This window comes from Panicum virgatum, chromosome 2K, assembly GCF_016808335.1.
Source record: "Panicum virgatum strain AP13 chromosome 2K, P.virgatum_v5, whole genome shotgun sequence".
In the NCBI taxonomy this organism is placed as follows: domain Eukaryota; kingdom Viridiplantae; phylum Streptophyta; class Magnoliopsida; order Poales; family Poaceae; genus Panicum; species Panicum virgatum.
The window spans coordinates 47,453,063-47,523,403 of record NC_053137.1 but is presented as its reverse complement, the minus strand read 5'-3'; the positions used below and the strand labels follow the sequence as shown (position 1 = coordinate 47,523,403).

The window sequence follows — 70,341 nt, the reverse complement described above, 5'->3', positions numbered from 1 at the left end:
CTCAACAGCCACGCGGAAAGCTTCAGATTAAGCTTGCTTATTGCAGGGATGTCCAGAATCCCCCCAAATCCCATATCCCTAACAATTTGCTTTTTGAACTCACTTAAGCTCGATACGAGAGAGAAAACTGACTTCGGTGAGCATCGGTTGGTGATGCTGGATGCAGAAGCTGCTTCATCGTCGCTTGAATTAGCTGACGAAGGGGTCACGGATCCGCTACCACCATACCTACCACTTGGGGCAGAACAAGAAGGTCCACCGCGGCGGCGTGGGTTGGAAGTGAAATCGGGAACCCACTTCTGATCACGCTCGACCACCATGATCAAACGAACTAAAACCTAAGCTGGGAATCGCCTGGAAGAACACCAAGCAGTAAGAGGGATGCCAGAGGGCCAACCTACATAACGGGACCGCCCCCTCGGAAATAAAAAAACATTTAACAGTAAACGACACAGAACAGGAAAATTAAAAAAAAAACAACACATGTACTCATCTGTACCGAAAAAAAACATCACATCTGGTACTCTGTTGTACCAGATGGCAGTCCCCGCCTGGACTTCCCTGTACCAGGTGACGATCGATATTCCCAAGCATAAGCACGGAATAGAAGAAAAAATTGCAAAATCTAAGAAAAAACCATGGCCACATCAATTACAAGTTAACCAGCGCCACACGTTCGTTCCAGACGATAAAAAAAAGTGCATTTAAAAAGGTCCGAACGGTCAAGTCCATAAACAAATACTAAACCACACAGCGATTCATCGATCCTTGCAACCTTTACGTCCTGTCACCTGCCACAAGCGCCAGACCACTTACTAAATACGTACCAAACAAATACAAATACAACATAATACATTCACATAAGACAACCTGGTGCGGATCTCGGTACATTATCGTCGGACAGGATTGAATCGCTCGCGAGAGCCGGGTCCAAACCAGGGTTTTAAAATCCGACCGGACCGGCCTAACCGCCGCCCTCCGGTACCGGTTTACCGGACCGGTTAGGCCGGTAACCGGTGGAAACCGGTTGAATTCAAATCCAAATTCAAATAAATTCAAAAACTCCCATGCAACCGGTTCCGACCGGTTTACCAGCCGGTTTGACCGGTTTACCGGCACCGGTTTACCGGTCGGTTTGATCGGTTTGAAATTCAAAAGCTCCCGTGCAACCGGTTTACCGGCCGGTTTGACCGGTTTACCGACCGGTTTGACCGGTTTACCGGCCGGTTTGACCGGTTTGATCGGTGGGCCTTCATGGGCCGGTCCATTTTTTTTCTTTTTCTTTTTTGATTTAACTTTAAATTCCCACAAACTATACTAAATGAATGAATTTTTGAGAAAATTTGACACCATTAGATTCATCACACCTTAAAGTATTTTTAGGAATTTTTTGGGAATTTTTCATTTTTTGAATTCAAATTTAAAATTTGAATTTTGACCGGTTGGGTACCGGCCGAAACCGGAACCGGACCGGACCGGTTTGACCGGTAACCGGTCAAACCGGACCGGTTCCCACCGGTTAGGTTAACCTTGGTCCAAACTCGTGTTCTCGATGCCGATCATGAATCATCGCATCAGCCCATCACCGTTTTTTTAAAAGGATATCACCGTTTCCATTTGGTGTCAGCTTCCATTTGGTGTTTTTGCGATGCTGCAGTTTGTGTGCTTGTACCAACTACCACTACGGGCATCCGTTGACTGTGGTACTACTATGAACTGGCGTCTGACGGTGCGAGTCTTGGGCTCTTCCGCTCTTGGCTGTAGCAGAGTTCAGATTTTAGAGTAGGTCGGACTTGTATGGACTGCAGAATGCACGAACAGCTCCCCCAGTTTTTATAAACCCAGAAATCGATCGAGTCACTAGTGACCAGAGGATTGCTTGCCCAGAGACACTCTGATCTGCTGGCAACTAGCAATAGTGCTTTTTTCTCAAATCAGCACCAGCCAGCCAAACTACAATACTTTTTTTCCACTGCAAATCAGCACTAACCACTCATCACATTGAGCCGAACAGCTACGGCAGCACAGAGCAATATGCAGGGACGTCGCAATTGCCGAGCCTTCCGATGATAATGTTGCTTTGTCACCTGATGCACTGATCCAGCAAAAGGCATGCGAAAGTAGTACTTCTAGACAGGAAACACTGCAGGCTGCAGGCTGCAGGCTGCTGCTTTCAAGTTTCAACGTGCCTTTGGAGAAGAGCGGCGTGGCTCGTCATTCCTAAGTAAAACACTAGCGCCTACGATTCGATACCAAATATTATCCAAGTGCTTTGTTTCGAGCTGCTCCTACTATAAATATATAGCTTATCTACGGTTATCCTAAGCCAATGTTTTTTTAAGTAACATTGATTAACAGTATCAATAAGAATGTATATTACCTTAAGAAAAGAATTATGTAATATGAGCTTGATTGGTTAGCTATCAAACTATGGGCATGCCAAAATAAGCATAGCAAAACGTGGGCATGCAAATCTCTTTTTTTTTTTCCAAAATGATGGCAATTTTAAAAGGTGAACTACTTTTTATATTTCAACCAAAGTGCCAATTTTTTTGGTGTGTGCCCAAATTTTAGCATGGCGAATTTTAGTAGCCAACAAATCAGACCTATTCTCAGCGGAAAGTGTTAGTCAGGGCAAGCATCATCCGCAGCACAACTGACTTCATTTCAGGGACAAAAAGGGAAAAGGAAAAAGCGTGCCATCACATCAGTTCTCTTTAATTTAAAACCATTCTAGCATCCAAAAACTGAAAATAAGCACACTAAAACTGTGCCGTTCACCGGAAACAAGTAATCAGAGTTCCTCAGATTTACAGCCTGGCTAATCGGCACGCTCATGACAGATCAGTTACAAAAATCATTAGAATCACAACTCATCGTTTACTGGGGAGCTATCGCCCATGAGCTCGTCAAGGGAGAATTCATCCTCCACAATTTCCTCTCCATCCTTGCCGTCCCATGGCTCCGACGGTACTACTGTCGGGGCACCGTTGAGAGGAAGATTTCCCTTTCCACCACGCCCTGCTTCCTTCACAAACTCGCTGCACAAGATTACTTCTTGTTAATCGTCTGACAAATGAACATAAAACAACCGAAGCTATAAGCCGAAGGAGCTTACATGATTTCATCATGCTGGAAGGCGCTACGGAGTGGTGCGTATGCGCCTTTCTTCACGTTGAGAGCAACCATGGCGGGATAGCCATAGCCACCAACTCCAACCTGGTTCTCGAGATCAGGTTGCTTGGTAGCAGCTGTCCAGACAAAACTGCAAGGCAGAGGAGGGGATGGAGTTTTCATCAATCAAGACATAAAGGATTGTATCAAATGATTTTATCGGGGCCAACTCAACATAGAACATTCATCATTGCATAGTCAGCTTGCACAGTATATTGTTTGATATATCAACTTGTTAATTTTGTTCACGCAAGGTTACTCATTATCTTGTTTCAACTCTATTACTTTTAGCATTTCAAGTACACACCTTAATGTTCGCTTTTGCTAAGGTGCTAATCAAAATATTGTATTGATTAAACTGTTGGCCTTTCACCTTTGAAAGTGATGAACGAAAGACACATTTTGGTAAAGGCTGTAATTAGTTCAGCTGACACTTGCCTGTATGGACTCTTTTTGAACTTCTCAGCAACAGAAAGAAGGAGCTCAAGGTACTTGTTTCTTCCTTCTGCCTTTGAATCCAGGATGTCTGGAAGGAATGATACAAAGCAAATGGCAGCAGAAGCGCACTTCTCCCCCATGACATCCTACAGAAGCCAAGCACTTGCATCAAACATCACCTGTAGACCAACAGTTACCAGAAATTGTCAGCATCATGAAGACTTGGTCTTACCGGGCCAGTCAACTCAGAAACTTCAGCTGGACCAGAGTTGGCTTCCAACTGCTCCAATGCAAAGGACTCAATGGCAGATGCAACTCTAGCCCCCTGGTACGGGAATGGGCTCTCCTTATCAGCACCAAATACCAAAATAGTCGGGAAGCCTTCAACCTTGTACTTGCTCATCAAGGACTGCAAAATACGAGAAATTGAATAATAGTGAATTAGTGATACTTGGGAAAGTAGTGTATGAGGAGGTTAGGTTTCCATGTATGCATTCATATTTTCCAAGGTGAAGTTTCAACTTTCTAAACTGTATGTATTCATACAGTTCCTCAACTCTTGCCAGTATGCATTTAGATGTAACCAGCTTGGGAATGCATTGAAAGCTGTGATGAGATTGATAAGTATGGGCAATACAAGAATGATGCAATCTATGCTATTGGTAGAGATTATTTCTGCAAAAACCTAAAAAGTAGGGGTAAGATATGCATGCAGAATAACAAAAGAAGCCAATAAGGTGACAGAACAAAAAAAGACACCTTTTCAGCATCACAATCAACATGCCCTAGCTTCACTTGGCCCTTCAACTTCTTCGCAGCCTTTTTCCATTCAGGTGCTAATTTCTTACAGTGCCCACACCTGAAACAATGTACACGTCAAACTTCTTAAGCACCCACAATTAAGAAAGAATATTGTAGAACATACTTAGTAAGTGAATAACATGCAAGATTATCGAGAAAAATGACCCTAGAATACTTATTAAGAGATTACGAAAATTGTACACAGCTTTGCTTGACCTTTTTTTTCTTCTCTTCTACTAGATAAATAATCAGATCCCAAATGGTAGTAAATAATATGTAATCAACCAAGCTACAGCATGGAAATTACGTGTACAATAAGCTCCATACCATGGTGCATAGAATTCCACAATCCAAAGGTCCTTGCTTTTGACGACAAGTTCATCAAAATTACGTGAATTTAGTTCTACTGATGCACTTGGTTCATTTTTCTCGCTTGAACCTCCAGATGCCTTGCCACTTGACCCTCCTGATGCCTTACCATTCAATCTATCTCTAAGAAGGGCCTTGACCTGTGAATAGTAGAATGCACTCAGAATTTGAACACGGAATTTGGATCCCTCAATGTGTAATAGACAAGAACTTCATACTTTAAGGCACTGGTTAGGATAGTCATGTGTTTAAACAAAAAGACTTAAACAAAACAGTAAAAAATGCACAAAACTATCATCAGTCACTAGAAAGAGAACTGCTGTTTTTGTAGTACAATGAGATCCAAAGTCATTTATGTTAGCACACAGCAGACTCCTCTAGAACTACTGAAGCTAAACGGTTTGCAAGAACAAGTGCAAGAGGTTTGCAGTTCTGCACAGGAAAAAGGAACAGAAAAAACATAACTAATGCCTAGTAACCTAGTAGTATACAATAAAAGTGACTGAAATATATCCTGCAAACAAATAGAAGGAAAACATGGCCATCTAAGTATCGTTCAATGCAACAAACCTGAGACAGAGCAAATTCTACAATTGGCTTTACATCTCTTGCTCCTTGATAATCAACTGGAGGTTTACCAGGGACAAACACCTTTATAGTTGGAAATCCCCTGATTCCATATTCCTTCAAAAAAGATGCATCATAGATCAGCAAACATTTAACTAAATTGGTAGCATTCCATGCACAGATCCATACATGATAATAAACAAGTCAGATCAAAATTTTAGGTTGTCAATTTGGCGTTACTAATTGAGATGACTACTTGGAGAAGTGAAACAGAAGAACTATAAGCCTAGGTATCATCTAGGGTCATTTTACCAAAATTATTTCAATCATATAATTTAACCCCAATTTTGTATTGGCTTCTCTGATTTCCCATAGTGAGGGTGCTTATTGCATCTGATAATGGATTCTTGGGGCTATTTCATCTTACGGGTGTTTTAAGAGACACATTAGCAACAAATTTCTATTGAAACATAAACATTTTGTAAACCAAATTCTAGATAAAAATTCTGAAGTATATTGTACCATTCTTCAGCCGAATTCTGAAGCATTGCAGGAAATTTTCTGTAAATAAAGTAAGACTGGTTGTTTGATTGAAACAAAAGGAACCAGGGTGCTTCCTCTCGCTCTCAAAATAAATTGCTGTGCAGAACTGCCATATCCCGCAAAGGAGTAGTTTTCAATTAAACAAGTTCGGTATGCACAAAATATATCAGTATGAATTCTAGCTTATCTGCTTTTACACGGTGCCTAAGAGGAAGAAGCTACCAGTAAATTTACCAATCTTAAGCCACCAATATGTGCGACACTGCACTGCTAAGGATCGCAGCAAATGAACAAAAACCATCCCGGGTTTAACATTTGAATATCAAATCAAACTGGTGTTGGTATGTTGCATGCATCAGTGAGAAACTACCACCTAATAAGACAGAAGGACAATACAATCGCAACAACTGATGTCGGGATCACTCCGCTGCGCCAGCAGATCAACACACACAAGCGTGGGCGAATCATAAGGAAACGATACGGTCACACAGGTGGCACGCTCACCTGCGCGAGAGCCTGGTGCGCGTCGGCGTCGAGGGCGGCGACCGTCGCAACGCCCTTGAGCACGCCGGCGGCCTTCTCCCAGGCGGGGGCCAGCTGCTTGCAGTGCCCGCACCACGGCGCGAAGAACTCAACCAGCACCACCCCGTTCGAGTTCAGCACCTGCAGCCAAATCAGAACGTTAAAGCCAAATGGAGGCGCCGATCTGGCGGCGGGGGAGGCAGCGGGAGGCGAGCCGGACCTTGGATTTGAAGTTGTTGGGGTTGAGCTGGAGGACGGGGGAGCCCGCCGAGTAGAGCGCGGCGGCCGGGGAGGCGGCCGCGGCGGCGACGAGGAGCGCCGCGAGGACGGCGGGACGCATGGCGGAGCGCCGAAGCTTCTGGAAGCGGGGCAGTGGGGGAGAGGAGACCGTGGCGATCGGCCCCGTCGTCGTGGTGCTGGGATTTAAGCCTTGCTTCCTCACGAGAAGATGAACGCGTGTGCCGACCAATAGATGCCCTCCACGTCTGATGCTTGGCCACGTCGGAGCGGCTCCGCTGTCTTGGCGCGAGGGCATTGGTGCGAGGGTGCGGAGCTGGTGGACTTGGAGCACAGAACGGGCGTTGGCGCGCTAGGACTAGGACCCACCGTTCAGGGACTAGATAATAAACGCCGTCGTCTGGGCTTTCTTCGAAAAATGTGGCCCGAAAGGCTTTTTTCAAGGAATGGGCTGGGTTGGGCTAACAGCTACAGTAGTAACTTCTTACCAAAGCGATCGGCATTGTCAGCCCAGTATCAGGCAGTGTGATCCCAAATCATAAAAGCTTGAGTTGTTAACAGAGAGATCACTGTTCTGCAGATGTCATTCACAGCGGATTCACAGTAAACGGACCCGGTAAAATGAACCAATCGGTACCTAGTACTAACGACCGATTATGTTATAGGTTATTGGCACAGTGAAAATAATCAAGAAAGTTACCGTACGTACTACGTACTAACGCGCTACAAGCTCTATTCTCGATAGAACGGCTCATCTTTCCTACTAATTCTGGTGCATTCCCTTGTACCGGAGGGTAGCCACGTCATTCCAAATCACCTCGACTGTCGGATCGGCCGATCCAATGGTTAAGAATAGTTGGGGACGAAAATTTTGAAAAAAAAAACCCTAAACTTTGATGAAATCAACCCGCAGTCCATTGACAAAAACTTTGAATTTGACTAAAATCAATTGGCACTCTGCCCAAGTCTCTTTCACATAAAATCTCCTGAACTGACAAAAAATCCTAAAGATTTTTGCGAAACCAACCCCCTTAATTTGTATCGGTGACGGGTTAAATCAACTTCCACACTGCATATACCACAGCGTCAACCCCTACGATGACTGTCACATACATGCTTTCTCGCTACGGACGCATAGATGATCCAGACATATTTCAACGCTTCACACATCATACACACATTTAGCAACTCAATTCAAATTTGACCGAGCCCTCAAGCAACAAAACTTTATAAACACTGATATATATATGTCCGTGACGGGTCTCTCGGAGGCACCAACGGCGTGGCATTTTTCTAATATCTTCGAAAAGACAAAATAAGATAAAATTCTGTCCTGCAACTTGAGAACACAGGCAGAAACCGCACAAGGGGGCTCGCTAAAACGGGCTTTTACGGGCACAACTACAACACATGCTGGTCGAGAGCAGAGCAACAGCGAACAAACGACACAGCGAGGATGCCGAACACATTGTTACGCTAGTGACACGTATAGGACTCCCGACTCCGGCATACCCTGCCGGGTAGTTACGCGATGGCGATGATGCAGTTGGAGCTCTCCGTCTGACTTGAAGGCCTCGAACCGCGGCTCCTTGGCCTCGAACTTGCTCCGCACGTACAGCTTCATGTAGTCCTCGAACACGAACCTGGGGTACGCCGCCGCGGCCTCCTCGGCCTTCACCAGCGCCGGCACCGGGAAGATGACGGCGTCGCCGCCGGGGTTGTAGAAGGACGCGATGGACATCCGGTTCCCGTCGGGCTGCGCCACCACCCGGTGCACCACGCTCTTGTACCTGCCGTTTGTGATCACCTCCAGCTGGTCGCCCAGGTTCACCACGATGGAGTGGCGCGTGGGCGGCACGTCCACCCACGCGCCGTCCTTGAGCAGCTGCAGCCCGGCGACGCGGTCGTCCTGGAACAGCAGGATGATGCCGCCGGCGTCGGTGTGCGCGCGCAGGCCGCTCACGAGGTCCGGGCGCGGGCACGGCGGGTAGCTGCTGACCTTGGTGGCGAAGGTCGGGGAGCCCTTGCTGGGCCCGCGGAAGGCGCGCGCGAGGTAGCCCTTCTCCAACCCGAGATTCTCGCACAGCAGGTCCAGCAGCCGCTCCGCCAGCGCCTCCAGCTCGCCGGCGAACCGCCTCATCGCGCGCCGGTACCCGTCGTCGAGGTCGGGGAGCTCGGCGAGGTTGGACTCCGGGAGGTGGCGCACGAAGAAGGTGCTCTCCCAGTCCAGGTTCTCCGCCTTGACGCCGCGCGCGCCGCCGCCGCCGCCGTCCTGAAGCGCCCTGCTCGCGAACTCGAGGAACCGCTGCTCGCGCACCCGCTTGTAGTGGTCCTTGGTCAGCCGCTCCACCTCGTCCATCAACTCCGTCGAGATTCCATGGTTCAGAATCTGCACCGCAAGAGAAGAGAAAGGAAACAGAGAACATTAAGCATCCATGGGCGCAAAAGACTAATATACAATCGTCTTCTTGTGTCAAGTATTGGTTTTGGTAATTTTGTGTGCATATCTACATAAGTATTGGTTTTGGTAATTTGTTGTGCCTGCGCACCTGAAAGAAGCCCCACTTCTCACACGCATCGCGCAGCATGTCCATGGCCGCCGGCCTCTCCTCCCCGGCGAGCCGCCCCATGTCGATGATCGGGAAAGACAAAGCCGGTGCCATTTCCAGCTCTCGAAACAACTCCGATCTTCCCCGAGTAACAACGACTCTGAATGTGAATGCAAATGCTAGCTGCTGTGAGAAAAACTGGGCGTCCGTGGTGCAATTTATAGACTCCAAGCCCGTAGCCGTAACACAATATACTACGTACGAGTCCGTAACTGTAACCGAACGAATCTATCTAATCTAAGCTTGGAAAGGTGATCCAGTGGTTAAGGCCGGATGTCATCAGGATCGATGGGAGTTGGCGACCGCTCCATGTGGGATACATGCCGGATCACGGATGGGTCTCGTCGGCACTCGGAAGTCGGAATTATTCGTCCCCGGCCGGCCCCCACCGTACGCGTCTTGGAGAATCCGTGGGCGGCCGATGAGTAGATGACGCCGTTGCATCCCCCCCCCCCCCCCCCCCCCCGGAGGTCCCTCTGCGCCAGGAAGCCGCATCCGCGGTCTCACTGAAATCTCCAACTCGGGAGCTTGGGGAGGAGAGAGGGGGTGCGTGCGTGGTGGTGGCCGCCGTAGCAACACCCCGCCAAAGCGAGGCGTGGCTGGTTACAGAGAGAACAGAGAGCCTAGGAGTAAAGGATCACTGGTCATCATTCGCCGGGCTGCTGGGGCAAGGATCGTGGTGTGGGTGTAGCCGTAACATGGAAGCTTTTCGTCGCCTTGGCGCAAATGAGCACACCCAGCATGTCGTAGCACCAGGCAGCTACTCCTACCAGCAATCTAGCGCAGCAGACGCACGTGTCCAGGTCAGCTTGCTAGCAGTCTAGTCGTACGATCGAGTTTTGACCAGGTGCAGTACCCACACCCGACACCCTTTTTGTCCTCAAGTATCGTGCATGGTCTCTACTCTTCCACCCGCAACGACTTCGGTTTCTGATTCGTATGCGTTCGTAGATACGCACTGATCGGACGCCCACCGCGCCATGGGCACCGCCGCTGCCGAGAGCGATGCACCGTGACCCGCACAGGTCTCGGTTGCTGGCGATTCGGCAACGGACAGAGGCGCAAGGCCTGCTTGGCCTCCATCCCTGCATGTGCGTCTGTTTTTCCTGCTGCCGATCGGCCGGCCGCGCGGTGAGCGAGCGATTTTACCACGTCGAACACACGGCGCCGTCCCGCCCGGCGCTCCCACACGGGCACCACCTGTATGTAGGCCTGTCGCTCGTCACGTACAGGCCTGCAGCCAGAGGTCCGCGCGCGCGTTCGGTCTGCTCGTCGGCGTCGTCCCCGCCCGCCGCGGGCCGCGCCAGGCGCCAGCAGACCGGCAACGTGGGGGTGGGCGGCGCGGCAGCGCGCCGCGGGAGCCAGCCAGCAGAGCAGAGCACGTCGCGAGCGCGCGGCCCCCGTGCCGTGCCCGCCCGGCCCGCGGTCCCTATGCACGCCGTGCCAAAAACAGCCAGCCAAGCCGCTGCGCCACCACGCCGGGGCGTAGCGATGCCGCGGCGGCCGCACGCTCTCCCATGTGCTGCCCCGGAGGAGCCCGGCCCATCGACCGGCGACGTGGAGGGTCTGCGCGGCGCGGCCGGACGACGACGTACGCGAGCGGCCGCATGATGATTGCCAGTCCGACCAACCGCCGCTCGCTGTTGACGCTTCCTGGGCTAGCCGACGGGTGGCCGCGATGCCGCAGCTTTTTGACTCGTTCAACCTGAGGTGGTGACGGTACGCCTCGTCCGGCCCGGCCGGCCCGGAGGCGTGGTCCGTGGTCGGTCGCGGATCGGGCCAGAGCGGGACAGACATTCATTCCCGCGTCCCTGCACGGAGCACCACTGCACGTTCACGTGCCGTAGCCAATCTTCTTCACCGGGGGTGGGGATGCAATGCAATGCACCCGCCCCGCGCTTGCGCTCGCGGCTCGCCATCGGTCACTAGCGGCTGCCAGCTAACTGGTCGGGGGGTCATCAGTCGCAGATGCAATGCACTCCTACGAGATCTAGGCCTTGGATTCCCAAAGTTTGGGAGATGTTCTCCGGGACCGCTGGCCCCAGTGGCCTGTGATAGATGGCGGCAGATTACCTCGGAGCACGACTCGGGAATTCTCTCTCTTGTTTAGACTTCGCATTCAGAGTTACTACTCTGAGGCCTTGTTTATGTTTAGTTTCCAAAAAAAAATTCTACGGTACCCATCACATCGAATCTTCGAATACATGTATAGAGTATTAAATACAGTTGAAAAAAACCAAATTACACAGTATAACTTATTAGAGTGCGCAGCGGAATCTGACCCGACCCGCTATACCCACGAGCCAGCACCCTACCAAGCTCAGATCCACCGAAGCCCAACCAACCAAGACCTCGGGCCTAACTCAATCCAAAAAACTAGCCTTACAGGTGAAGACTGCCCCGCCTTATATATTGTGCTTCTCCACCATCAATTTTCGATGTTGGACTAAATCTAACATAACTGTTTCATACGAGATGAAAATCTAATTAGTTCATAATTAGACATTAATTATCAAATACCAACAAAATATGATACAATACCAAAATTCAAACTTTTTTCGCGAAGTAAACACTGCGAAGGCTGCGGCCACGATCCTAGCATGCACTGTACTAGTATTTCTTATACACAGTGTCAGTTTCAGGCTCTGTCTGGAGTCTGGACAAGCTCCGAGTTCCCGTTCCCACTTCATACCCCGTCGACGAACTTCCATTTGCCCTCTTCAAGAACGAATTCTGGAATTTCTCTTTAACCGGAATGATATCCACACAAACCATATACAAAAGACTTATGTAGTGGAATGATGTGAACAGTTCCGTGGCCATGGTCCGTCTGATGACCTCAGTGTGGCTGGGGCTAGGCTACCAAAGGTACTCCTAGAAAGCTACTGCGAAGCTTGCGCCGCGTTACGTGTCAATAACAATGAAGCCATTTCCAAGCTGGCTGCAGCTTCCTTTTCCTCCCCTCCTGATCATACTTTAGCCATGCATGTGTTGTGCTTGGGAGAGCACCCCGCTGAGTTTTCACGGCCGACATGCAATGGTTCCAGACCCGACCTGGGCAGTGTAGTGGACACTGATGCTGCACCAGCCACCTGAAGGGCTACTCCCTCCTAGCCGTGTTTTGCTGTGCTGGTTTTCAGAAGCTTCCAAAATCCTCAATCTGATGGTAATACAGCGACTTCAGTCCCAGCGCGGGACATGTCTACGGGGAGGATTGTAGGCCTCAAGCTGGCCTGCTAGAGGGTCCAGCTTGCTCCTTTTAAGGGTGTGTTTGGTTGGTGGGATGGGGATGGATAGAGCCTCTCGCTGCTAGAAAATCTCTTATTAGTACCGGTCGGGAACCTCCGGTTTGTACCGGTTTCCCGACCGGTACCGCTCCTCCGGTACTAAGTGCACGCACACTTAGTACCGGTCAGCTGGCCCGGTACTAAACGGCCTGTTTAGTACCGGTTGGTAACACCAACCGGTACTAAACTGCTGGCCACGCCAGCAGCTAGGCCGAGCAGTTTAGTACTAAACGATTTTTTTCTTTTTGATGATTTATATTTGATCTCTTTTCCTTTCAATTTCAATTAATTAGTATTAGTAGTCGTACTCGCAGCGGTTTGTGTATTCGTACTCGTATCTAGAATTCGTATTTGTATATGGAGCAAAGCAAATAAAAAAATTATATACATACATGGATAAAAGACAATAATATTTACAAGTATGAATTCTCATAAGTTTTTTCCGACAAAAAAAGTGCATGTGCTCACATACGTAGTATCCGCAGAGGTTGGTTCCTTGGTTCTGTCTCAAACACTATATACATATATACATATATACATGTTATGAAATATTCATGCTGTTTGAATAAATGAAAGTAGATGTGCGATATTCGTACCGGCTTGTTATGGTTGAATTGAAGCTCAGTCGGTGTTGATGCGACTCCTAATTGTGTTTTGAGGAACCGAGACCATGCCCTTTGCATGATGTCTACGAGATTTTGATATAATTCTGGTGGCTTATTCAAGGAGTCCCGCACAGTAACTCAGGACCGATCGATTTCGATCACAAGTAGGATCCAGTGGAAACTATTGATACATACATATGGATACAAGAAATGTTAGATATATACACTTATTGGCTAGTTGAAGTGACTCAAAAAGTGAAAGGACTCACTTGAAGTTGTACGGCAACAGAATGAATGTGCGATCGTGCTGCCCTTCCAAGGACATGACTAAATTATTCTCGGTCCGATTAGGATATTGACGTACACACTCCTCATGTATAACATTCGGATCTATGAAGCCAACGTTGTAAATCCCGCTCTTCCGGCATTCTTGCATTTTCATCCTGCACGATTACAAATAAAAGGAGGGAATGAGAAATCTAAACGAATTAGTAGAGCTAGAGTATACAATTGACAGAAAACACTTACATAGACCATACACTGACGAAGGACTTGTCTAGGGTGTCTTGATGGAATAGAAACCAAAAGTGGTCAAAATCAATCCAAATGTCATCCATTCCCCGATAGAAATGGGTATGTTTAATTCGAGCAGCTAGCATTATATACCCCTCTGCACATGCTTTCAAGTACCACTGATGTAACTCACGCATTCTTGTTGGTAGGGTGTCAATCAACTCTGGTTCCCCCAGTACAAATGGCTTTCTTCCTGCCCCTTGGTGAACCGGGATTTTTTCCTGACCTAGGAGCTGAGCTTTTGTGAGGTTAACCTTGGGTATAGTTGGGTATAGTTGGGTACAAACTTGGATTTTTTCCAGTACAAATGGGTATAGTTGGGTAGGATGACCAACATAGTGCTCTAGGCTAACCTTGGGTTGAGAATCCTTTTGTGACTCAGCAGTTTCGAGTCATGTAGGATAACCCCCTTAGCTAGTGTTGGTGTTGTTTGGTTCTTGCAAGAACCCTCTCTAGTGTTAGTGTGCTGCTCGGGTCTTGTATGAACCCTTCCTCTTATGTTAATTTGTCGTTTGCATCAAGGTTATTGTAGTGTAACGAACTGCTTGCAGATCAAGCAGCGTGGCTTCTTAATGTAAATTGCCCCTGTTAATGATCTTCCTGGTTGCTGTTTTATTTTGTTAATGACGGTAGTGTGAAACTTCATTTATGTACTGTGCTTTGAATATCCGCGAATCTGAAATCTTGTTGAGCGATGTTTAGTATTGCATACGCTAGAGCTACTTTGGTCGGAAATTGTGCAACCCCGAGTTACCAATCTGCGGTTCAGTTTGAGTAGATGTGGTTTCAACCGAAGCAAGTCATTTTATTTCCTTTGGTGAACCATATCGCGAGGGAAATGATTCACGCCGTGTGTTCATATTAGATATGCACATTCTTATTTGCATGGATTAGTCCTGATAGAGAAATGGCTAACCAGGGGATGGTTATTTTGCAGATGGGTGATAATCACGCTGCCAACCATGACCATGAGAATCACGAAGCACAGCCACAACAACCTCCCTCTTTGGCTCAAGCTGTTGCGGCTCTTATCGCCGACCGCAACGAGCAGACTGAGTTGATAAGGCAACTGGTGCAAGCCCAAGTCAATGCCGGCAGAGGTCGACACGCTCCCCCGCCACCACCAGCAGAAACTGACTATGTCGGTTTTCTGGCCACCCAGCCACCTCTGTTCCATAAAGCCGATGATCCCCTTGAGGCAGATGCTTGGATTCGCACCATTGAGGACAAGTTCAGCATTCTCCATTGCACAGAAATGGACAAAGCTGCCTTTGCAGCGCAACAGCTGAGAGGCCCTGCCAAAATATGGTGGGTTAATCACAAGGCTCTACTCCCCGCTGGTACGCATCTCACTTGGGATGAGTTTGTGACAGCTTTCAAAGCCCACCATATCCCTACTAGCTTGATGCGGAGAAAGATGGCAGAATTCCTAGCACTGAAGCAGGGAAATAACACGGTCCTGCAATACGCCCAAACTTTTAATCAGCTATCCCAGTATGGTGGGTTCCATGTGGATACTGATGAGAAGAAACAAGATTGCTTCAGGAGGGGACTCAGCACAAAGCTTCAAGAAAAGCTAGCTCTCACTACCTGCAATAACTTTACTGAGCTGGTTAATAAGGCCATCACTCAGGAAGATGCCACATTAGTGCACAAGGCTGATAAGAAGAGGAAGGCACCTGTGGGATCCTCTAGCAATGCACCCCAGAGGTACAAACTAGTTCAGACGGGAACTCAGCAGGCTTTCAACCGTCGTCCACAGCAGGGTTGTTGGGTCGCTAGACCACCACAGCAACAGCAGCAGTGGGCACTATGTTTCCCGACACAGTAGCAGAGGCCTCTAGTGCTACAAGCTCCACGCCCCAACAACTACCCCTGTTACAATTGTGGTAAACTGGGGCACTTCGCACGTGACTGTCGTATGTCACCTCGGCAGGATTACTACAAAAACTCCTGCGCCGGGTCAAGGTTCTAGCCAGAAGGATCAGAAAAAAAAGATTGTACCCGCTAATACTGGTCGCGTGAACTACACCGCCCTGGAGTAGGGATGGCAATTCCACCCGCGGATGCGGGTATCCGCGGATTTTAAACCCGATGGATGCGGGTGTGGGTCTGATATTTCACCCGTGGGTGGACCCGCACCCACACCCGCATATTTGCGGGTGCGGGTGCGGATTTGAGATTCCACCCGCGGGTGGACCCGCATCTGTCCGGAAAAAAAAAACCACAACCCAACCTACTTAGATAAGGTCCATCCCAACTATCCTAATTACAAAATGAGCACATAACTTATGAATTTATTGTTAGTTTGTCCTTATTACTTTGAACTAATGGATTTGTTGCTAGTTTGCTCTTATTACTTATAGAAATGTGTTATTTAACTGTTTAAATTGATGAATTTGTACATTTTTATTATATCTGTTGTTAGACCCGCGGGCACCTGAAACCCGCCCGAAATCCGCGGGTGCGGGTGCGGGTGCAAAAATGAACCCGCGGGTTTGCCTGCGGGCGGGTTTTCGCCAAACCCGCACCCGCACCCGCGGGTGCCATCCCTACCCTGGAGGAAGTTTCGGAGGGCACCCAAGTGATGGCGGGTATGTTCTCCATTAATTACTACCCTGTTACTGTGTTATTTGATTCGGGAGCATCCCATACCTTTATCAATGAAGAATGCGTAGCACGGCTCAACTTACACGTAATTCAAATGAAAAGGCCATATATCATTCATGCACCAGGAATACACTTAAGTACCAGCCAATTAGTTCGAGGTGTGCCCCTTGACTTGAGCGGGAAGATTTTTCAGACCACACCCATTGTCCTTCCAAGCCAGGGGATAGATGTCATACTTGGAATGATTTGGATGAAAGAGCATTGTGCCATCATTAATACATCTTCTCGTGTTATCCAACTTAACTCTCCCACATATGGTCCTATGGATGTTCATCTTTCCCAGCACGAGATTCCAACAGGAGCAGTATTCCATCTCGACACAAAATCCTTAGAAGAAATTCCTGTGGTTTGTAAATACCCCGATGTGTTTCCGAAGGAATTGCCATGCATGCCTCCAGATCGGGATATCGAATTTGTCATAGAGTTACAGCCTGGCACAACACCCATATCTAGAAGGCCATATAGAATGACTCCAAGTGAGTTAGCTGAATTAAAAGTCCAGTTGCAAGAGTTGCAAGATAAAGGTTTCATTCGACCGAGCACCTCACCTTGGGGATGCCTGGCTCTGTTCGTAAAGAAAAAAGATCATGGGCTAAGGCTATGTGTGAATTATCGAACTCTGAATGCAGTCACTATCAAAAACAAATACCCCTTTCCCCGTATTGACCTTCTCTTTGATTAGTTAGCTGGAGCCAAAGTATTCTCAAAAATAGATCTTCGATCTGGCTATCATCAAATCAAAATCTGACCGGCAGATATACCAAAAACAACTTTCTCAACTCGTTATGGTCTTTACGAGTATTTGGTGATGTCATTCGGATTAACCAATGCTCCCGCTTATTTCATGTATCTCATGTATTCAGTATTCATGCCAGAGTTAGATAAGTTCGTCGTGGTCTTCATTGATGATATCTTGACCTACTCCAAGACTGAGGAAGAACATGATCGTCATCTTCACATAGTTCTTCAACATCTTAGAGAATATCAGCTTTATGCCAAATTCAGCAAGTGTGACTTCTGGCTGAAGGAAGTTCCATTTCTAGGTCATGTCATATCTGCTGAAGGTATGTACTAGATTGGGAAGCCCCAACTTCTGTTCCTGAAATCCGCAGTTTCTTGGGCTTAGCTGGGTATTATTGTCGGTTCATCCCAGAATTCTCCAAAATTGCTAAACCGATGACTGAACTCCTTAAGAAGGGTGTCAACTTCTATTGGAGTAGTCAATGTGAGGAAGCTTTCCAAAAATTGAAAATGATCCTTACTTCGGCACCAATCTTGGCCCAGCCCGACACTACAAAACCTTTCGATGTCTACTGTGATGCCTCAGGCACAGGACTTGGCTGTGTTCTGATGCAAGAGAACCGAGTGATTGCTTATGCTTCTAGATCGCTCAAGAGGCATGAAGAAAACTATCACACTCATGATCTTGAATTAGTAGCTGTGGTTCATGCTCTGAAGATCTGGCGACACTATCTTCTGGGTACATTATGCAACATCTACACTAATCACATGAGTCTCAAATATCTTTTCACTCAAGCTGATTTGAACATGCGTCAAAGACGATGGCTTGAGTTGATTAAAGATTATGAGCACGAAGTGCATTATCATCCGGGCAAGGCAAATGTGGTTGCAGATGCGCTAAGTCGCAAAGCTCACTGTCATTGCATCTCAGCTATACCATTAAGCGAGTCTCTTTGCTTTGAAATGGAAAAGCTAAATTTAAGCATTGTACCACATGGCACATTGGCTCATCTAGAGCTTACTCCTACTCTTCGGGATCTCATCATCGCGGCACAAAAGAAAGATAAAGGGGTGAAGGAAATTCAGAGAAGGATATCAGAAGGAGATCCCAAAGTAAGTTGTTTCCACGAAAAGATAGTGAGGATGTATTGTGGTTCAAAAACCGATTAGTGGTGCCTAAGGACTTTGAACTCAGAAAACAAATCCTTGATGAAGCCCACACTTCACGGCTATCAATTCATCCTTGAAGTAATAAAATGTACCAGGACATGAAACAACAATTTTGGTGGACTCGGATGAAAAAAAGAAATAGCTAAGTATGTGTCCGAATGCGACATCTGTCGAAGGGTTAAAGCTAGTCATCTCAGGCCAGCTGGAACTCTTCAACCCTTGAATATTCCTGAATGGAAATGGGAAGATATCAGTATGAATTTTATCGTAGGCTTACCTCGAACTCAAAAGAGTTACGACTCTATTTGGGTCGTGGTTGATAGACTGACCAAGTCAGTACATTTCCTTCCAGTTAATACCATCTACTGGGCAAAGAAGTATGCTGAGCTGTACATTAACCGCATCTTATGTTTACACAGTGTACCCAAAACCATCATCTCCGATCGAGGGACCCAGTTCGTTGCTTGCTTTTGGGAGCAACTACATGCCAGCTTGGGAACCCATCTTATTCGCAGCTCTGCATATCATCCTCAAACAGACGGCCAAACAGAGAGGATAAATTAAATTTTGGAGGATATGCTTTGTGCCTGTGTTTTAGCCTATCCACAGAAATGGGATGAATGCTTGCCGTTAGCTGAATTCTCTTATAACAATAGTTATCAAGAAAGTATCAAAATGGCACCCTTTGAAGCACTATACGGTCGTCGTTGCCGTACACCTCTCAATTGGTCTGAAACCGGGGAAAGAACTATCTTTGGGCCCGACATGGTTCAAGAGGCCGAAGAGCAAGTCCGTCTTATTCAAGCAAACTTGAAGATCGCGCAGTCTCGGCAGAAGAGCTACGCTGATAGAAGGCGTAGGCCGCTAGTCTTTGAAGTCGGTGACCATGTCTACTTAAGAGTATCACCTTGGAAAGGCGTGCAAAGGTTTGGAGTAAGAGAAAAGTTAGCTCCCCGCTACATTGGCCCATATCCAATTGTGGAAAGATGCGGTCCTATGGCTTATCGATTGGATCTTCCAGTAAATCTCTCTGTAATTCATAACATTTTCCATGTATCGCAACTCAAGAAGTGTCTGAGAGTTCCGATTGAAGTTGTTGAAAGTGACTCGATTCAATTAGAGTCTGATCTCACTTATCCTGAGCATTCTATCAAGATTATTGATCGCAAGGATGGAGTTACTCGTCGCACCACCAACCGATTCTACAAAGTTCAATGAAGTAATCACTCCGAAGATGAAGCTAATTAGGAGAAGGAGGAATTTCTGAGATCCAAGTATCCAGACTTTTTAAACGCACATTCAGGTACTTCACCTTTGAACCTTCTCGCCTTATACTTCCTATCGTGCGTGAATCTCGGGACGAGATTCTTTTAAGGGGGAAGGACTGTAACACCCCTATGTTAATCAAGGTGCTAATCACGTGTTTAATTGCTAATCATGACTTAACCGTGTCATTAGCGCTAATCGAGTTCGCATAGTAAACTTCGATTTAGCTGTGTTCGACCGTGTTTTTCTCCCTGATCCGGGTCTCGAATCAACTTTCGCACAAAACAAAAGTTGTATATCTTCTCTTCCTCTATAACTTTTATTTTGGCCAAATTTCATGTTCCCATATGAAAACTTGAGTTTTGGTTGGTCAAATTTGGGTCAAAATTCATTGAAACTCCACTGTTCTTCTCCTGTGCATCACTGTGCCCATATAGACGCCCATACCGGCGCTGTGGCCGCCGGCGAGCTCTCCACGCGTCGGCCGTCACGACGGTCGACCGCCGAGCGAGCCCGTGCTTATCCACTCCCGGTGCCGTCTCCATTTTCACCTCCCCTCTTCTCCTTCCTCGAGCTCGAGACGAGCAGCGCCGAGCGGAGCTACTGCCAGTCCTTGTGCCGGCCAAGCCTCGCCACCCCGCCTTGTTTCCTCGCGCCAAAGCCTCCCTCGCCTCACCTCGCACGCACACCGCCCCATCCCGAGCTCGATTGGGCCGTGCCACGGCCGGATCGAGCTCCGCCGCCACGGCCACCATTGAAGCTCCGCCGGAGCTTCGCCCCTCTCGTCGATCTCCCACCTCCGGCCATCCCCCGCCCAAATCAAGTGTGTTGTGAGTTTCCCCACGCTCTCCTCTTCCTTCCCGTGCTTTTTCCCGCCCGAAATCCGCACCGCCGGCGCCAGAGCGCCGCCGCGGCTGCCCTGTTGACGCCGCGCGCATGCCGCAGGGCCACCCTGCGCAGTGCCGCACGCCGTCGTCGCGCGCCCCGGGGCCGCCCGGCCGCCCTGGCCGCGGGCCAGCCCCGCCGCGCCGCCGGCCGGCCGCCACCGCCTGGGAACGCCGCCGCCGCCGGGCGCCCGTGGCCATGGCCACGACCATGGCGTGCGCAGGGGAGCTGGGCTGGGCTCCCTCCTATGACATTTGGGCCGAGTCGTCAGCCCCCTATTTAGGTTTTGTTTTTTTCCAAATTCTTTTATTTCGACTGGAATTTCATAAATGCATAACAAATTACAAAAAAATGCTAAAAATGCAAACTAAATTTTGTTAAGTTTCTTAAATCAAGTTATTCAGAGGAAAAATACTCATGCATATTAAATGTTAGTGTTGCATGGGTTATATTTAACTTTTTTCTTAATCTTAATTAATTTATTTCTACAGCTATAATTGTCGAAAAATCATAAAATTTATGCAGTAGCCTAATCTTAGTATGTGTAATCTACTGTAAAAATTTCATGTGCTGGTGCTGTGCACTTTTGTGTAAATCATTTTATGTTAGTTTAACTTGCTAGAGTTAAAATAAATGCTTTCTATCAGCAATAAATGTTGGAAAAATTATATGACATGCCTTATCAATATCACGTTAAGCTGGTAAATTTTTATTGCTAGATCATATATGCAATTTAGATTTTTGCTTCTAATTTGCTCCTAGCTATGCTCTTTTCTTTTATAATTGTTGTTAGTTGATTATTTCATGCATGTGTAACCTCAACAAAACAAGCTCTTGTTTTAATCCATGTTGCTCTAGGGTTGTGTTTAATCCTCCGAAGCAAATTTAGTAGCTGTTGTCTGGAGGAAACACTTCAGGCTAAAAGGCATTAGAACCAAAGACTGCACATCAGTTCTAAACCATTTCCGTCGTAACCATAGTTGTGAGGTTGCTCCGTAAATGCTTTTAGAGTTTGGTCCATGCCTCGTATTGTGTGTATTGCATTGTATTGCATCATTTCATGAGTCTCATGTATGGCATATTTTATTCGTGTAGACGCTGAAACCGAAGTCGCCTATGAGCTGATTGCCGAGCCGATCCAGGAGCCGCAAGCAGGAGAGCAGCAGGAGGACGCAGTCGAGCATGCTCCAGAAGAAGTTGCTAACCCCGCTGACTTGCATGGCAAGCTCCGGAGCATAACCCTAATTTCAATATGCAAGGTTTATATAAGTATTTGTGCATTTATGTTCTAGGAGTTGTATGTAACCCTAGTATGCATGTTCTCCCTAGGTACCTGTGAGTATATACTAGTATTCAGGTGTCGTTAGAAATGCTTTGCTAAGTAGGATCTCAGTAGAAGTCAAGTGATTCCTGTCGCTCGCGAGATTTACGATCGTGTTTCTGATGGCAAGTGGTTTGGGAATGAATCAATAAGAAAAGGGCAACACTACCAAAAAAAAATCTGTTGATCCATGACGATTAAATTTTGTCACAGATCACTAAAAAACCGTCATAAAATAGTATCTATAATGATCTCAAATATCGTCATATATTGAGCGTCACAGATTGCTTGATCTATGACATTTTGAAATCGTCATAGAATATCTTTGGGCCTCCAAAGTCCAGCCCGAGCCCACTTTTTATGACAAAAATAAACGTCATAGATGGTTGCCACGTCGTCATGAACAAAGTAGCCACATCACCAATAAGTGAAATGGATGTTGACGTGACAGCTGACATGGCTAGTGATGTGGATAATGAGATGACGTGGCCAGTGACATGGATGATGATGTGGCCAGTGACATGGATGATGATGCTTCATTCATAGCCCATTTGTTAACAAGCCCATTTTGGAACTGGGCCATTTTTTAGCCCACTGTTCTAAACTAATATACACAGCATATTAAAAAAAACATTCCACCAAAAATTTTGGACAAATTTTCCAGCCCATTAATTAGAATAGCCAATTCAGCCCAAAACACATACATGGTATTTAGACAATTTATCAGAATTACAACATCAAATCTGATACTCTCTCACATCTAAACAACAAAAAGGCAGTTTCTAAAATCCAGATCGACAATTCACCATGAAAAGTAGTAACCAGGTTGTCATTTCTGGAGCTCAAAGAAGGGGAATGTGGTCGGACTGGTAGTGTCGTTGTTTTCTCCATAGAGAGCCGATTTATTCCTGACAGACAACAAGAATCAATTAGCATCACAAGTATAACTAGGCTAGTCTTAGGCACAACTGAAATTAGTATGCAACTAAAATAAGTATCACAATTCATAACAAACTTTCAGTCAATAAAGATGCTTTGACTTAATGTAGTCAGGTAAGCTCATATATCTAAAATGAAAAGTGCATTATTTCCGACACACTATGTTACGAGATAATAAACTGCATGAAAGTTGTTCTTATCAAAATTAACTATAGAACATGATTAAGGATTGCATTCCCAAAGAATATGTTCTGCAGGAGTGACCATTTGCCAGGAAAGAACTATCATAAATGTTTATAGATCAGTTAAAAACTACACTCTTCTCCCTCAAAAAAAAAACCACACTCTTCAGTAGGTTTGCCAGCTCTGTGAAACTTGTTTTTAGGATTCTGCAGGGGACTTATCTGGGCGTAGATAACTCTGACACTGGAAGCACTCGAAGAAGAAAATATCTGAATCATCTGTGCAAAGATGGAACGAATTCAGGCAAATCATAGGTATAGTATGAGAAACCACATAGGGAACATATTCCTTCATCCAAATAATTTAAATTAAAATAATATGAAACTAATGTGACAAAAAAGCCACTAAATCTGAATTAGTACCATATACGCAATCCGCACAAGAGAAGGACATGGACAGTGATTAAACCAAAAAAGGCATGATGGAAACTTGGCACTCGTTATTCTTTTTTCTCGGTTTGGTAATGCGCACAAAAAGCCTACTATTTCTGCATGCCGACTAGGAGCTGACCATAAAGGACAGCAAATTTCTATGCACTTAATCGTTCATCCTAACTGAAATCTCCATCATTCTAAAAAAAACTGAAATCTCTATGCATAGAAAACAGGTTGCTGGTGCCGCTGGATCTAGGAATGCAACGGCCACCAGAGTTGGAGGAAATAGTCACCATGGACGCCACGCAGCTTCCACACTCCCCCCCCCCCCCCCCCGCTCGCTCCCCAGCGCCTGCACCAAAAAGCAAAATGAGAAAAAGCGACACGTCGAAGCTCGCTATCACACCAGCCAGTCGGAGAAGGGGCAGGAGCGGGGGGCTAGCACCAGAGAAGGAGGAGATGGGGGAGGGGAAGCAGGGGGTCCGTTGCGGCCGGATCTGGGCATCTGGCGCATGCCAGCCCCCAGCATTGGGCGCTGCCAGCCGCGCATGGCCAGGCAAGGCCGTCGCTGCTGAGCTCCGAATCTGGAAGGCGACGACGCGAGGTGTGAGAGCCTGTCATGCTCCCTGCGGCGACGGAGGCACCAGAGCGAGGGAGCATGGATGCTGGAGCGCTCGGTCGAAGGGTGCCTCGGCCCGTGGTGGCGGTGGCACCGGGCCATGGCGCGGTAGGAGGGGGCGCGGCTGGAGGTGGATGGAGGCGGAGGCGGAGGCTGGTTGTTGAGGGGAGAGGAGCAGAGCTAGGGTTTGGGGTTGGGATAGCACATTATATACCATTAGAAATCGATGATAGCCATTGGATCGGATATGGACGGTCTGAAATCATTGGGCGGTTTGGGCTGAAACGGGCTGTCTCATTCTTTCTCTGCCTAATGTTTTTCTTTCTCTTTTATTATTTTATTACACCATTGTAAAGTAACATGTAACAATAATTATCTTATGTGAATCAAAATATTTTTGAAATATATTAGAATTCATATAAGTTATCTTGTACAAGTTTTACTAATTTTCTAACTCATTTACTATTTTTACTAATTTAAAGGAATTTCTGTGAGTTTATTGAAAGTAATTACGGATTGAACTATATTATCTCAAATAGTATCTTAAAAATTCATCAGAAATATATTTTAATTATCTTTGCTCAATTATAGCTCGTATCATGAAAATAGATGAAAATTTCAAATAATTATTAGGGATAAGTCAAACTTCTACTTGCAACCTTATTACAAAATAATGATAATAATATCTAAAACTTCTAAGAAAATTGTGTGAACTGTGATAGAATCATTTTATGAATGTTTAATCCTAAAATAAAAGTTTCATAAGTTTTTTATGATATTTGAAGTATAGATTGTTCATAATGGATACATCTCCCACGTAGTTTCTTCTCATTCAAGTCAAAACTTTGAGATTTGAATACCTCATAACATGTTCGAACTCGTATGCACCTCAAAATTGAGAACCATCTTATGTTGACCATAACATCGAAAAATATCATGTTACATCAGCAATTGTTATGCTAAAACATGCTTTTCATTTCTCTATTTAGTTGGAATAAAACATGTTATATGAAAACAATCAAGATATATCATTTAACATATAAATAAAAGCCACAAAATAAAAGAACGAGATTTTAGAAAAATTTAGAAAAAAGAATCATCAAATTTGGAGTTCTTATGAGGAAGAAATACCAATTAAAAAATTCCATTCCGGATTAAAAAGATGAATCACATCACATCACATCATCACAAGCCAAGGCCTGTCGTAGTGGCAAGGGCACCAGATTCTCTCCGCCGAGTCATGGGTTCGATTCTTCTCCTGGCAATCTTCTTTAAACGAGTTTTTTTTCCCCTGCGCTGGTCCTCCTGATGCTGGGCTTGCCTGGGCTCTTGGCGCAACACAACAGGAGGGGGAGAGAACCCGTAAAAAAAAAAGAGGGGGGGGGGGGGGGGGGGGGGCTGAAAGGCAAAAACAAGCTCGGCCCTTATTTTGTTCCAAATTTTTCACTACAGTTAAGAAAATGTTGAGGTGGGCTAGAATGGTCTTTTTAGGATAAAATAATGAGCGATTTTCTTATGCTATAGAAATTTTAAAAACTAAAAAAATTGAATTTAAGCTTGTACAAAATATTATGTAGCAATTTAGATGCATACGTGAACTCGATTTGTTATATTGATTCGTGGTCTCATGTTAACTATAACACATTTTTCTTTATCACCATTGTGCTTTAAACATAATATTAAATTTATGACAATTTTTATATTCATTCTATGATGGTTTTAGATGTTTGTCACAGAAACTGGGCCCAAATTAGGGCCCATATTGGCTATTTGTAAATCTGTGACAAAAAATCATAAATCATCATAGATCATGTCTGTTTATGACGGTATTCATAAACATCATCAAAAATTCGTCATGGATCAATAGATTTCTTGTAGTGAAATGGAGACCGGGCGGAGACGAGTTGGTTATGGATACGAAGTGACTGGAAAGTAAATTTCCGCCTGTGTCGGTTGAGGACCGTACCGTTGTTGGCACATTGATCGAGACTTGAAGTATTGACCACATGCCGGGAGTAGGAGGTAGTCGAAACCGGTAAACTGTGTACCGAATTACAACGATATTTTGAATCCCGACCTGCTACGCTGTGCGTGGGATGATGGCGGGTGTCGGATTGTTGTCGCCTCCGGGTTCTCCGGGAGTTCACCGTGAGGGGCCCTTCACCTGGGTTTCAGCAGGCAGGGTTCAGAGGTCGTAGTAATATTGGGAACAGCTGACGTGTGTGGCCCAACGGGGCTTGCACGTGTCGTGTTGGTTAGGTCCACCTTGCAAGGTTAAATCGGATCGATTCGCCGTCTCTCTCGGTTAAGAGAACCTTGTTCTTTCTGTCACATCGTAGTAAATGATGGAAATGAGAATGGAATGAAGATGTTTGATTGTGTTTTACTAGAGGTTTAATCTGATCCACCATGTGTGCTCTAGATACTTAAGCGAATTTAGTTAATACTCGATATACTAAATCGAGTTAAAATATTGAAAGTAAGGATTCACCGCTAGCAGCCTTTCAGCAAAAGAACTCCAGAGCCAAAAAGCTTTGCATGTCTAGGTAATGGGCTAAGTATACCCATAGTCGGGTAAACCTTGCTGAGTATTAGCATACTCAGGATTGTTGTTGTAACCCTTCTGAGCAGGTTGTGTTCCTGCTGACTTCGAGGTCTTTGCGTCCTGGATTGGACAACCGCTTCCTCCGGGTTGGACCGTCGAGTGGGCCCCGTCTTCCCCGTGAGGATCGGGCAGGTTGGCATCACATCGGTGGGCAGGATGTGGAGCTCACCTTGTATCGTCGTTCGTAGTTACCGTATTGTATTTCGAACTCGGTTTTAAACTTTCACTGTGTGTTTGAACTCTGTAGTTTGTATTCGAACCTTTTATGTAAAATCATGTTGTAAATTAATTTGAGAACCTCTGTATGCTTGTATCACCTGTGCTAGTCTTCGCGTGAGACTTCTAGTGCAAATGTGATTCTGGAGTACAGTAGTTTAATCGGGAATTACCCGACGGACTGCCGGATTACACCGTTTTAAGTGCGTGGTAACTTGATTATTCGTTAAGATGATAGTTAGTGCACTTAAGCATGTTTAATTTGGGCGGATCCGCTACAGTTGAACGGATAAGGAAAGTAGAAAATGGAGAATAGAAAAAGAAGGGAGGAAAAATGAGAAAATGAGGGGAAAAGGTAAGGAGAAAAAAGAAATTATTGGTTTAATCTATAATTAATATCATTAATCACTACTATGTTATTTTATATGAAATTATGTTTATTACCAAATCACATTATAGATTATGGGAAAATATAAAACTATAGCTAGAGCACGTTGGACACTCGACATCTTCCATATATTCATGAAAAAAGAGAAGCTGTTGTACCCAACAGTTTCAAAATGGCTCTGTATCTATAAGATAAGTTGCTCCATTAGAGAAACCACAACTAGGGATGGCAACGGGGAATTCCCCGCCGGGTATTAGCTACCCATCCCCGCCCCCGTTGAGGTAAAATTTCCCCGTCCCCATCCCCGTCAACCCTCGCAGGGGGCATTTTCTTCCCGTCCCCGTCCCCATGCAGGGAATTAATCACCGTGGGGTCCCCGTCCCCACATGTTGTCATGTTCTTGCCCGTGATGTGCTAGGGTCTAGGGGAGAGAGACAGTGTGGTAGAGAGTAGATACGGAGTGAAAGGGAGGCAGGAGAGGTGAATGGATAAGATTAGAGTTTGCTTTGTCCTTATATCTACTCAGGCTAGGTCGAAGTGGGCCTTCGACCCTTCGTGGGCCGGTTCTCCTCCTTCCAGCCCGAACTGAAATGCTAAAAGTTTACAATTTGGAAGCTTGTAATCGGGTCCTGCGGGGATCAGGGACGGGGCACGATGGAACATCCCCGTCCCCGCCAGACCCGACGGGGGATAAATTTTTCCCGTTTTCATCCCCGCGGGGATGAAATTCTCCCCATCCCTATCCCCTAATAGAGGAATTCTCCACGGGGAATCGGGTATCGGGTCCCGGTTGCCATCCATAGCCACAACTAGAGTTATTTTAGACACGGCTAGAGGCCTGAGCCCTGCTAATCGATCCCTAAGTCGATTGCCTACAATACACAACAAATGATACAAACAAATGTTGTGGTCGCTCCTCTTTGCTCAGAAAAAACAAAAAATTGTAAGGCACAATCTAAACTCAGCAACTGAGTCGAATTAAACAGGGAACTTCTCCATTAGATGCATCAGACGCGAAGCATGCTAATCGATTTCAAATATATGGAGGAAGAAGATGGAAGACAGAGAAATCAGTAGAATACCTACAGAAAATGGAAGTTAAAGAAAAGAATTAGAAACAACAGCAGAGATATATATGGAACTATTAATATTCATGGCCGAGATGACATGTAGGCCAATTTATGCAGTCATATGGGCTAAAAACAAATAAAAAAGTTGTACAGTAACCAAAGTGGGAAAAATAATAATAGGTTCGGTTAAATAAAAAATTACAATATATGTGCATTAATATAGCACGCATATATATAAGTTTTGCATAACATTTTTTACCAAAGTCAGAAGGAGGCCTTAATTTATTTTTTAATATAATTTTTTTGTCTAATCCATGATCATTTTTAATTAGCTTCAGTCAAATCTAGATATGCGAGATGCTACCTAGGTGCTCTAACATCTACACTAGATATCCTTTCGTTAAATAATAAACAAAATATTGCAAGACACAAATCGATGTCCAACATCTAAGTTACATATTGTTGGCAAACATCACTAACACATACATATAAATATATTTTATAACTACTTATAAAAAACTTTGTATAAAGATAAACATGTACAGTATGCATGCATATTCAAGGTGACCCAATATTAAATTCATTTCTAAAATTTAGATTTTTCAAGCTAAAGTACTAAAATATGCATCTATAATATAGAACAAAGCAACATAAAAGTCGATGCTTGATATGAACTCCTATGCATAGAAAGCTGCATATAGTATTCTGCAAGAGCAGACGAGAGGTAAATACATATCTTTTGTCAATGTAAAAAATCTAAAAAACTAAAAATAAAAAACTAGCTACCCACGCTAATACCTTGCTAGTTCAGAAATATTTGCTTGTTGTCGGAGCATGAATAGTTATTCATTGATTCCACTCTCGTAAGTCGTAAGAGTCTTAGTCCTTTTGGTCCAAATAAATTCCTGGCGAAATCCTCAAGGCCCCACTACTCTGGAATATGGTGAAATATTATTTAATGCACGGCAGTACCAAAATCCAGAAATTTCGTTAGAGCCAAAGGCACTCACAAAAATAGCCAAAGCTGCCAACGATCCATGACATTCAACTCGCATGAAAATTCTCTCAAAAATTAATTCCAATAAATAGGTAGAAGTGCATTTAAATTCTCAAAAAGGCATATTGTTGCATACAAATTATATTTCACAAAGATGCCAGGGAAGATGAGCAGAGCGGGTGTAACAGGGTGAGAGAGCTGCGAGGGAAGTTAAAAAAAAAAGCCCACAAAGTGCAAAGCTAGCATGTACTGACTATTTTGTTACAGCTGTTGATACCTCTTGGGAAAATGGCACACCTCGCATAAAAATCATTTTCATGAAATTATATACATAATTTCAGAGAGAGTGTTGAGATTACCTGCACGAAAATAAATCTTTCATGATTGTCCATATAATACCTTCAACAAGTATGTTTTCGTAAAAGTTTTTTCTCACGTTCAAAAAAAACATTTTCATGAAGACTGTTCATTACTATCACGAAATTTCCATTTTGTGGTAGCTAGGTTGGGATTATTAAGGGATGCATATATAAACGCGCGCCTTTAACAGAAAGAAGCTGCTGCTCGCCATCGCTGTCCATGCATCATCATCGGTCCGTACGTGCACAAGGAATCCAGGTCCCCACGCACAGGTCAGAGCTGGAGAGCCATTCGAGAGCACTGTGTGCGACTGGCCACTGGCAGGCACAGCGTCCACTACTCCCTCTGTTGTATGCGAGAGAATTTATGCTATTGCTGTAATATTTCCAATTTTATCTGTCTGTAAGTAGAAAAAAAGATTATTTTTCTAATTAATATTGTAAATTTTTCAAACAGAGAAGAGAATCTTTTTTGTATTTTCCTAAATAAATTCTTTTTTACTTTTCCTCGCAAAAAATAAAAAATTTGTAAGGAAAATTAGAAAAAAGATTATCTCTTCTGTTTGAAACCACAGTGTGTATTTTGATTTCTTAAGGCAAAACTTCACCGATAATTCAGCGATATGATTTGTCCATGATTTTTTTTTTTGAAAAGTCATTTGTCCACGATCCAAGTAGCGCCAAGCAACTAACTGTGCCCACTGAAAAGAGCAAAGGGTCCTGCAGATCAGCAGAAAACAACCAATAATATGCGCCCAGTGCAATGACATGATGCAGGAGCACATCCGATGGGCATGTGGTTCTGGTTCGTCCACGATGTACAGTTTGTTTCAGGGAAGCTAGCATCCAATAAACTGGCCAGCAGTACTGCTAGTGACCCAGAGAAAAGGGCCGTTGGCCAATCGCCGGGAGTAGAGTGGTATGTATGTATGCCGACACGCCTGTTCAGTACTCGTAGCACACAGGAGCTACCGGATCCAATACGTATACAATGCAACGTACGTTGTGTTGTTAAGTTATTAGGTCAAGGCTGTGACCAAGATGATTATTACTCACTGTTAAGTTCTTAATATTTCTCATTTTTTTACATGGGAGCTAGAGCTCGCATGTAGTTAATAAACTACTAATAATTAACAGTATATATCTAAAAAGTATTCAAGAAATGAAGAGAGAGAGAGAGAGAGAGAGAGAGAACAGGGTCTAATTGATGTACCGAACCGCATCCACTGTACACGTGGCACCCCACTATCATCAGCTGGTCCAAGATCATACTAAGCAGCAAAGGTTTCTTGTCGGGTTGGGCGACAGCAGGAAGAACATCCTACCTACCATTTCTCAGCACTTTGGTGGAGTGGAGCGAGAGCTATAGCTGTTCTTTGTCCGCGCTGTCGATCTTGTGCTTGTCCACGTGGAAGTAAGTGGAGGTAGTACGTCCTTGTGCAGTTGTGCTTTGCCCTCAAGGAGAAGTCAGCAGAGCTCTTGTATAGTGTAGGCTTTGTCTTCTTGCATGCTTGCTTGGACAAGTCAGCAGCAGCTATCTATCTTCGGAGCTGGCAACAATGGCATCAGCTTCAAGCAAGTGATGATGATCAGATCAACACGCTGCATCTTAGCTCACTGCAAGCTAACTGTACTTGCAGCTCCTCTCCCTCTCTCTCAGCATTTGTTTAGAGGCCATGTTTGGTTACAACCGTGAATTTTTTTTCAAAAAAAGACGAATGTATGCATAGAGTACTAAATGAAGTTTATTTGCGAAACCTTTTCACGGATGTTACAGTATCATAATTGTGGAGGTTGTTTTGTAATTAGACTTCATTTAATACATCTAATTAGTGGTCAAATAGACAAAAAGTTTTTCACCCCTAACCAAACAAGGCCAGAAGTAAGTAGTAAATACAAATTCATGTGTAATTTCTTTTAATAAAAAAGAAGTAGCTAGCAAACCCAGCAAGGGCGCTTGAAGCTCTCGCTAGATTGAGCAAAAATGGGAGATGGACACGTCAGCATATCAATGTCAGTATGGAGTTGTATCACCATATATCTGTCGTCCATATGCAGGGAAAGGTAAAATGCACACACCATATTCAATTCCAAGCAAGCAAGCGAAACAATTTACAGGGTCGTCAACTCGTCATGGATGATCCAGAACGTACGCACGCGCGCTCGTCGTCGACCGATCCCCGAGAGCTTAAGCTGCCTACAGCCTCAGCTCGAGGTCGGGCTCCACGCCGGCGGCGGTGGCGTCCGGCGCCGCCTTGGGGGCCGCGGCGGAGGCCTGCGTGCCCCTTGTCCAGTTGAGCGTCTCATCGATCGGGCCGGCGCCGCCGTGCAGGGTTGCTGGCGGCGCGTGGCCACCGGTCCACCACTCCGGCTCCAAGCTCAGCGCTGCGGCGGCGCCGGCCCTGTAAGACGCCTCCCCTGCAGCCCTGGCGCCAATTGCGACCGCTCCGCTGCAGTGCGGGCCCTCCATTCGAACTTTTACAGCATTTGGTTCGTGAACATCTAGAACGGAGCCATCCCAAAAGAGGAATATTCGCAGTAGATGCTGCACCGCGCGGTTCCAATATTTCAGTCGAACGCAGCCGCTCGCGGTGCGTCTGGCTCCTTCTTATCTCTTCGGTCACCTCTTTCCTCGCTCGTTCTCACCGCCCCACCTCTTAGCGCCATCCCATCCTCTTCCCGCGCGCTGTCCTCTTGCCGCGCGGGAAAAGGGCGGTCCTCCCGGCGCCGCCGCTGCCGGCGCCGCCGGCGGGTAGTGCCACGGCTGCCTCTCCTCCTTTTTCCCCGACCCCGCCCAACACTGAAGCCGCCGTCCGTCAGTCCTCTTCTCAGATTTCCCAGATTCCATCGAGGACCGGCCCCTCCCCTTCAGCTCCTGTTACCGCACGGCAGGCAGAGCACTGCCGCCCTTGCACCCTCCTAGCTCTTCCCCCAAGGCAATCAACAGGTTCAGGTGAGGGGAACAGGTCACGGTGGCATACTCCTCCAATGTCCCATCTTCTGCTCCATTGATAATGCTAAACTTTTCTTTTTTTTCTAGCAGATCGACAACTGCAGCATCCCCTCTTCTCCATTGTCCAAGAGCTACAGCACGAGAGGTAATTGATCTGATCTGAAAATATGTATGCATCTAGGGTTAGGGTAAAGCTTATTGGAGATGCTGCAGGTGAAAAATTGGGTGTTACTACTATGTTGATTGCTTACAAATTGATTATGTAATTTTTTGCTTTGTTATTTAGATGGACAAAAGGAAGAAGCTTTTAACTTATATGGCTGCAGCACATATGTTGCTTTCAATTATGGCTATGGTTATTCATCATTCAAAAAAAAGAAAAAGACATGCACCTCGAGAAAGAATTAGATATGGACCAATAGATGAAAGGGATAGGATCAGACTTGAGTATCTAGAAAATAAAATATGGAAAAATGATGTAACTTGTGTGGACATGCTTAGACTTAGTATATCATCTTTTTTCCGTTTTTGTAAACTGTTTAGGGATCGTGGGCTGTTGCAAGACACTATATATATGTGTGTTGAGCAGCAGGTTGCCATGTTTTTGAACACAGTGGGACACAACCTTAAAAATAGGTTAGTTAAGTATATATCATATGTCATGATCTCTTAATTATATATGTAACTGTGATATATATGTAATTGTGATGTATACTATTATTCTATTGTTTATATGTGGGTTATGGTTGAGCACTGGTGGTAAACTCACTAGAAGAGAGAAGTGGGTGACCAGAAATAAGTCCCCATTCTTGTTCTCCAACCAAACAAAGAATAGAATGGCTCCGTTCTTCAAACCAAACACAAAATGAAATGACTCCGTTCCTCTAACCAAACACTTATTAGAGCCATTTCACTCCAAAAACATAGGATGGAGCCATTTCATTCCATTCCGCTCTCCAACCAAACACACTCTAACTAAAGCACCAGAGGCATGCTTTAATTCCAGATAGGATGGTTGCGTTGGTGCTTAAGCAACTTCTCGGTGGGAATGATCGGATTTCTTCGTAAGGTCTTCTTCCTCGCCGCAACTTTGCCTTGGACGGCTCAAGTTTTATTTTACCTACTTTAGGCCCCGTTTGGTGTCGAGGCGCTGTATCAAGGTTTCGTTGCTCAAATTGCTTTCCAAAGTTGCAGTGCTTGCAAGCTTGACGTAGTATTGCTGCCTTTCTTTTAATCGAGCTAGGGTGCAAGCGGAGATGTTAATGCCATACATTACGAGATGCTTGTGTTAATAACAAAAGCTGTTTTATATATATATATATATATATATATATATATATATATATATGTATATATATATATACGTATATATATATATGTATATACGTGTATATATATGTGTATATACGTGTATATATATGTGTATATATATGTGTATATATATGTGTATATATATGTGTATATATGTATATATATATGTATATATATATGTATTTGATTTTTGAAAGTATATTTCAAAACCACTTTTCTATATAAGATTATAAATACAGCTGCTTTAATTTTCCTACAAAAGATTGAAAAGTTAAAAGCATGGTACAGTACAGATTTTTGGACCTATTACTGAATAAACAAGTAGATTAATTTCAATCGACTCCATAAGGAAACAAAGTGTATCTAGCTTAAACTGTTCTTAAATGGGTAAACCATAGTTTCAACCTAAGGGTCCTATCTACTGCCTTTTTCAATATGAAAGACCCCCGTTACGGAAAACTGTAAACTTTGAAAGGCAAAGCACAACAAAAGTTGATGCTGAAATGCTTGCTAAATATAGTTACCCAATATTCGTCTCTTTCATATTGTAAAAGCCAATCATCTTCAATTTTCGAGTAAGACAAGGAGCTACTTGCCTGTTCAAATTGGAACAAAATCGTCACCACAAAGTTACAAGTTGCCGACATCTAGAACATCTCGCTGCCTTTGTCGCCTTAATGCACCATTCAATCACCGCTTACCACACATAAGCTCGGTCTGATCTACTCTCCTTTCCTATTGTCACCTTTTTTGCTAGCCTTTTCCACTATTGTAAAAGACGAATGTCGGATGTCGATAGAAACCTAATAAGAAGGTCCACGAAATTAAGCTAGAACACAAACTCTTGCGTTAACCTGTCCATCACTAACCCTAACAAAGTGACAAGAGCTGTATGGCGTGTGCGAGTAAAAATGTCGGCCAATTCCACAGTTTAGTTTAACGAGGGCAAGGTCTCTCTAGATCACATAGGTACTTATTTAGCCTTCTATGGAGGGTTGACAAATGGTTGTATGAATTGTATGCGTGGTGAGTAAGGGTAGGTTACAACTAACAGGACACATTATTTTATTAAACTTCTTTTCTAGCTACCAAAGTGCCGTGTGGTATAGTTTATAGGAAAAGTTCAGTTTACACTCTCAAAATATCACAAAAGTACGATTTTCAATCTTTAACTATGTAAAATGGATAACATAGGCCTCCAACTGCCAAAACTGGACAAATTTAACCTTTTGGTGGTTTCAAAGGTGGTTTTGTATTTTTTAAATAAAAAATTCTAGTTAGATCTAAAAAATAAAAGTAATTTATTTTAAATCAGAAAAATATAAAACTTGTACCAAAATATTTCTAAAAATATAACCTATCTGTTGGTGCTCTATTTGAATCTTAGTTATTAAAAAAAGAGGCATAACTACAAGAAAATATACTAGGAATATGAATAGTTGTATTCGAATAACTGACAAGTAGAGTGCTAATACATAGGCAAACTTAAAATGGTCTGGTGCAGTTATGGTTATTCTCGAACCATTATCACCTTGACATACATCAAAACATTTGCATAAGAGTCATTCACTAACAGTATAGTAAGTTTATATTAGTTTGCATCATGAAGCCATCTGTAATCATCCGATCTGGTTTGCGTGGCCTCATCTCAACTCCTCCCGCGTTCCCAGGTGCCAATGCCAATTGCCAAGGCAATCTCGCCTCGCGCGTCCAATATCTTTGCCGCGTACACAAATTGTGACATCATCATGGGCCATGGCCTCGCCATATGGCTTGCCATCCCCAACTCGGCCATGGAAGCACGTCGCGTCCCCATGCGCCTCCGCCGACGGCCCGTCCTGCCCCGCCGCTCTCGCGCGCGGAGCATCCGAGCTGGAGCGCCGGTGCTAAGCACGGTGGGGGCAAAGAGCATTCCGTGCATCCATGCTCGAGGGCCCCGGGATGACACGGGACAACACGCGCCGGCCACATGGGGGTGGGCGGATGCGGCGATGCGTCCAGTCTCTGTAGTCTATCTGCACAACCACCGGTGTAACTCTGCCGGCTAACTGTGTGCTTTACAAGTGAGCGGCCGGTAAGGTCCTCCACTCCTCTTGAAAGCTTGGGCTTGGCCGCCGAGCCTATAAATTGCGACCGACCCTGGCCACTTCCACTCACTGCAATCCGGAGCTGAGCACTGGACACGTGCAAGGAAGAAAGAGTAGCCGGAGAGCGAGCTCCTAGCTAGTCAAGTAGTCCTGCGAGGCCTTAGTGCTTGACAAGAGAGATTGACATGGCGCCGGCATTGTCGTTCCCGGTCATCAACATGGGTCTGCTCGGTGGGGAGGAGAGGCCGGCGGCGATGGAGCTGCTGCATGACGCATGCGAGAACTGGGGCTTCTTCGAGGTGGATATATGATGATGCATCTGTAATTTCAACATCAAAAAATTAAAGCTTATGGCAATAAGTTGTAGGGTAGAAATCTTTCCTCTCGCTGATGTGGTTCTCTCTGTTTCCTTTTTGTTCCCTTGCGGTGCAGATTCTGAACCATGGCATTTCGACGGAGCTGATGGACGAGGTGGAGAAGCTGACCAAGGATCACTACAAGCGGGTGCGCGAGCAGCGGTTCCTCGAGTTCGCGAGCAAGGCGCTCCAGGACGGCGGTGACGACGACGCGCGCGGCGTGAAGGCGGGGAACCTGGACTGGGAGAGCACCTTCTTCGTCCGCCACCTCCCGGAGTCCAACCTCGCCGAGCTCCCCGACCTCGACGACGGGTACCGTCGCGTGATGAAGCGGTTCGCCGGCGAGCTGGAGGCGCTGGCGGAGCGGCTGCTGGACCTGCTGTGCGAGAACCTCGGCCTGGAGAAGGGCTACCTCCCGCGGGCCTTCCGCGGGCCCAGGGGCGCCCCCACCTTCGGCACCAAGGTCAGCAGCTACCCGCCGTGCCCGCGGCCGGACCTCGTGAGCGGCCTGCGCGCGCACACCGACGCCGGCGGCATCATCCTGCTGTTCCAGGACGACCGCGTCGGCGGGCTGCAGCTGCTCAAGGACGGCGAGTGGGTGGACGTGCCGCCCATGCGCCACTCCATCGTGGTCAACCTGGGGGACCAGCTTGAGGTGATCACCAACGGCAGGTACAAGAGCGTGGTGCACCGGGTGGTGGCGCAGCCCGACGGGAACAGGATGTCCATCGCGTCCTTCTACAACCCGGGCGGCGACGCCGTCATCTTCCCGGCGCCGGCGCTGGTGAAGACCGAGGAGGCCGCGGCGGCGTACCCCAAGTTCGTGTTCGAGGACTACATGAAGCTGTACATGCGGCGCAAGTTCGAGGCCAAGGAGCCACGCTTCGAGGCCTTCAAGTCCATGGAGACCGAGAGCTCCAACCGCAGCATCGCCATCGCGTAAAAAGTTGGGCCACGGCCACGGCTCTGCACCTAGCTCTGGTTCACTGTTCAAGATGTAAGCACGCATCGGCAGCTTTACCTGAATAAATTCACGTAGGGTCGCTAGTTTGCACTTGTGTCGTGCTGCTGCTGCACGCACGATCTATCATTTACGTCTGTGTCGAGTGTCGACTGCCCCCCTTCTCTCGATAGTAGCCTGCTAGCTAGTCATGTGCCGTGCAGTCCGTGCTGTAATATGCTTGTTAAACCAAAAGAATCATCACCGAGTGAGTATAGCATTGCATGTTTGTCTTCTCCCCCCCGAAATTACAAGCCCGTACCAAAATGAACCTACCTGTACAAAACAGTACCTAGAATTCTCTCACCGATTGGAAACATCAAAAGTCATGTCATGTTACAGTGATCTTATTATTAATCAGAGCCTACTTTCAGAGGTCCCACAATAATTGTAAGGTGATATATGTTATAAAATAAGCGAATAAAAAGTTATAGAAAATATTGGATGTTTAATTTGGTGGATTCTAAATTTCTAATCACCATTGCAAACTAGTGCATTAACTCATATGCCTTCATGCCTAGATTCAGAGGTGAATGATATACATATTGGCATATATCACGATAAGACATACAATCTTTCCCGATTGTTATGATAGATAATTATCTAAATATACTAGAAATTAGGTAGTCGTTCGTTGTAAAGAAACTGTTAGAAAAAAAATTGTATTGTGTCACTACTAAGTTTTCTTACTGTAGTAAATTTAGTATACAACACGAAAATCATGTTCCACCCATCCGTATTTCTACATTTATCTCGCATGTTTCTATATTTACAGAAAATTACGGAAGACGGAAACAGATGGGGGTGTATCCAACCCGTTCTTGCGGGATCCTGTTCCCATTCAGGAAAACCTATATTGGTCCCGTATTTGTGAAATCCGGAAAAGGTCCAATAGTCATCCTACTCATACATCCTCCCTGGCTCCCCCCACACCAATTGACCACTCCGCGGTTTAAGCCCTAGGAAACATTGAACCTAATATTTTCCAACAACAGCTCGCATATACAATAAGTGTGTAGTGCTGTATATAATATATTATCTTAATACAATAGCGTTAAAAGAAGCCACCACGTTTACCGAGAGGATCTAAAAATTTCCATGTTAATCCAATAAAAAAAGATTTACATCATTGGATTTTATGAAGATCTAACGGTCTAGATTCAATATCAAAAATTGAAATAGAAAGAAAATAAATTAATCCGGATGTAACAAGAAGACAACTCTATGTAGCATAATTTATTTATATCTCACATATTTATTAACTTTCCACGTTAACAAACAATGGGTAGCTAATATACGTAGATTGTGCTTAAAAGAACAAAAATCCCATGGTAAGCTGTGGCAGCACAAAAAAATGTCAAGAGGGTCTAGAAATTTTCACGTTAATCCAAAAAAGAGAAGGATTTACACCATTGGATTTTATGAAGATCTAACGGTCTAGATTTCAATATCATAAATTGAAATAGAAAGGAAAGAAATTAACCGGATGTAACGAGAAGACAACTCTATGCAGCATACTTTATTTCTATCTCACATATTTATTAACTCTCCACGTTAACAAACAATGGGTAGCTAATATATGTAGATTGCGGTTAAAAGAACAAAATTCCCATGCTAAGCTGTGGCAGTGAAAAAAAATAGCCACAAAAAAATAGATAGTCCGGCTCAAGTGACGGTCGGCAGTTGTGCAGAACCGCCCGAATTAATCCGGCTCAAGTGCGCTAACCATCACCCTAAAGATAATAATGGCTAACACGCACTTCAAACGGAGTAATCCGACAGTCCAGTCAGGTAAAGTCCCAATGAAACCACCTGAGCTGCGATCGAAACCCAAAGCTTTACATGCAACTCACACGAAGGTGAGTCCAGAGAGTACAACATTTCACAAATTCTTACATCACAGAGTCTTAACTTAAATATTACAAACCAAATTTGAAATCTCAGAGAGGTACTTGAAATTCAAATTTAAAGTAGTTCAGAGTTCAACTACAGCGGAAATAAAGTGAGTTCTAAACGACAGTACAAGATGTCATGATGAAGTCCGTACATGACATCACTCGGCATTGTCATCGTTGGACGGAGTCGGATCCCACTCCACCGACCACCCAGGAGGTAAAGTACACAGCCAAGTCAAGCTAGCTATCTAATATTCAAATGTATCACCTAAAAATAAAGTTGAGCCATAAGCAAGGCTAAGTATACTAATACTCAGCAAGACTTTCCCGACTATGGGTATACTTAGCCCACTACCTAGACATGCAAGGCTTTTGGCTGTAGGGGTTTGTTTCGCCGAAAAGCAACTAAGAGTAAATTCTTAATTTCCGATTTTAGCTTCAAAAATTCTAGTTCAATTAACCATTCTAAGTGAGCATCTATCCAATAGCATACATGGTGGAAAATAATTATTTTTCATCTTTCAATTATATTCATCATCATCATTGTTCCACTTCGTACTCTATGTGGCAAAAGGGTTAAGCGGTCCCAATAACCGCGAGAAACGGACGATTTGAATCGAATTTGTTAACCTGGCCAGGCAGACCTAAACACACGCATGGGAACCGAGTCACCTATGCAACATTTCCCCTTTCTTTCCGGCTGGATCAGGGTCACCATCCTCGACTACAGAATACGCAGACTCTGTACCCGCATGTGCACGCATGAGAACAAATTCAAAGAGGGTGAGGGAAAAGTCCACTCTCCGGTCCGATCAGGTACTTAAACTTACCGATTACCATATTTCTCGGCATGTGGTTAGTACGTTCAAATGCTTAACCACCACTACCACATACTGCGACCTTAACATTTTCACTAAACAGATGGGGCATCAACAAATACCATAGCCCCGCCCATGGACCTTATGATTGCAGCATGTAGTAGACATTCAACTCCTATAAGCTCGCGAGTGATAGGAAATCACTCGACTTCTACCGAATCATTAGCTTAGCTGTCTAGCGACCTAAACCTACTAGTGTTCAAACATAGGTACCTAGGATCATGCAACTAAGGTTTCAATCAACTCCTATAAACTTAAATGCACAAGTATATAGAAACAATAAGTGGCATAAAGTTAAAAATAATAGGTCATGCTCCGGGTGTAACACCCCGGGTGTTAATTACCAAGTAATTAGGATTAATCATGTGTTTAACATCATCATTAGTATTGAATCATGGTTTTTAAATATTTAAACTATCTTCAAATTTCAAACCAATCTGCTTTTAAAATAATTTCTTAAATATAGTTCAAATGAATTTTTTTCCAAAAGCAAAGTGGTAGCATTTTAAATGTGCAACAACTTTCATGTTCAAGTATTTTCAAGTTTCTATACAAAAAGTGAAGAAAAATTTAAATTAAACTGGAATATGGCAATTATGCACAATCATCCAGAATTCAAATTTAACTTTCAAACCAAATCTCAAATGAAGTTTTGCCTGAAACAAAAATTGAAGATCTCAAAATTTTGAACGACTTTCGTATTCAAAAGTTTTTCATTTGAGTCCATGAAAATGGAGAAAAATTGAGTTTACAAAAGAAAATTTTGAACTTTGATCTAATTTACAGAACTACCCTCACCACCATCTCCCTCTCTCCTCCCTCTCTGTTTCTCGCCGTGACGACACCGTTCGCCGCCGGCGCCGGCCACTGGTCGGCCATGCGGAACGCCCCGGCCAAATCCACCTCTCGCGCCCCCGGTATCGCCCAAAACCGCTCGCCCTGGCTTCTCCCGCGCTCGCCACGCGGCCCCGCGAGTGCTCTGCTCGACACGCCGCCAACGCCGTCGCCGTCTCGACGTCGGTGCCCAGACACGTGTCGCCGCGCCGGTGCAGCTCGCCGCCGCTCAAGTCGTCTACGAAGCCAACTTCGATTTCTCCTTCCCCTCGCTCCCTAACTCCCCAGAACCCCAAGCCGAGGCCCCCTGCTCGCGCAAACGCCATCGCCGTGCCGCTGGCCACCTGTGCGCGCACCATGGCCGCCTGCCTGCGCCCGAGCTGCGCCGCCGCCGCGCCGGCCGAGCTCGCCACCGTCACTGCCGTCACGGGCCGAGGGAGCGCCGTCCAGTGCTAGCCACCGACTGCACCGGCTCCGCCGGCCTTGCAGAGCCACGCGCCGCACGCCATGGTTGCCGCCCCCGCCGAGCTCGCCGCGGAGCTCCCCTGTCCGACCCTCCTCCACCCCCACTGACCCGCTAGCGAGCTTCCCCGTCGCCCGCTGATGCTCGTTGGCCGGCCACCACCGCCCAGCCACGCCGGAGCGCCGCCGCCGCCGTGGACCACGGCCGCCGTCCCCTGTCCTCGCCGGCGTGCCCTCTTCCGGCCACCTCCGCTCACGCCGAAACCACCCAGAGGTAGCCCTAGGTCCCATCTACCTCATCCACCCCGGTCCCCTCGCCGCCGGCGACCGCCGTCGCCGGGAGCGGCCGGATCCGCCCTCTCTGCGCCCTCCCCTGTTTTGGCCGGCCAAGGGCCGAATTGCAAGGCCCCAAATATTTCCAGGGTCTCCGGTGCAAGTTTCCCGGGGCCTGTTTGCAAAGTTCTTTTTCTTTTTTTAAGTTTTAAAACAGTGAACTTCAAAATTCAATTAAAATCATAGAAAAACCAGAAAAATGCAAACTAAATTTTGTTAGGTTTCTTAAATCAAGATCTACAGAGGAAAAATACTCATCCATGTGAAATGTCAATTTTGCCCCTGCTAAAATTTTGGGTTGTGTTTAATCTAGTTTATTTTCTATCTGTTGTTCTGTTTGTCTAAAAATTCTGAAAATTTTGTGGTAGCCTACTCTTTGCATGTGTATTTCACTGGAAAATTTTTAGGTGCATAGCCTAGGTGCATGTTTGTGGATCTATTATTGTTGGATTTCCATCCTAGGGCTAAAATAAATGTTTTCGGTCACCAATAAATGGTAATAAATTTTTGTTACACTCTTTACCAATATTTTATCATGCCAGTTAATTTTTTTTTGTTACTGAAACATGGCTGCAAGTTAAGTTTTTGTATTTGTTTAGTTTCCAGCTATAGCTTCTTTTTACAAAAGCATTGCTAAGCAATTCCTTTCTGCATGTTTCAATCCATCAAGTTATGTCATTTCTGGGTGAAGTATATTAACTCTTGTTAGCTAGACAGGTTTGGCTAATCTTATTTGGTGAGTGCTTGCAATAATTTGATTTAAGTTAACTTGTATGTCATGTTGGGGTTAATTTAATTACCTCCTGTTATCAATAAATGCTGGAAAATCATGATTGCTTGTTAATTCCAACAATTTAAGTTAGTCCTGTATAAGTTATGTTAACCTCTTGAGAACTAGTTCATGGGTTGCTTTTATTTATTTTACTTTTATGCCTTGCTGGTTAAATAAATTGTTCTTTCTTGCTTTATATCCTTGCTTAGCCTTTTCTAAGCAAGCTAGTAATGTTTTTTAGTAGGAAACACTTCAGGCTAAAATACTTGAATGAACTCTCGTGTTGTAGCACCAACCCAGTTTGCCTTTTGAGTGTGTATGCGGTGCTTGCTCGATAAATGATTGCCCAGTCATATCTTTATTCCTAATCGTATTGCATTGCATTGCATCATGTTCGTACCCATCCAAGCGTGGCTTTGTATCTGCCCTACTTGTCCTTTTTGCGGTATCGTCTACTGCACTTCCATGCATTCAAACCTCTGCCTTGGTGCATCTTATTTAGATATGCTAGATGTATAATGTGTGGACATGGAGCACGTGCTGACGGAACCGAACCACAAGACGGTGTTGGGTGGACGCATCCTGAAGAGAAAAGAACCCGCTGGAGCAACCGAAGACCTGGCTCAAAGTCAGAAGGGCCCAAGGCCTTGTTAGTACTAACACTGACTCAGTGTTATCCCAGGCAAGCCCCGGAGCATAACCCTAATTTTAAGTATTCAATGTTTATTTAAGTATTTCATGCATTTACGTTCTAGGAGTTGTATGGAACTCTAGTATGCATGTTCTCCCTAGGTACCTGAGGGTCAATACTAGTATGCAGATGTCGTTAGAAATGCTCTGCTAAGTAGGATCTCGGTAGAAGTCGAGTGATTCCTGTCACTCGCGAGATTTAAGATCTTGTTACTTGTGGCAATGTGGTTTGAGAATGATTCAATGAGGAAAGAGAAATGAAGACCGGACGGAGATGAATTGGTTCTGGATATGAAATGGATGGAAAGTAAGCCTCCGCCTGTGTCAATTGAGGACCGTACCGTTGTTGGCATTGCTGACCGAGTTTGAATAGTACTAACCACATGACGGAAGTAGGAGGTAGTCGAAACCGGTAAGCAAAATACCTGATTTACAACGATACTTTTAATCGCGACCTGCTACTCTGGGAGTGGGATGATGGCGGGTGTTGGAGTGTATGTCGCCTCCTAGTTCTCTGGGAGTTCGCTGTGAGGGACCCTTCACCCAGGTTTTGGCAGGCGTGATTCAGACGTCGGGGTAATGATGGGAACGGTTGACATATGTGGTCCGGCGTGGCTGCACATGTCGTGTGAGTTAGGTACACCTTGCAAGGTTAAATTGGATCGATTCGCCGTCTCTCTTGGTTAAGAGAACCTTGGTCACTGTGTCACATCGTAGTAAAGAAGTGAAAATGAGAAGAGAAGTATGATGAGATATGTTTGTGGTACTCTATAAAGATTAATGTGATCAACCATGCTTGCTTTAGATGTTCAGGCAAATCTAGTTGGTACTTGATAAACTTAAATTGAGCTAAAATATTGAAAATAAAAATCCAGTATTACTGTATTAGTAGCCTTTCAGCAAAACAAACTCCAGAGCCAAAAAGCTTTGCATGCCTAGATAGTGGTCTAAGTATACCCATGTCGGGTAAGTCTTTCTGAGTATTAGTATACTCAGGGTTTGTTGTCACCCTGTTTTCAAGTAACTGCTGCTGGTTGGAGCTAACCAGGATCCACATCGGTGGGCTCGATGTGACGTCCTCACGTCATCGTAGTTACTGTTGTTTTTTTAAACTAAACTTCTATTTAAATTTTGCTACATGTTGAACTCTGATAATTTGTTTTAAAACTCATTTTGTAAAGCTCTTCTTTGTAAATTAACTTTGAGAAATTTTGTCTGCTTGTAATCATCTGTGCTCGTCTTCGTGCGAGACTTCCAGTGTTTTTCGATCCTTAACCCGACAGACGACCGGATTACACTGTTTTAAGTGCGTGGCAACTTGATTAACCATTAAGATGACAGTTAGCGCACTTAAGCCGGTTTAATTTGGGCGATTTTGTTACATCGGGGCTTGCCTTCCTAAGTGTAGCTAGCCTTGGGCTCTTCTAAAACTTGGTTCGAGTCCTCAGTGGCTTCAGTTAGATTCACTTGAGCTTCACGGTGCTCACTCTCAGACTCCGGCACCAGCTCGTACGTACCGTCGGCAAGAGTAGTCGTATCTATATGAAATGCACATGCATGAGTTATTTTAGTGGTAACGATTTATTCATTTCTTCACTATAGAGTTGTTACCCAACAACTCAAGTTCAGTTGTTAAGTATCTCATATACAAAACATTGGGCAATCATTTATCGAGTATTATCTACCATGATTTAGTTCCTAAAGGAAACTAGGGTTGAGCTTCAAAACTTTTATTCATTCATGCAACTCAAGTACTTTTACTCACACTAGTTAAACAAGTATAAATCAAAATTCAAAGTTGAAAATATCCTATGGTCATGAAATTTTTACACAGGATGCAAAACTTAATCATCATGCTACTGTAGAAATTTCAGATTTAGCTAAGCAGTACACAAGGCATGAAAAATATCACAATATATAGCTGCATGGATCAAATCTAAATTCCATAGACTGTTATACTAAGGTTCTGAGCCTTAAAATTAACAGGAATGGTTACCAACTTAAGGAAAGGCTGTAGTAAAAATATTAGATTTTTCCAGGCAAAGAAACTATTTTTCATGATTTAGTACCTTTCTTCCTACCATAAATCATTTGGACTTGTTTTACTTAACTACAAATTACCAAACTTTTTCTACAGAAACTAGGAACCAATATAAGGGTACTGTAAAAGTTTCAGCTCATGAATCATATCATAACAACTTGGATAAATAAAACTATTTATCCTAGGCATACATAGAGTCCTAAATAAAACCTATATCTAGGAGTGTCAAATGACTACCAAACTTTTACACAAGGCTAATCTTCTAACATGCAACATACTGACCAAAAATGGTAGCCATGCAGTGTATAGAAATTGAGATCTAATTAAGTGCCTAATAAATTTGTATTTAATATAGAACAACAACCAGTGAGAAAATGAAAAAGTGCATGTAATGAAAGTTGTAGATCTAGTAACAAGGAACTCAGATCAATTGAGTTTGCATTTGTCTAATTTTTCTACGAATTTATATCAATTTTACAAGTTCGTTGTTTTTTAAAACAAAAGAAAAAGAAAATGAAATCTTGCATCTAGGCCCCTGTAACTTTTTCAATCGAAGCAATCAGGCCCTCCGCCGGAGAGGGAGCAGGGGAAGCGCGGCCGGTCGGATTTCGGCGAGCTCGATCGCCAGCGGCGAGGGCCCCTCAGGGGAATAGCACGAGGAGGTCGAGAGGAACCTATGGGTAGCCTTGGCTGGGCTCGGGATGGCCGGAGGCGGCTCGCCGGCGTGGAGCAGGGGCGGGCGGCGGTGCCGGACAGCGGCGGCGGTGCTCCGGCGGCCCTGGGCAGAGGCGAGCGGGTCGGGGAGCTGTGCCACGATGAGAGGAAGCTCTCTGCGGGGTCTACTTGGGCGGAAAGGGGCCGGAGGTGGGGTCTCCGCGGTGAGCCCGAGCTCCGCGGCAGCAATGGCGGCGGTGGTGGGTGTCTGGGCGCAGGGGAGGAGCTGGTTCTTGGCTCTAGGGGAAAAAGGAGAGAGTGGAGGGCGAGTGCTCCACGGCGAAACAAATGGGGCGGTCTGGGCAGGCGCACGGCCGGGCTCGTTTGTCGCCATGGCGGCGTTGCGGAGCGGCATTGAAGCCGGGGCAGAGCGCAGAGAGGAGGGCAGGGCTTGGGTCAACGGCGTGCGGGCGCTTGGCAGCGTCTGTTTGTCATCGCGTCCTCGTCATTCTCCTGTGGCGCGTGGTGGCCAGGCGTGCGCAGCAAACGGTGGCACAGCGATGGTGCTGCAGCGGCAGGCGGCAGCGAGCTGCTCTGCCCTGCTCTCGAGTGAGGGGATGAAAGAAGAAAGAGAAGGAAGGGAGAAAGAGGGAGCCGGTCAACGCGGGTTTGACTGTGTTTAGCTCAAAATATTCTATTTAAACCTAAAAAATTTTGAATACAAAAGTTGTTCAAAATTTAAAATCCTACAACTTTCATTTTAGGCGCAAACTCATCTGAAGCTTAGATTAAAAGTTAAATTCGAATTCTTGATGAATGTATGTTATTGCCCTATTCGAGTTTGAATTCAAATTTTTCTTCCATTTTTTTTGTAGCAACTTGAAAATCCTTGAACACGAAAGTTTTTCAACATTTAAAATTCTACAACTTTGGTTTTGGGCAAAAGTTTATTTGAGCTATGTTTTAGAAATTATTTTCAAAGCATATTTGTTTAAAATTTGAAAGATAGTTTAAATCTTCGAAAATTGTGATTTGAATGACTCGTCATTTCATGTGCAAAACTTTATTTTCTCCCTTTGACTTCAACTAGACTTTGGTTTATCATGGCATTAGTAAGATGCCTATTCAATTTCACACACATACTTGCATTGGGTTAAAAGTTATTTAAGGTTTCTGACCTATGCACATATACACATAAACACACATACATAAACATGCATTTATTTCCATGTTTCTTGGTTAATGATGCATGATTTGGTGCTAATGACCCTGGTTTAGCTAATTAAACACATGGGGTGTCACAGCAGTGAAAAACAAGATGCCAGCACCCTCCTGCTTCGGTCGGTGTGTGGATGTTGGAGCGTGCGGTGGTGGGAAGATGATCACCATGGCTAAGACCTAAGGTGCTCACTCAAATGTGCATGAAGCATCAAACATGTGCAATTCTGCTGCAGCACAACAGATGAGATCGAGGTCAAAGCTTCAATTTCACAATTTAACTTCATTGAATTCTCTGCGGATTCCCCCAAGGATGATCGTGCCTAAGCTCCATTCATGAGACCAATAAGTAGACATATGTTGTGATGGTCGTCAATGTGAGTAGCAGAGCAGGGCAGCATGCACAAACAAAGAGAAATGCTGCTGACCAAACACGAAGAGAAAATAACGTCAAACACATATTGTGTTAATGTTGGTTGTTTGATAAAGATGATGCAAATTAATCTATGGTTGCTCAATCCATGCAATATCTAGAAGGATAAGTGTCAAGGCCGGAGTGACACTAATAGATGTTTGGTGACATAATCTACACTTTGCTGTGCAAATCGAAGCACCGGATGACACAAGTTAAGAATCAATTTTTTGGAGATATGTCAGCGAGCTTTCTCCAATCGACCATGCATAACTGCTCTGCATTGCGGTCTTAGCACACATCACCAAGAAGGGTGTGGTTGGATGTAGTGAAAAGGGTAAGCAACAAAACTACAAGCAAGGTGGGGCATACACATCAAGGAATCATCTCTATAACAGACACAAGTAATATCAGGTGCAAACATTCTCTTCTTATATCAGTGTTTACCTATGAAACTATTTAGCCAATTTTGTGGCTCTTTTGAGGATTTGTATTTGCTAGCTAGATGACCATTAAAAGCTACTAATTTCATAACTCTATCTCAATAAAAGCTTAATTCATAGAGAATTCAGCAAGCACATGTTATTATCATCTACTAAGTAGAGTTTTATATCACATTTTGATAAAGTAAATTATTATTCATGTGTAGGATTTCTTTGACACAGGTAGAGAAGAGTGCTCCACTCAATTAATCATTTTTCCTCGGTTCTCATGTTATTTTTTATGGAGAACCAACAGAGTTTCATTGCAAACAATTTGCAGATAGGGAACAGAAGTTCAATTCGTGTGAATTAACTGATAGAATGAACAGAAGTCTTAGATAGGGAATGAAAGTGCATTCCCTATCAGACATTTTCGTTCGTTCTACCAGCTAACTCTACATTTCCTATTCATTCTATCAGTTAACTCACACGAACAATAACATGTCGACTCTTCCCTCTCTTTCTTGGCTAAATAAAGAAGTTTAAAATTTTTATAGCCAAATAATTCCCAACTTTACCATGTTAAATAGGGAAATTCTCTTTTTAAATATCCCAAAGAATCCATGCTAAATACAACATTAGTACAATTATATAAGAAAAACTACCAGTTTCGATCAGAAAAAAGAAAGAATATAAATAATATAAAGTAGAGTCTTTGCAACCCAACAAATGATAAAGATCCACGAGGACCCACATAGAGAGAAGCTCAAAACTGTTTCAATAGAAAAAGTAGATGGGGGAAAGCAAAATAGAACCACCGTGAAAATCAACAAACAAAGACCACACAGGTTCAGCTGATCCAGCTACCGTGTGATGCGGACGTGGGTTCCCGATCTTCCGTCAGGTGGGGATAAACAACGATTTGACGGAGAGCGACACACCGATCTGACTTCAGATCACATAGATCCGAACCCTGCAACCTTAGCACCACGTCTCCTCTGGTTATCAACCGTGCGCTTCCCAGTTGACCTCACCACGAAGATTAATCCTTGCCTGCGAATCGAAGAACACAAGCAAGAATGAGAAAGAACGCAACCAAATTGCAGATGTATAATTAAACTCACGAGTTGGGGGTCTCACAAACCGATCTAGCGGCGAACTGTTCTTGACATAATAACTTAAGCAAAACTCAAACCCTAATGGTGTGGCAGCTGCTATTTATGAAGACTATGTGGTCGTGCAAGACCCCCTGGACGCGCCCCTAATGGGCTCCAACACAATACAAGGCACAAAGACCGAAAGATTGCGTTGCAGCGCCGGATCAGATTCTGGATGTCAACTTATTCGGACAATTCCCGTCGACTCCGGTTGAATTTGGGCCTTAAACCAGTGTCATGGGAAGCGTCTTAAAATTATCTTTCCAACCATATAAAGAACGTCCAAATCCGACTCCGTATGCAACCTGGGCGTCCGTTTTAGTGCAAACTGTTCCTGGAGTCCGAAACTGAAACGAAGTCGAATCGGTTTGGGCCTCCACCTTGGCTGGGGCGCCCTTGCTGGTCTCCTAAGGTGATGGCCAAGGTGGAGGACGTCTTGGGCTATTCCGAAGCTGTTGTCCATGTCCTTAAGGCATGCCCCTACTTGGGCCAGGATCCCAAGGGTGAATATTAGGCCCATGACAACGACGTAGCTCCCGGCAGAAACAATGATGGAATGTCTTGATGATTTGAAGACCTTGCCGACGAGATATTGAGGTGGGACCAGATTTATTTGAAAGCTTATCAAATAATCTTTCCATCAAGAGCTCATGGACCTCAATCACACTCCAGATGTCTGAGTTATGATGTTCGGAATGATTCACTATCAGTCTGCCGACGAACCAAAAGTTCGACTTTACATTTGTGCCTACAATCAAAGATTGACATGTACAAGTGGAACCAAGTGAATTGTACCAAAAATCATTATGCAAATATAGGAATGAGTTCACCTTGTATTTAACTATCATGGTCATATCCATAGGTGTCATGTCCTCATCACCGTGCCTCTAACCAAAACTAAAATTAAAACAAGCGGATCCAGCTAGAAACCTAGAAGCAAGAGAAAAAAGGGAGAAAAGAGGAAGGAGAAATGAGATGGAAGAGGAAGATCTGAACTACAGAGAGGAGGAAACAGAGGAAGGGGGATGAGATTTGGTTGGGCAGAGAAAAAGAAAAAAAGATGAGGGAGGGAAGGAAGGAAAGAACCTTAAGCTTGCCCTGCAGCCATCACAGGAAGCAACAACAACGAAGATGGCAGTGAGGATGTGAGCGGCACCAGCAATGCCCACAGCAGCAGGGGAGCGGAAGCATTTAGGCAACCCTAAGCCGCCAAGTGCCCATCTGTACAAAACAAACCACAAATAATATACACTAGGAGAAGGAGGCCCACCTCCCTCACACCACCAGCGAGACGTCGGGGGAGGAAAGGAAGAAGGGGATGGGAGAGGACGGGGAAGCTTCGCATACGAGGGTTGTGAGCCTGCATCATGCTATTTAGATAGGCATTGGGTAAGACATTGCATGCACAATGCTCAAAAAAATTTGAGATCCTACAATATCTATATTTTTTATGCAAATGCTTATAAACACTTCGATCAATATGGACTAATCAATTGATCTATGAGAAAATATTTAGGTCGATTAGATCTTGAAATTAGAAATATATGAACTACAAACGAATGTATTGATCGTGTGAATTTAGACTATACAACATTTTATAAAAATAGGGCATACGGAAAAGGCCTTCATTGAATACAAGAAATAAATATAAATAAGGTTTACATATTTAGATGGTTAGGAATTACCACGTTAGTTGAAAGAAAAAGCTCCTATGACGTTACCCTAATATTATCATGGTGTTATAACTTTGATGGTCTAGGAATTTACTTGGTCTCGAAACAACAAAATAAAATCATTTAATAAAATCATTTTTTAAAGTTAAAAAGCAAACACTAAATATTAATTTGAAAAAACTAGATACCCGCGCTATTTGCGCGGGGCACCTTGCTAGTTATATATGCAGTGAATGGTGATCGAACAAGAGAATGTATATCCTTCAGGCTCCCTTCCGTTTCTATAAACCCATATACCTGCTCCTGTTTCGGATATTCCATTTCAGCACCGCTTCTGGTGTGACAAAACACAGATAAAAAAGATGAATATGTGATTTTTCCTGTCCGTTTTTGTCCACTTTTCCTCCCTAATTTTTTTGAGGGGGTTTGGAAAGACTCGTTGGAAAATTTAATGGATGGAGCCTGATATGGACCTAAATTAAGCCCAATCTTTCGGCCCATTTCCGCCAGTTGGCTGTTGCACGCATCAATTGTTGTCTTTTGAGGGTTGGATCCAGTTCCAGGCCAAATATTGCGGTTTGTGCCCCGCACAATGTTTCTTGTTGATGGAAATCATGGCCCAAGCATGCCCGATGCACTCCTCCTTGGGAGATAGTTTTTTTGGGTGGTTAGATGCATTTAATCAATAGTTTTTTTGGGTGGTTAGATGCATTTAATCAATTCTAACCCTTCTGTTTGGATATTTCAGGGTTAGATGAGCCTAAAAAACTAACTCTAACTCTGGTATCCAAACTTTGGATATTTCAGGGTTAAATGAGCCTAAAAAACTAACTCTAACTCTAGTATCCAAACAGAGCCATTGTTTGGGTTGGATCGGATTTATCTATGGACATTTCAAGCGGGGCCGTTAGGTCAGGCGGCCCGTGATCGGCAAGAGAGCAAGTGCCAAGTGGGATGATGGGTGATGGATCGACCGCTCGGCCTGCTCCCTATACATATCGGGGTGGCAGCCAGGTGCTGTGCTGCGTGAATGATCTGCTGTGCTAGCATAATACGACATGGAAACCGCTTTGTCGGACGTATCTCTGCAGTTTAATTTGAGAGATGCACAGCAATGCAATTTCTGTTCGGATTTATTCGTGACAAAGAACAGGAGCACTCGCTCCTCCCGCTGAACAATCAGGACCATCGGAGTTAGCTTGCTGAGCACAGATTGGTGGATCGGATGCAATGCCCCAGTGTTCTCGCAATGTTGTTACAGCACAAACCGTTTGCCCTTTCGTACGGCAAGACGGAACCACTCCGGCCGGTGCCGGTCATCAGGTTACTTCTCGGATTGTTGGGCTCCTCAGTGCGCGCCATGCTCAGCCTGCGCGTTCGGGAAACAAGCGCCGTGAGACGCCGGCTTTTCCGCGTGAGCGAACGAAGCAATCCGCAAAAGAAAGACGCTTGGCGCGCGCAGGCGAGCACACACATACCTTGAGGTTGAGGACGTGCGGCGGCTCGTGTTCACCGGTGTGGCCGTGGCGATCGTGCAGCCTCACCCCGTGCCTCAGCAGCTGCTCCCTGACGAGCTTGTCGTAGATGAAGGAGGCGCCCCTGAACTGCGGCAGCACCAGCCACGCCACCAGCAGCAGCTTCGCCTCGTACCACAGCGGTATCCTGCCAAGGAAAGGAGCGACCATTCGCGTTCTTACTATGTTCGACGATTAGGATGACACACACTGTAAATTTAACATTTTATTTACCGTTTCGATCCAAGGATATATAGTTACAGCGTCGAATGAATTACTACTGGCAACCAAACACTGCAGATTACAGTTTGCAGAGGAGGGGGGGGGGGGGGGGGGGAATTGCCGAGAAGCGAGGAGTTACCAGTAGAGGACGTTCTCGGCGGCCATTTCGAAGAGGGTGATGAAGGAGTAGATTATCCAGTAGGCCAGCCACTGCTCGTCGTCCAGCTTGCACGTGCTCTCCATCGCGCAGATTGATGCGTACCTGATGATCCACACCGACATTATCTTGCACACATAAATCAGCTGCACCATTGTTAAAAAAGAAAATAAAAGAAAAGAAACTGAACCAGCAGCCTGGGCGCCTGGCTGATCATTGTACACAGTACACTTACAGAGGGTAAATCAGAGTGAGCGTCGGCCTGCACACAAACGAAGACAAGGCATCAAACACTGATCACCGAACACCGATCAGCCATGGCAGAGTCACTGAGATCGTTTACATGAGCAATGGAGAACGAGAGGATTGCAATGTTACCCTGCGAGAGCGTGGAGGTGGGTGACGAGCGCCCACGTTTTACCCATCTTCCTGTTCCGATGAACTTACTTACGCACGCACCGCTGAAACTTGATCCGAACGCGTGGGGGGACCGAGATTTCTTCTGATGGTGGGAAGGGTCGATAGGCGAGGGGATAGGTAGGGAGGGGGAAGAAAAGATTCAGGAGCTAGGGGACGATATGGAACGGGGAAGCCTAGCGTTTTTGGCTTTATACCTGCCACCCCGCCGAGGCCGGGAGGGGTGCGGGCACGACGATGCGCGGCGGGGGGGATGGGTGGTGGCATCGGGTGCCTAGCTTGGACGTGGCGTCCAAGGCAGGCCGGGTCGCGCCCTGACCCGACCAGATCTCCCCGGGCACGAATCGCTTTGCGTGTGCTGAAAATGCCTAGCTGCTCTCCTTCCCGGACCACGGCGCATGTGCTCGCGTCGCGTGCGCCTTCTCTCTCTGACTCTCTCTCTCTCCTCGAGGCCGTGCGGCGTTTCGTTTTCTTCGTCGTCGGAATCGGAACTCGCTCGGATCAGGGAACGCCGGCGCCTTTCTCTTTCTAGTAGCCCCGGGTGAACTTCAATTTTCATACTGAAAAGTGGGCCACAAGCCCATACGGGCCCATACGGCCATAAGGCACGAAAACTCGAGTAGAGCAGACATTTGGGCCTTAAAAAACACAACGCGCCTTAGGCCCATTTCAGGTGTCTAAAGACCCGGCCCGTGTTAAAATACTGTCACGGTCTCACGGAGAATAAATTGCCCCGCGCATGGATGCAGCCTAACCCGCTAAATCTTGTAGCCGTTGGAGCTGAGTATTGACTGGAAAACTGCACATTCCATGGAGCTACAAATCGCAGCAGTCAGGACGACATCCGATTGAGGCGATGGAGACGCTGTATCTGTATGTCCATCCAGCTCGCAGACGGAGCCAAAGAGCTGCTGTTTCTTTGTCGACTGAAGGTGTGCAACTGCCGGTGGTTAGAGAGTAGAGAAGCAGCACTCAGAGAATCAGGTCAGGTCTGCTTGTCCTGTACCGTCAGATCCTGCCACGCTACTGTACGTGTAGTCGTGTACTACCCTGGAGTCTGCACCATGTTTGTACTACCCTGTGTGTGTGTGGGGGGCATGGCTAGAGACGACTGACAGCGGTGCCGCTCTGTCTGAATGCGAGAGAGGAGCGTTGAGAAGGGAAGGAAAGCTAGGCGGCTCTTGTCTGCAGCTCAAATCTTTTCAGATAGCTAGCTGTCAGTGGCCTGGCGCTCCTGGCCCTCGTCCTTGCTGGAATGCCGCTTACTACTCTCTAGTAGGAGTAGATTACATGGACTGCTCGTGCGCTTATCTTTTATCGTGGGCATGTCGGCAGACGCAAAGCTGGGTGTGGCCATGATTACAGCCGCTAACCTCCGGGCCATCTGTCCGCGGTTGGCTTTGGCTGCGCATTGGATCATTGCTCATGCCCGCGCTCGCAAATGCTGTGCCCGTACGGTGCCGCAACGATACATAAACCGCTCTGTTTTCTATGGGAACCTCACTCAATACCCCCGTCAGAGCTCCTAACAATCTTTTATTCTCCTGTTTCGCGGGGATTATTACAGTTTACAGGATCGCACCAGACCCCGCGTGCGCCGATCACTGTCGTGGCGTCATCGTCGTTGCCCCTCGTGTCTCGTGAGAGCAGCTGGCCGCCTGGCCACGAGACGAGGGTTGAGACACAGGAGGCGCACGCAGACGCCGGTGTATTCTCGAGGGAGGCTCCCAATACATGCGCTCGCGGTCGTGTGCAGAACACGTAGCAGAAAACGACTTGCCCTTTGCAGCTTAGGCAGCCAATCAATCTCCAAGCTGGCGCGTGCGATTCATGGTTAGCACGACGACGGTAGGTGCTGCACACGTATCAGACAGGCAGGCACCATGTACTCCGTATGCCGTATCCGAATTTTTGAGTTCCAAACACCAGTAGCTGTAGCTCTCGCTAGTGCCCCCAGTAGCGACGGCCATGGGGGCCGCGGGGGCGTCATGCATGCCATCTCACCGTGTTTATCCTCACACTGTCGCACAGCGAGGCAGCTTAGGCTAGGGCTAGTGTCCGCGTACTTGTGCTCTTTGTACGGTTGGGCCGTCACATCGGAGGGAGATGCCGACGGCCGGCCGAGGGACCCTGAAGTGAAGTACGGCGCGGCTTTTGCTAGCCAGACACCCCGGGGGCCGGGGCCCAGCCCCGTTGCCTAGCTTACCTACTCCGCCGGCCCACACGCCCACGCCCGCCAGGATACGCACGTACACGTCGCCGCCGCCAAGTCGTCGAGCCGGCGGCGAAGGCGCAGCCACCGTCCGGGGGAGGGCCGGGTGGCTGGCCGCCCACGTCGCCGTGGCTCGCCATCCGGGTGCGTGTCTGCTGTCGCCTAGCCTAGCCAACCTGGCCCTGCACTGGAGCGACGACCACGCTGACGGCGGTCAACGCCGAGTGCCGACTCGTCCTGGTACACTTTTGCGCGGGGCAGCAGGCCGAACGGCTCACCGCTCGCCGCCACCGGCGTCCGGCGCGCCCTCGCCCCTGTTCGCCGACGTGCGACAGTGGCGGCCGGGCCGGCGCTCCGGCGGGGTCGGCCACTGGCGAGCGAGCGCTCTGTTACGCACAGCGACATCACGGGCGCGCTGCTGGATCCGGTTCGGACACTGTCGGAAGGATGTGACAGCATTGGTGGGGACGCTGAGCTCAACCGGTGACCCCGACGGACGTGAGGCTGTCAAATAGAATATTTTATTATGGTCATCAAGATTCTTTGCTCTATACCTCATTCTTCTGCACCCATCCACTCTCTATATCTCCTCTCTATATCAACCACCACACCACGGGACCCACATTTCAACTTTTTTCCACTTCCTCCCCATTTTTCTCTCTCCCCCCATCTCTTCTCCCCGCCGGCCTTCCGGCCCCTTCCCTCCCTCTCCGCCACCGCAACCGCCCCTCCCTGCTACCTCGCCGCGCGGCAGCGGCGGCGGCCCGCGCCCTCCTCCCTCGAGCTCCGGCAGCCGGATTCGGCGCCAGGGAGCTCCGCGCGGCCACAGCCCACGGGCGGGGGAGCAGCACGCCGCCGCGCCTAGGCAGGCGAGCTCCGCACCGCCGCGGCCTGGGAGGGCGAGCTCTGAATCCGCCACGGCCCGCACTCCCTGCTGGCGCTCCGGCACGGTCGAGCTCGGCGCGCGAGCTCTCCACCCCGATGCCGAGCTCGGCGCCTGGAGCTTCGCCGAGCTGGCGGCCGTAGCCCTCCACCCCGATGCCGAGCTCGCCGCGGACACCTGCGCGGGGCAGCGCCCGAGCTCGGCGCGGCTTGCCGCGCACGCCCGCGCGGGGAAGCCACGGCGAGGCAGGGGCGCGCGCCGGATGGCGAGGCAGAGGTGCACCCCTCCTCCGGCATTCCTCCCCGACGCCGGCGTCCCCCTCCCTGGCATGCGCGCGGCGGCTACCTGCAAGCCGCGGCGGCCTCCTCCCTCCCCGCCTCGGCACCTGCGCCGGCCGCTGGCCTCTTCCCCCTCCTCCTCCCCCGTCCCTAGCATGCCCGCGCCGCGGCCCCTGCGTGCCGGCCGCGGCTCCCTCCGCTCGCGCGCGCCTCCCGCCGGGCCTCGAGCTCCGCGGCTCGTGGCGGGGGTGAGGTGGTCTCGAGCCTGGGCGGGGGGCGGCGGAGGAGGCCGAGGAGCGGTCGCGGCGGCCGGAGGCGCGCGCCGCACCGGCGTCCGCGTAGGCGTGGGCGGCCTCACCACCGTGGCCTCGAGCTCGGGCCTCCCCGGTGCGGACGGCGGCGAGCGGGCGGATCCGCGCTGCCTCTCCTGCCTCGTCCCCACCCTCGCTCTCTGGCCTCCCCCGCACCCTTCGTTCCGCTCCGCCCCGGCGAGCAGGGCCAGCGGCCGCGGCCGCGGCCCCGGCTCCCTCCGCTCGCGCCGGCCGCAGTGGCGCGGCGAGCAGGGGCGGGCCACGGCGGCCGCGGCCGCGGCCGCGGCTCCCTCCGCTCGAGCGGGCTCCGGCCGGCGCGTGGATCCGGCGGAGCGCGGTGGAGCGCTGCGGCTGCGGGCGCGAGAGGAGGACGGGAGGGCAACGGCCGGTGGCGGGGCCCACGCCACGTCGCCGCGTTGCGGACGGCCGCGACCGCGCTGGCTTTGGCGCGCGGGAGCCCTGTCCGCAACGATAGCGCGCGGGGTAGCGTGCCCCGCTGCATCGTATTTTTACGCTAAAATCAACTGCAAACGCATAGCGCGCGGGGTAGCGCGCCCCAGTGCGGACAGTCTGAGAGCTAAGCTCATCGGTGCTCACTGGAAGTGGCCTCGCTGGTCCTTCGCTTCTGTTTCCTTCTCCGAATTCGCCAAGCCACCGACAGTTAGAAAGGCACGCTTTAATTCGCACCGGGCTGGTGCTGGAATCGATTCAGCAAAGCGGCGGGCATTGGGCCTTGCGTCTCGACTCATCACACGTCGCGCCACTTGAGAGTTGGAGGTTGGCTAGGTGCGGTCCTGATGCTGATACAGATGGTGAATCGCGCAGAGTTCAGCGAAACCAAGACTTGAAAATTCGAGCCCTTCAACCGTCAGGTTCCGAAACGGAAAAACACCACCGCAGAGCAGACAAGAGACTCCCAGCAGCTTCCCCGAGGTATGCTGTATGTGCAGAATTGCAGATAGGTGATGGTCCATCCATCGCCGCGATTAGGCAATCATTTGCGCATCCGGGCGTCCGTGCGCGAGCGAGCTCCGAATCCATCCATGGCTTCGTGGGCACCGTCAATCAGCGGCGAAGTCCGCACTCCATACGGGTAGGCCATAGGTTCGTGAACGGATAAGGGAGAAAATAGTTAAGACCCTTAAACACAACACTCACCGTAATGGCGCAGCCTTTGGTAGCACACCTGACGGCCTGATTGAGATGATAATGAGATGCCTGCAGGCTGCAACCTCCTAGCAGTGGAGCTTAGCTAACGACAGGCCGGCCGGGGGCACCGCTCGTCAGTTGAGATCACGGTCGGCTTCGGCTTCGGCTTGCCCCCCCCCCCCCCCCCCCCGAATTCGCTCGCGCTTTGGCGTCTTGCTCGCCGGTTCCTGGTTCGGCCTGGGACAGCTTCGCCTTTAACTTGAGGGGCCGTTTAGTTTCCAAACAAATTTTTTTTAGTGTCACGTCAACGGTTTGACCAGATGTCAGGAGGGTTTTTCGGACACTAATTAAAAAACTAATTTCAGAACTCACTTGAAAACCGCGAGACGAATCTTTGAGGCCTTTGATCGCATCATTAGCACATGTGGGTTACTGTAGCACTTATGGCTAATCATGCATTAATTAGGCTCAAAAGATTCGTCTCGTCGTGTACATCCAAACTGTGTAATTAGTTTTGTTATTTAATTACATTTAGTACGTCATGCATGTGTCCAAAGGGAAAGTCACAAATTTTGAGTTGAAAATTTTTGGGAACTAAACGCCCCTTGACTCCAAATTCAGTCGGCATCTTTAGCTTTGGCTTGGCAAAAATAAACTAAAGCGGAGGCGGACAGCAGGCAGGCACCAGCAGACAGACAGAACAGACAACTTGATCCCATCTTTCCATCAGGCAAAAAAAAGGGTCCAAAGTTCTTCACTGAGTTTTTTTAATGCACTAATATAACAACACTACAAGAAAACTAGTCATTCGTCCATGAGCATTAGTACCGGTCGCATTTAGTACCGGTACTAAATGATCTCGAGAGTGTATTTAGTACCGGTTCTAAATTTTGATGCCTCCTGATGCCATTTAGTACCGGACCATAACACCAGCCGGTACTAAAAGTCATCATTTAATACTAGTTGGTGTTTTGGCCCGGTACTAAAATGGCGAAGCCATTTAGTACCGGTCAATAACACCGACCGGTACTAAAGGGTAACATTTAGTACCGGTCGACGTCTTGGCCCGGTACTAAATAGGCCTCCATGACTTATTTAAAAGGAAAGCATCTCGCACATAGTCACATGTGATGCATTGGTGGGATGGCAAAAGAAGTTAAATGCGAGGCCTCACGTTGTGAGTTCGAATCCTCACAATTGCATGTATTTTTTCTTCTTTGGGTGATGAATTTAGTACCGGTTGTTGCGACCGGTACTAAAATATCCTGCATTTAGTACCGGCCAGCTGGTACCGGTTGCTTCAACCGGTACAAACAAAGCCCTATGACCGGTACAAATAGCCAATTTTCTGGCTGTGCAATTACAGCACTGGCGGAGCCTTGTGGAGGCGAAGTTGGGCTCCGCCCCCCCCCCCGCCCCCCTTAGTCCGAAAGAATTTCTGAAGCTCAGATAGTATACTTTGCTACATATCGCCTAAACCTTCCGCTGAGAAGCAAAGAGGACCATGCACGCACCGTCCCATCGCCCGGTTCCTTTTCTTGCTCGCAGCTTGCATCACACAACTGCTTGCTGGCTTGGTGCATCGCGTTGCTCTCTTCTCGCTGTGTTCGCTAGCTGCTGGCCCGCTGCTATCTCGCCGGCTGCGGCACTCGCTAGGGGCACCATCACGCATCACCTAGACTCTCGGAGCCCAGGAGAACAGCACAGACTTGCTACGGGGGTGACCTGCAGCTAGTATATTTGTCAATTCTTCTCTGACCTGACCGGGATGCATGTAGATGAAGATGCTTCACACCATCATACATTATTGTTCGGTATTTTAATTTTTTCTGATCAGACTAAGTAATTTTATTGATGCCTCAAGCATGCATGACTTCTTTGGTTAGTTTCTGCGCTTGCCACCGATGCATAGTATGTCATCGTAAGTTAGCTCCTTAAGCTCGAGCAATTGGGATTTTGCCCCCCTTGACTTTACCTCACGCTCCGCCACTGAATTACAGTAACAAAGAGGGAGAAAATCCTGAACAAACTGTCATGTTTACACCAAGATGTGAAGCAGCTCCAGCTTACTGCCAAGCATAGGGATTGTGACCTTATCCATACAAATATGCAATGGAAGCAGTAGAGCAGACGGCACATCCGGTACATACGCGACACGGACCCGTCCCGGCGTCCCGAGTCGGGTCGCTGTGTGCGGGCGGGCGTTCGGTCCGGCGTCAACCTCAAGCGCCTGCCCAGCCCATCCTCCTCGTCAGCTCCCTCCCTCCCTCCCTCCCACTGCTCCAATCATCCGCGCTGACGTCGACGCGCATGATCAGTCGGGCCGAGACCTACCTAATCCGGCTCCCACGCCCAACCGAACCTGCAAATGCTTCTACCATTATGCTAACTGCCACTAAGCAAGCGCGAGATGCTCTGTATAGGAGGATTAACGAGAGCATTATGCATCTCTGCATGCAGGCCTGACGAAGGTTCATCAGCGGGTTGACCTGAATCTGCTGCTGCAGATCGATGGATGGAATGGAAGGAGAGGAAAGCGTCAGAGATCTGCTGAAGGAAGCCGGGCTTTGACTCCCGGGGCTCAATAATGCTCGTGACAGTGATCCTGCGCCTGCGGATTGTGCGCAAATCGCAATGTGCTGGGGTGACAGTGATCCGGTACCTGTAGACAAAACAAGCAACTGAGCAAGTACAAGCTCATGTGGAGGAATGTGGACAGCATTAATTATGGGAGTGAGGTTAACTCCAGGAATTTTGGCTGGCATTTTGCCAGGGATTTCGTAGAGAACAGTGCAGCGCAGCCACCACACGTGATCGAGTTGGTGCTGCGCGCGTTGCATTGCAGGATTGCGGATGTCTTGCATGCCCCGAGACGGGAAGATGCCGTACCTGAAGAGGTAGCAGCAGCAGCACATGATCCCATGCGTATCTCGTCCGTCGCAACATCAAGGCGCCGGGTGTGCCGTCAGGGGGATTCAGTGACCTTCTCTGCAACTTGCGGCTCGCATCCTCCTACTATTTTTTTTGTTTTCTCTTCACAGAAGTTGCAGCGCTACTACTGCCCCTGGCCCCCTGGCCATAAAACTAGGCTTTTTCAGAAATTTTGCCGGTACAGATGTTACCTAGGATCAAGAAAAGTTAACTGGTACATCAGATAGATTGTCAAGAAAAGAGAGAGACAACTGATAGAGGTGTCTGGCAAGTACTAGTACGCCACAACACTGTGAACTAGTACTGATAGCACTGTAGCGTTCATGGTAATTAGGTTATGACCTGCACCATCCACGGACCATGGTAGTATGGTGCGCCAGCATTTCCTATTTGATATATTTTTTAGTTTAAGACATCAGTTGGAGTAGTTTGTGCAAAAGTTTGAGGGAATCTTGCATGCACAACACAGGTGCACACCTTACCACACCATTAAATAACTGAAAACAAAGGCCACCCTTCGTTGTTGCCTCCACCCTCCACCACCTCCCTCTTATTCCTCTCCTCAGTTCTCAGTGCTGTGGCTCACTCACAACCGGCACCAACATAAAGAAGTAAAGGAGCCTCCCTAACCACCTAGCACCAGCCAGAATAGAGAGAGAGAGCCTGCCAAATTCTCATACAGATACACAGTCTCTCTCTCTCTCTCAACCTTCTCTTCCTCCATTCCACCATTTCTCCCACCTCTGATCCCTTCATGTAGCAGCCAGAAAAGCAGCAAAAAGGAGGTGGAGATGGCTAATAAAACTCCCAAAACCACCATGAAAAAGGGCTTCCTTGGCCCCTAGGTTGCTGGCATTTGGTGTCTCTTTTTCAGTCATCTGCTCGTATTGCTTTCTCTCATCCCAAGGCGACGAGGGAATAGGAAGCTAGAAAGCTCACCTGCAGCTTTGCTCATGGCCTAGCTCAGGCCGTAGCTGACCGCCTGTGTCAGGGAGTGAATCTTATCCGGTCCTTTCACTTCTCCCTCCTCGCTCCTTTGTGGCGTGTCTTGCTGGTCTCTGGAGAGTGGAGAGCGAAAGTCTCCTGCGCTAGTTCTTCAATGGTGGGCGTAGGCGCTGGCCTGGGCTTGGTCATGGAAGGTACCAGCTGTGGTGCTCTGCTAAAGGAGCTTCAGGTATTCAACTTGCTGTGGAAGTTCGCTTTGCAATTTCTTCCTCGCTATGCTTCTCTTTTGTTAAATGTCGATGTTATCTTCGTGTTTCTCGATTCACTCGCGTGTTTGGTTAATTCTTCCTCTTTGCTCTTCTTCGGGTTTTATCGCTTCTGCTGGGTGAAAATTTGCATTTCTACATACTTTAGCGCCATTTTTGGCATTTCTCAGTTGTTAGTCGGCTAGAACCTCCGTGCTTAGGTTTCCTCCATGGTTTCAGAGCTGCTTGTTCTTTCCTTCCTGGGGGTTACACTTGTCGCAGGAAAGTACAAAATTTTCGTCTCCTTGAGTTACGCACGACGATTTCTCGTGCAATCATCTCCTTTTCTGGGTGGTGAACCGGTGAATTCCTTGATGCAGTGCAAGTGGCTTTATTGTGGATGGCTCTCCCTTTTCACCTTTCTGGTTCTTCAGCAGCCCAAAAAGCAATACTGGTTGGCTCTAGTGCAGCAGGCAGTTAAGATGTGACAATAGTTACTCTTTTAACCTAATCGGGCTTTTACTGTGTACCTTTACAAATTAATATGCTATTGCTTAGTATCAGGCCGTACTAACCAAAATACTCCGAAACTAATGGGCTATTTTATCTGTATTTGGTTTAACTCTACAACCATGTTGCTTATAATGTTGTGTTTTGACCATAACTCATGCAATGTTGCTTCTTGCAATCAGCAAATTTGGGCAGAGATAGGAGAAAGTGAGGGTGAGAAGAACAAGGTGTTGCTGGACATCGAAAGAGAGTGCTTGGAAGTCTACCGCAGGAAGGTGGACGATGCCAATCGGACTAGGGTCCAGCTGCACCAATCAGTGGCTGCCAAAGAGGCTGAAGTTGCATCTCTGATGGCAACTCTAGGGGAGCACAAGCTGTACATGAAGGTATACAACCATACATGGTGATGCAGTGCATGATTTGCTTCTCGTTGAAGTGTTTTTTTTTCTTTGAAACGGATGTTGAAGTGGATATGATTTGTACATATATGAAGCCTCCAAGGAGACTTGATTTTCAATAATCCTGAAGGCTCACTTTACAGCTAGGCCGCTAGGGAAGTACTCAGGCTTCAGTTTCCACATTACCAATGTTATTTGGTTTGCATTCCACTATATTCTGCAGAGTTTAGTTTACTTTATTGGCAGACGAAATACAGCTCTTGTGTAATGTGATGTGTGACCGAGAAATAACTTTTCAACACTTGTGCAGAAAGACAAGGGCATTCTATCGCTCAAGGAACAACTCGCCGCTGTCGTCCCAGTATTGGAGAACTTGAAATGCAAGAAAGAGGAAAGGATCAAACAGTTCTCCGACATTCGATCGCAGATCGAAAAGATCCGCTTTGAGTTAAGCGAATATGATGATCAAGGTGATAACGAGAGCAGTCTTGCTGAGGATCAACATGACTTGTCAACAAGGAAGCTCAACAGTTACCAAGCACAGCTTCGTGCCCTTCAGAAAGATAAGGTATACATCCTGAATCTGACTGTCTGCTTTTCTTAAGATTTTGGTATTGGTAATGCATGGAAATGGTTGATAGAGTTAGCAGAGGTGTGTCTTCTGTGTGCTCTGGAGAAGAGAATACCCCTAATACAGATGCTAAAGAAGATTTGCTTGGTCCTTTAAACTTTTTTCACATTTTCACTGAGAACAAATATACATTTCCAATATAGTGTATTTTAATTCTATAGAGTTGAAGTTTGCCAATTCTTTGCAGCTAGGAACATGTTTAGTTCTTTTAGGAACGCATGCAACTTTCACTATTTGTCAGTGCTTCATATGTACTTCTGATCCTTTTTACAAATTTTCAGTCTGAGCGCCTTCGCAAGGTTCTGGAGTATATAAATGAAGTACACTCTTTATGTGGAGTCCTTGGAATTGATTTTGGAACTACTGTAAATGAAATTCATCCTAGTTTACATCAGAATGGTGTTGAGCAATCCAGAAACATCAGCAATAGCACACTGGATGGCCTTGCTAGTACTGTATCCAAGCTAAAAACAGAACGGAAGTCTCGAATCCAGAAGGTCTTTTCGAGATTCCTTTCTTCCCGGTTTTAAGTTAATGTTAACTTTTCGTAACACATTTTTCAAATGATTCATTGCTGACAGATGAGAGAGAGGATGGAATCACTGTGCCAACTCTGGAAGCTTATGGACTCACCTGAGGAAGAGAAGCGGCAATTTAGCAAAGTAATGGGCATTCTCATATTACCAGAGGAGGGAATCACATCATCTGGCGTTCTGTCCCAAGAAATAATTGATAAGGTTCAACCTCTTTGTTGTTGTTCTCTGTTCAGGTTTTTAAACGTTGTTCCCAGCCTACTGTAATCATTCATGTTTTAATTTCTCATGCAGGTGGAAGCTGAAGTTGAGAGGTTAACAAAACTAAAAACCAGCAGGCTGAAGGATATTGTCATGAAAAGGAGGAGAGAATTAGAAGAGATCTGTGAAAATGCACACATAGAACCTGATGTCAGCACAGCCCCTGAACAAACTGATGCTCTGATCGATTCTGGTTGTTCTTTATGCATCTTGCTCTGCTATTACATTCACATGTGCTCATGCTTTTTTTACATTTATGACATTCTTGTTCTTATTACATCCAGGCCTCATGGACCCCTCTGCACTCCTGGCAAATATTGAGTCACAGATATTGAAAGCAAAAGAAGAGTCCCTTAGCCGAAAAGAAATAATGGACAGGATAAATAAGTGGATTGCTGCTTGTGATGAAGAGGCTTGGCTTGAAGAATATAACCAGGTACTGTAAACATCTTTAGAATGGAATTAGAATGTTTCACATACCTTGTATGTCAAAAAAAAGTACCTAATTCAGTGTAGGTGGAAAGAAGGAACCACTTACTACGAAGCAGAAGCACTGATCATTTTCATTTTTCATGAGGAACATGTAATAAATTAAACCATGAAAAATGACAACAAAGATCTTTTGCAGGACCCAAAGCGGTATAGTGCTGGAAGGGGTGCTCACATAAACCTTAAGCGGGCCGAAAAGGCACGGATTTTGGTCACAAAAATCCCAAGTAAGTTTCAATTCGAGTGTTGTAGTATTATGTACAGATTTCAGTTTCTTCAATGCATGACCCAGAATTTTCAAAGGTATGGTGGACAACCTGATAAACCGGACCTTTGCTTGGGAAAACGCAAGAAGTAAACCCTTTCTCTATGATGGCGTAAGTACAAAATTGGATGACCAATAGTGTGCATTCTTCTTCTTATTTATTTGATTAACTTGTTAGTTTCCATGTTCTTTTAATAGGGGCGCCTAATATCTGTTCTTGAAGAGTACAGACTTAGCCGGCAACAGAAAGAAGAGGAAAAACGACGATACCGGGTAGAAGTGCTTACAAATCACCCTTGTTGATTGAAAATAATTCTTAAATGATATGGCCTTTTACTGAGTTTTGCATTCTTGCAGGACCAGAAGAAGTTGGAGAGCATCCTACTCGCAGAGAAAGAAGCGATTTTTGGCTCGAAACCAACCCCAAAGAGGATGAGCAACTTAAATAGGAAGGCCAATGGGTACCAGCCAAATGGAAACGCTAATGGACTCAAGACTCCCACTCCTAGGCGATCATCTCTTGGCAGTGCTACTCCTCAGCTTTTGACACCCAGATCGTACTCTGGCCACAATAGATACTTTGGTGATTTGAGGCGGCTATCGACATCTCATCTGAACTTCGGTGATGATTCGCTGTCGACATTTACATCCATAAGTGGCTCTGAACCAGAATCCCCTTCTCTTGGATGAACTCCGTGCTGCTGGTACTATTCCAGAATTAAATGCACTGCTTCTTAATTTTAACCTTGGGCAATTTTTATCACTGATTTAACTAAATAGTTCTTTTTACCTTTTTCCTCACAGGGTGATTGGATGATCTGATTAGCCAAGTATTGAGTATTGTAAATGAAGAGCACTATAGTATGTACATTCCTGATGTTATATATTTAGCTCGGATTTGACTACTAAGTATTAGGTTGGTAGACTTGGTTTGGGTTGGGTTTGGAGTTGAATTGTTTCAAGCTGTTGGCTTTGTAGATTGACGATTAGGTGAAAGATGTAGCGAGTGATTTGAATTTGGGCAGTCAGCTCAGCTGTAACACATCATAACTTTTGCGATTCGCGTGTGACCTTGTGCACTGCAGCCTTGTACAAGTGCTGTGAAAAATCTATGTACAGAACTACAGATTCTACTGCCCCAGTACTCCATGTGTGCCCCGATGTGCATCTTGAGCTCTCATGCAGCAAATATGAAGATAAACACAGATTCCGTTTCTTTTATTATATGCATAGCTTGCTTCTTTTTTTGAATCAGTGCACTTGTTTTCCATGAGCTGTGATTTTGTGTGTCCAAATTTTTTATGCTTGCCTGGTACGTGTGATCCTAGGCATTGGGGAATGAACTGTTTGGATCATATGGCTCTAAATAATATGGGAATGGATGGAGATGTGAACTTCGAGACGAACATATTGCATCGGCTTCATTGGCAATGGCAGCATGACACCGCCTTTTCCTTATCACTTTCTGAGGAACGAGAGTACTCTATCCTGTCTGTGATGAGTGAATTGTCAATCGTGCGGTGTGATCGTGCGCTTGGCCTTTGGATTGCAGGTACACGGGCGTCGAGTGTCGACAGGGAGCTGCCGTGGAGGTGCTGTGGCCGATGGACCGTGCAGTGGACGGCGGTGAAGGGCAGCCGGGACCGGAGCTCGGACCGGGCGGCAGCTGTGGCGTCTACTCCTGGGTCGAGGGCGCAAGTGGCGACGGAAGGCGGGTTTCTTGGTTTGCGCCACAAAACCAAGGAGGCGGACGGCGGTTGAAGACGCCAAGTCGTGGAGGCACGGGCGTCGGTCTCGGGACTGACGGAGGCGACGGGCGTCGACGGCATCTAAGGCCTCGCTGCGGGCGAGGAGGTGACGGGCGTCGGGCGGCGTCTAGGGCCGTCAGAAGGCCGAGGCGAGAACGGCGTCTAGGGCCACGGCGTGGAGGCGGGAATCTTCCCGCGCGTGAGGTTTTGGCGGTTTTCTCAAAACCGGCCATCTACCGGGGTTTCGCGGACCCTCCAAAACCGCGGACCGGTACTTCGTCGACGTGGCGGCATCGCAGCAAAGACTTCGAGTCGAAGAAAGAAGCTCCGCCGTCGATCGAGGGTGTACAGCGGGCTGCTGCAGACCCGACCGGTCTGATCGGTCCCCTGGACCGGTCTGACCAGTCTGGCCGCAGCAGCTGGGTATAAAAACCCCCACCAGCCCGTGGCTGGTTGAGTCTCTTGAGCCTTTTGTTTTTTCTTTGTTTTTCCTTCTCCCTGCCCCTGCTCTAGGTTAGGGCCAAGGTCTCCAACGCAAAGGGAGGTTAGATCATAGTTAATCTCTTCGATTTAGAGGGTGGATGATGGTGTGGTCGGCTCTATCCTTTGTATAGGTGAATTCCTCCGTGAATTTTGAATGAAATTGTGTTGAGATTCACCCGTGTGTGCTGAGCTTTTCGTCCTCCCCTTCCCTTTGTGTTTTGGACTTGATTTTTCCTCCTTTGAGGTGTTTTGTGTTTGGAGGAGTCAAGTTCTTCGATTCATGGTTTGATGGACTCGTTGTGACGATTCTAATCTATCTAGCCTAGTGCCAAACCCGCAGGAATCGCGAGTTCTCACGGATTGAGATTTTTGGGTTCTTGAGAAAACCCCAATTTTCTTTGATCTTCCCTTAATTTCTCACGATCTGTTAATCTTTTGGGAAAGATCTTTTGGGGATAAGTTCATGGGGTAGATGCGAAGCTTTCCTCCAAGTTTCGTTGGATTTGGACTTCGTTTGCTCGAGATTTGACATTTGGAGCCTTGTTGGCGGGTTGTCTGGGAGCGACCGGTCTGAGTAACCGGTCTGGAATTTGAATTCCCAGCCCGACCGGTCTGACCGGTCTCTGCAGTCCAGTTCTGCGTTTCGACTCGCTTTGCTTCCACGCTGCGACCTGGGTCTTCTGCTTCGAGATAGCTTGTCCATAGCTATTCTCGCTGACCTAGGTTCGAGGGCTTGCGGTGATTTTGGGACATAGGCCGACGTTTCAAATTTCAAAGAATTTTTGATCGGCTCCCATTCACCCCCCTCTGGTCGCCAGTTTCGGTCCCTCAATTGGTATCAGAGCTCGGTTGAGGTTTTCAGTACCTTAACCGGTTCGAAAACCACTTGGCGACCATGGCGAGTCTTGATAAGATCCCGGTGTTTTCCGGCGAGGACTATGCCTACTGGAAGGTTCGCATGAGAGCCTTCCTGCAGAGCATGGGAGCCGATGTCTGGGAGATTACCACGAACCAGCTTTACGAGGTGCTTGCTGTTCGGACCACGCCTCTTCAGGTGACCCAGCACGAGGCTAACACCAAGGCCGTCAATGCCTTGTTCGCTGGCGTTTCTCGTGCGGAGTTCTCACGCGTCCAGGGTTTTCAGGAAGCCCACAAAATTTGGACGTTCCTTGAGAACTACCACAAGGGTACACCTCAGGTGAAGGCTAGACTGTTCGAGACTCACCGGCGTGAGTACGAGAACTTCACACAGGAGCCGGGTGAGAGCATTGACTTGATGTTCAGTCGTTTTCAGTCGATTGTGAACAAAGTCAATGCGAACAGATCTGCTGGTGCCCTTGAGTACACAGAGCACGAGAAGGCTCTCAAGTTGCTCTACACACTTGACCGCTCTGTGTGGGATCTCAAGGTGAACACGACCATTGAGTCTGCAGGCTATGAGACTCTGACCGGGAACGAGCTTTTCAGCAAGCTCAAGGCCACGGAGGTGGATAACCAGACACGAGCCATGCTCAATGGTGCCCCTCCTTCCAAGAGCGTCGCTCTTGTGACTGGCCCAGGTGGATCGAGCTCTAATGTTAACTCTGCTCTTGGCTTTTCTCTTGCCTCTTTGTCTTCTGTTTCAGATGAGCAGCTGGAGACGCTGGGCGACGACGACTTGTGCCTCCTCATCAGCAAGTTCCAGCGCATCTACCACAATAGGCAGAGGAAGAAGAACCCCGGGTGCTACAACTGCGGCGATCTGAACCACTTCATTGCCGATTGCCCCAAGAAGTCCGGCGGTGGCCAGAACAACTCCTTCGACTACTACCGCCACCGCGACCGCGACGAGGGAGGCTCCAACAAGGAGCGTCGGCGCCACAAGCACCGCAGTCGTGACCGGGGAGGACGCTTCGACAAGGAGTCGCTTAAGAAGCGCTTCCAGTACAAGGCCAAGAAGCGGGAGAAGGCCTTCCTGGCGCAGCTCAGCGACCTTGACAAGAGCTCCGACACCGACCGCTCTTCTTCACCGACCTCCGATGACGACGACAAGAAGAAGAAGAAGCGGGACAAGGAAGCCACCAGCTTCATCGGCCTTTGCTTGGCGGCCGGTCGGCACAAGAGCTTCTGCACCATGGCGGGTGAAGCCGATGGTGCTCGTGCATCTTCGGGTGGACATGCTACACTGACGCACTCCGGCTCTTCTCCTGGATCCGAGAGTGATTCAGAGGTAAACTCTACGATCGACCTGCTTGATACAGAGATTAGGGAGTTGTACGCCGCTCTTGACAACTAGAAGAGGCTGCTTAAGGAAGCAGCTAGAGAGCGTAGAAAGCTTAGGGCTGAGCTGGCTTGTGCTAGGGAGAAATCTAGTGAGGATGAGTGCGCTGGCTGCATATCTCACATGAATGATCTTGTTGCTCTCCGTGCCAAGCATGATGAGAACGTCATGAACTTAGATGTTGCTAAGACTTCGCTTTCTGACGTGTCTCACGAGCTAGCCAAGGCCAAGCATGAGCTTGAACTTGTCAAGGACGCTCCCATTGTTAGTGATGTGCTTGAATACGATGAGTGTCCTATCTTCAAGTCTGATTTAGCTTCTTTGCAGTCCATGTTTGCTACTGTTGTTTGTGAACTAGAGGAGCTTAGATCTAGGCCTACTTTGCTTGGTGCTTGTAAGCTTTGTCCCACGCTTAGGTCGGAGCTAGAGGAGAAGAACGCTTTGATCAAGTCTTTTGGAAAAACTAAGGTCGTAGAGTCTAGCCCACCTATTGACTGCTCTGTTTGCCCTGGTTTGATCTCTGATTTGGATAATTTTGCGGTAGAGAAAGCCAACTTGGAGAATGAGAACACATACCTTAGGGCGATTCTGAGTTGGGTTTCTAGCAGTGAGCCGCAGTTGGGCATGATGATTAAGCAGTTCAAGCGTGGTGATGGGTTTGGGGTCGGTTACACATACACGAAGTTAGACTTTGACAGGTTGTATGGTAAGATTGGTAAGGCTGCTGGAAACACTGCTAGCACGAGCACGCAGCCTTCGCTTG

At 46.8% G+C, this 70,341-nt stretch overlaps 4 protein-coding genes, 1 long non-coding RNA gene and 1 pseudogene across 5 annotated transcripts; 3 read left to right on the top strand and 3 right to left on the bottom strand.

Annotated features, from left to right (window-relative positions):
* Nucleotides 1-2,644: 2,644 nt before the first annotated feature.
* On the bottom strand, nt 2,645-6,861 carry LOC120680749 (protein disulfide isomerase-like 2-3). Its single transcript, XM_039962276.1, has 9 exons — nt 6,635-6,861; nt 6,397-6,555; nt 5,353-5,466; nt 4,741-4,922; nt 4,372-4,471; nt 3,845-4,021; nt 3,613-3,758; nt 3,119-3,265; nt 2,645-3,041 (listed from the first exon to the last, which is right to left on the bottom strand). The coding sequence occupies exons 1-9, from the start codon at nt 6,752-6,754 to the stop codon at nt 2,867-2,869; spliced, it is 1,320 nt and encodes a 439-aa protein (XP_039818210.1). The 5' UTR covers nt 6,755-6,861; the 3' UTR covers nt 2,645-2,866.
* A 975-nt stretch (nt 6,862-7,836) lies between these two features.
* Nucleotides 7,837-9,554, bottom strand: LOC120680758 (annotated as a pseudogene).
* A 22,129-nt stretch (nt 9,555-31,683) lies between these two features.
* LOC120680742 lies at nt 31,684-33,273 on the top strand. Its single transcript, XR_005677783.1, has 2 exons — nt 31,684-32,541; nt 32,632-33,273. It is a non-coding gene; the product is annotated as an uncharacterized LOC120680742 (long non-coding RNA).
* A 2,722-nt stretch (nt 33,274-35,995) lies between these two features.
* Nucleotides 35,996-37,543, top strand: LOC120680733 (1-aminocyclopropane-1-carboxylate oxidase 1). The gene is made up of 2 exons (XM_039962261.1): nt 35,996-36,238; nt 36,372-37,543. The coding sequence occupies exons 1-2, from the start codon at nt 36,125-36,127 to the stop codon at nt 37,236-37,238; spliced, it is 981 nt and encodes a 326-aa protein (XP_039818195.1). The 5' UTR covers nt 35,996-36,124; the 3' UTR covers nt 37,239-37,543.
* A 14,301-nt stretch (nt 37,544-51,844) lies between these two features.
* On the bottom strand, nt 51,845-53,218 carry LOC120696081 (protein HVA22-like). The gene is made up of 5 exons (XM_039979240.1): nt 53,008-53,218; nt 52,865-52,891; nt 52,612-52,734; nt 52,215-52,398; nt 51,845-52,105 (listed from the first exon to the last, which is right to left on the bottom strand). Exons 1-5 carry the CDS (start codon nt 53,052-53,054, stop codon nt 52,085-52,087), a joined length of 402 nt encoding a protein of 133 aa, XP_039835174.1. The 5' UTR covers nt 53,055-53,218; the 3' UTR covers nt 51,845-52,084.
* An 8,117-nt stretch (nt 53,219-61,335) lies between these two features.
* Nucleotides 61,336-66,311, top strand: LOC120680725 (65-kDa microtubule-associated protein 6-like). The gene is made up of 12 exons (XM_039962251.1): nt 61,336-61,984; nt 62,693-62,896; nt 63,219-63,476; nt 63,821-64,036; nt 64,121-64,276; nt 64,367-64,526; nt 64,618-64,769; nt 64,962-65,049; nt 65,126-65,199; nt 65,286-65,360; nt 65,445-65,791; nt 65,892-66,311. Exons 1-11 carry the CDS (start codon nt 61,910-61,912, stop codon nt 65,775-65,777), a joined length of 1,791 nt encoding a protein of 596 aa, XP_039818185.1. The 5' UTR covers nt 61,336-61,909; the 3' UTR covers nt 65,778-65,791; nt 65,892-66,311.
* Nucleotides 66,312-70,341: the final 4,030 nt, after the last annotated feature.

Excerpts from the sequence above, each read along its gene's own strand:
- LOC120696081 (XM_039979240.1), bottom strand. The coding sequence starts at position 53,054 with ATGGGTAAAACGTGGGCGCTCGTCACCCACCTCCACGCTCTCGCAGG. Across the intron at positions 52,892-53,007 it reads CACCTCCACGCTCTCGCAGG|GCCGACGCTCACTCTGATTT; the intron begins GTAACATTGCAA and ends GTTTGTGTGCAG. Across the intron at positions 52,399-52,611 it reads GCCGAGAACGTCCTCTACTG|GATACCGCTGTGGTACGAGG; the intron begins GTAACTCCTCGC and ends TTTCCTTGGCAG.
- LOC120680749 (XM_039962276.1), bottom strand. The coding sequence starts at position 6,754 with ATGCGTCCCGCCGTCCTCGCGGCGCTCCTCGTCGCCGCCGCGGCCGCC. Across the intron at positions 4,923-5,352 it reads TAGAATTTGCTCTGTCTCAG|GTCAAGGCCCTTCTTAGAGA; the intron begins GTTTGTTGCATT and ends TACTATTCACAG. Across the intron at positions 3,759-3,844 it reads TTTCTGAGTTGACTGGCCCG|GATGTCATGGGGGAGAAGTG; the intron begins GTAAGACCAAGT and ends TGGCTTCTGTAG.
- LOC120680733 (XM_039962261.1), top strand. The coding sequence starts at position 36,125 with ATGGCGCCGGCATTGTCGTTCCCGGTCATCAACATGGGTCTGCTCGGT. Across the intron at positions 36,239-36,371 it reads AGAACTGGGGCTTCTTCGAG|ATTCTGAACCATGGCATTTC; the intron begins GTGGATATATGA and ends CTTGCGGTGCAG.
- LOC120680725 (XM_039962251.1), top strand. The coding sequence starts at position 61,910 with ATGGTGGGCGTAGGCGCTGGCCTGGGCTTGGTCATGGAAGGTACCAGC. Across the intron at positions 64,770-64,961 it reads GGCTTGAAGAATATAACCAG|GACCCAAAGCGGTATAGTGC; the intron begins GTACTGTAAACA and ends GATCTTTTGCAG. Across the intron at positions 65,200-65,285 it reads AACCCTTTCTCTATGATGGC|GGGCGCCTAATATCTGTTCT; the intron begins GTAAGTACAAAA and ends TTCTTTTAATAG.